Raw genomic sequence first — 50,567 nt, 5'->3', positions numbered from 1 at the left:
GGTTAAGACTCCATTCACACGCATCTCCGGTTCAAAAGCAGACTGACAGTATGAATTAAACAAACCACAAATCTCTTCGCCCTTAGATGATGAAGTCTCACCAAAAAACATACGATTAGGTAGATCATTAGACCCCTCCCTCTTAGATTTTATAAATTTCCAAAAATATTTACTATTTCGATTAATTTCTCTCTCAGCATTATTAATGTAAGCATTTTAACAGTCGACTTCAACCTTTCTCTGTCTTTCCCGTAAAAGCACAAATGTATCATAGTCTGATATCCTACGATAAGTCTTCCATTTCCTGTGAAATTTTAATTTTTCCTTAATTATCTTTATCAATGCTCATCATACCAAACAGGGCACATGATTATTGCTTTAGAGTCAGCTCTGTGATAAAGGCGAATAATACGGGAAGGTAATTGCAAAATATTAGGTCTAACCAGTAGTGAGCTAATTTCTAAATCAGGATGATACTTGTCTTCATCGAGTAAAGGATAAGAGCTCTTAGAAACGACACAATCAGTACTACATAGAACCAGGTCTAATAAACGGTGATTACAGTTTTTTATAGTATTATACTACTTTAAATCAGAAAAACAAAGAAAGTGGTGCAGGGTGCCCACCAGAGAACCCCGAAAAGAGTCACATAGTTCTAAATAATTATGCACTTGATGCCAAATTCCATTACTTATGTTAAAATCACCCACAATCAAGTAAACATCATTAGGTCTATCGACAATCATATTAGAAACTGTGTCAAATAAATAAGCCTCAGATTCTTCTTGTTCTGGGCAATGTGAGAAATAGCAACAGTAAATCTTCAAAAGGCGAGAGTGTTTGAGGTGAATAGTAACAGTGACAGTTTCAGCTGAAAAATTATGGAAGGTAATATTCTCCGAAGAAACAACCTGAAACTCGCGACGCAAAGCAATAAGTACACCACCACCAAGCTTCATTCAAGACTCATAACTACGATCACACCTATATACAGTAGTTATACTGTATATAGGATAATCAAAAAGTTCAGAGCTAGAAACGGAGTCCAACAACCATGTCTCGCTTAAACAGATGATATCAAAGTCATTGAGAAGTTGACTGTTGTAAATTAAGTTAGTTTTGGTACGTAAACCACGAACATTCTGGTAGTAAATACTTAAACTATTGTGATCAAACATAGTAATTGCATACAATAAACAAATTAAATATACATTTATTTTTTATAATCGTTACATCGAGAACCGAAGCGTTATCACACCCAAACCCGGTAAAAGATAAATTCCTAATTATAATTGTCAAGTAGAGCCTGAATGCATGAGCACTCCGAAAAAATAGCTGAACCCTAAACACATAACAGCATATTAAATACATAAATAAGATACAACAATTTACATAAATCATACAATACAAAATTATAAATAGAGAGTAAATGATGCCTATTTGATCTTTTTTGTCGTCCTGTCTGACCATAATTCTACAGTTTCTAATCCAAACATATTTATAAGTGCGCTCCTTAGCAAAAACTTTAGCACGTTGTAAAAGCATTTTATTAAATTTTGTCAAATGATCATTAAAATAAATCCGAGACTCATTTTTAGCAAAGCCGAGGTCCTGGCAAATAACTTTCAAGCTTCTCAGACAGGCTAAAAAGTCATCTTTTCTATAGCGAGACTGCAAACGGACAACTATAGGCTTAGGTTTATTGACTTTATTAGTGAAGGAAACTCGCGTAACAAAATCAATTTCTGTCATTTTCAGATCAAATCCAGCTTTTTTAGCAATTTCCTCAGTAATGCGGAGAAGGTTCTCGCCTTTCTTTTCAGGAATTCCGCAGATTTCAATGTTGGACCGCCTTGCCCATCGGTCTTTTGCGTTAGAGTCTGCCTTCAGTTTCTCATTAACCGTCCTCAAGTGCTCCACAGTTGTCACCAAGGCATCAAAAGCTTTTTAACTTTGATTCCATTTTCGCAATTTTTTCATTAATCTTATTGTGTTCATCGTTAATAAAACCCATAGCAATTCTTATGTCCTGTAGTTCTTGCCTTAAGGATGTAATTTCTTTCGAGATACTGGTGAGATCCTGTTTCATATCATGGAACTCAGATTTTATGAAATCCTGGATGTTTACAGGCGGAGATTGATCGACCACATCCTGCTTTGAGTTGGGGTGCAAAGTTAACATATCTTCGGTTACAACTTCCTTTAGGTCACGATAATTTGAGCGGACAGGTGTATTATCTTTATTGCGATTGTTTGGAGCTCGACTTTTTTTGTGAGAAATCGGGGCAAATCCAAGACGACTTTAGATCCGAAAATAGCTTTTTATTCTCCTTATGTGGAAAAATACATTTGTAGTGAAATGAGACTCGGCAAAGCTTACAATCTAAAGTGTAGGCACGATCAGCTTCAGATGATGTGCAAAAACCGAATTTATTCATACTTTATATATTTATAATGATAGTGTAAGAAAATTAAAAATAAACAAAAAAGCAACAAAATTATATGTACAATAAAATTTAAAATTTTACGTATATTAAATTAAATTAAAATAAAAAAAATCTAACAAACAAAAAGGAAATTTAAAATTAAAAATGAAAATAAAAATAAAATAATTTTCATTGAACACATTATTTTGTAAGGTGCGCGTGATGCGCTTTCATTTGAGACTCCCCTAGATTATATTTGCAGACATTCGGTTATTCTTCCCCCCTTTAACCCTTCCACAACTTTTAAACGACTAAACCGATTTTCATCAAACATATCTAAAAACACTCGCCCGTAACTCACCTTACACACAAAAAAAAACTAAATTGAAATCGCTTCATCCGTTCGCGAGCTACGGAGCCACAAACAGACAGAGATACAGACAGACAGACAGACAACACTTCACTTTAAACTTATAAAACCCCTCTTTTGGCGTCGGGGGTTAAAAACGGAAAGATGAAGTCAGAAAAGCTAGTCCAATGGCCTAAAGGAAAATTAGCAGAGGTTAATATTCACTAGATTAAATAAAAAATGATACACGTGATAAGTTTCATTGAAAATATTTCTTAAATAGTTTGATAGATTGTGATTATTATGGATATATTATGTTATTAAGATATCACGAGTTTATATAAGTATCTAGTTGACTGATACGGACTTCATTTTTTAGATAAAGATGACAAAGTAATAAGTGATAACAATAAGATCAAAGTCACAGGTTCAAATTCAGACTAGTTGATTTTTCAAGTGTTAGTATAAGTATGTAAATAGAAGTATACCTTCATAGCAATGGTTTTTATAAAACAGTATTCAACAAAATTATCAGTTAAAAAGATTTTCACGATATACTTACATATATTTTTGCATCAAGTGGTTATTTTGCTTGATATCCATTATGTATGTAGTAAATAACTTTTAGGTCTGCCACGTACTCGTACGCTTAGCTAATTTTCTCAAATTTTGTTTTTTGTCTTTTATTGTTTGATCACATGTATTTTGTAATTTGTTAAAATAAAAGTCATCCCCTTAAACAAATTAGATATACCTATTTCTGTAGTAGTTAATGATATATTATATCCCTTATATTATATATTATATCCCTTATACTATATGTACAACTATGTAAATAATTATTACTGTAACTCCTCTGACAGAATAATAGGCGTGATTATTTAAAACCAATTCTCTTATGAATTCTTCTAAGCTTTAGTATATCTGTTTCGATCTGTTTTGGATATCAACATTCATCATAAAACACATTCCTGAGTGAATGCATTTGTTAAAGTGGTAGGTTTCCTGATGCCTGAACCCTGGATGCTGAAGATACGCGTTCTTGCCAAGTTCTTTTGTATATTGACACGTATTGTTTTATAAAGTAGAGGTAGATTTTCAAAATAAAAATGATGAATTTTAAAAAAAATTATATGCTGTAAGTAGTAATATTTAATCGGGCCTATTATACATATTTATTCAGCTCAATTTTACGACTATAAAAGAAAATCTTATCTTCTATATATAAAAATGAATCACTGAAATGTGTGAACCAGAATGCATAAATTCCGAAAGACTGCACGAAATTAGATAAATGAGTGGTCGAGCAACTCCAGTGTGAAAACTCAAATGTATAGTGTAAAAGATAATTATAATCTACATTCAATGCCCAAGATTACTGTAATGTTTATTTATGAAAATATTTATACTTCATTCTTATTAAAGAAACGAATATTGTAAGTGAACTGTAACTGATAGAGACCGTAATGATACCGTGGTGTTTTACGTAGGATTTTGATGAATTACAATTTTTTAGTACCTATTTAATTTTTATGAACAATATTTGTTAATGTTAGCTACGTACTTAAAAATTGAATTTGGATTTGTTCTATATAATTTTTAAAACTTCCATGGAAGTTATCTAGCTGAGATTGAACAACAGACAGACGCAAATCAAAGCGATTTTATTTTACACTCTGAATAGATTGGAGCTCTTTAGATAAATTAGACATATCTATCTATGAGGTAATATGCAATAAATATATGTATTATGATGGATTGTAAATATTATAAAATGTTTAAAAGTTACAACAAGCAGAACAATTTAAAATATCATTATAAATAAATTAGAACCAAAGTCAAATTAAAACCAAGTCATACAGAGACCGGTATCGGTTGATGGTACCCTTCTCGAAGTTGTTCAGGATTATATTTACCTAGGCCATACTATCCAACTAGGCCGCAACAACTTCGAGAAGGAGGTCGACAGGAGCATTCGGTTGGGCTGGGCGGCGTTTGGCAGGCTTCGTCGAGTCTTCACTTCGAAGATTCCGCAATGGTTGAAGACAAAAGTCTTCGAGCAATGCGTCCTGCCTGTGTTAACATACGCAGCCGAGACGTGGACACTGACAAAGGGACTGGTCCACAAGTTTAAAGTCGCTCAACGTCCAATGGAACGGGCTATGCTTGGAGTTTCTCTCAAAGATAGGATTAAAAATGAGACTATCCGCGAGGGAACGAAAGTAACAGACGTAGCCCTCAGAATTAGCAAGTTGAAGTGGCAGTGGGCTGGTCATCTGTGTCGCAAGACCGATGGCCGTTGGAGTAGACGGGTCCTGGAGTGGAGACTGCGTCTTGGCAAACGCAGTGTGGGACTTTCTCCGGCCCGTTGGACCGACGATCTACGTAAGATTGCCGGTGTAGGCTGGATGAGGATTGCGGAAGACCGGGATGTCTGGCGCGAACTTAGGGAGGCCTATGTCCAGCAGTGGACTGCGATAGGCTGAAATGAATAAAAGAGAATTGTAAAACCAAATTAGAAACAATATCACAGCAAAAAATGCGTGCGTACAAAGTACACATGGCAGAAGTGAAACTTCTTTGGCAAACTAATTTTTAAGTCTCGTTTATATTTATACAAATCTAAAGCTTTAGATTTCCGTTCCAGCACCATCGACAAAAACGTTGCCGTTTCATCCGTAATAATTTCCCTCATGCGCTAAAGAATTTTCACTTCAATAACAATACATATGACCAATCGACGACGCGTTGGCGCAACGGTTATAGCACTGGTTTGTGGCTGTTGCGCTAGCGGTTGCGGATTCGACCCACGCACGTGACACGTGTTTGCTGTGGTCTGGGTGTTTGGTCAGTACTCGTGGATCTCCCCAGCGTGCCTCGGAGAGCACGTTAAGCCGTTGGTCCTGGTTGTTATCATGTACACCTGATAGCGATCGTTACTCATAGTAGGGAATATATTCAAAATCTTTTTATTTATTTTTATATTTTATATCAACACAATACACACACGGTCGTCTATTCCTAAAGTAAGCAACTTAATGCTTGTGTTATAGGTAACAGCCGACTGGTACATTTTTTTTTTTTGATAAACATACTCATAAATAATACAAATATAAATACATAAATAAATATATATATTACACCCAGACTCGGGGTGGGAATCGAACCCACAACCCCTGGACCAGAAAGCAGAGTTACTACAAACTGCACCAACGGGCTTGTCATCTCTGCATAAGGTTCATATTTGGTCTTTTCAAATATGACCACGTCTCCAATTTTTGCAGTAAACTCAAGTGGAAGTGGAAGTGGAACTCGCTTCCGCTTTCAATAAAACAAACTCCAACGCAAGCTTGCTTTAAGCAACGTCTTAAAAAGCATTATACGTCGCTCATTAAGTTATAACTGTCGTGGTTTTTCAGCTTACTTTATATGTATATATATGTAGCTATTTATATATGTGTATGTATATATGCATATATATGTATGTGTGTATATGTGTATTATATATTTAATACCAAAATATTTATTTATTTATATAAAAGTATTTTATGTTTATGTAAGTCTATCATATCGTAGTTTATATCTATGTCATGTATGTTTGATAATGCCTCGTATTTTTCTTATTAAATATGTAAACAATTTGTTTAACGTTATTTATTATTGATTTTTCCTTCTTAATATGTGCACACTTCTAACTGCTGTTACTGTATCGTGTCCTGTACCCAAAGGTTATCTGGAAGAAATCGCTCTTTAGCGATAAGATAGCCTTTTGTACATCTTGTATTGTATCTTTCTTTATGTATTTCGGTGTACACTAATAATAAATAAATAAAAATAAATAATCGCCAACCAACATTGTAGCGTGGTGGATTAAGCTCTGATCCTTTTCCTACACGGGGAAAGAGGCCTATGCCCAGCAGTGGGATATTATAGGCCGAAGCGTAGGACCATTTAATAATGATGTCGTTAACCTAACTACTTAGTGCAACTAATATTTATTTTATTTATTGAATAGTTTGTTTATTTTCATGCTAGCCTACATAGTCCAGTGAATAAAAGAAGTCAATTGATTACAAACAACCTCAATTTCAAACCCAGACTAGCACACGTCACAAGTCTTGTTTCAAATTAATAATTTATCGACAGTAATGAATGTATCTACACATCACTGTGAAACAATATGGTGGATTAATTAATCTCCGAACCACTTCCTTCAGAAGAGGAGAGAATTTTAAACTGCAGTTATATTTACAAGCTGACGTAGTGCAATAGTCACTGCAGTATTCTATCATTTCTCGTGCACTTTTCGTTGAAGTTGGCTGAAATTTTTCCAATTTTTTTTTGTGATTTGAGTTCATTCCTTCAAACGTTTTAACCATAGGTTTATGTAACCTGTATTACGAATCTAATTTCATTTTTCTTTTTTTCATTTTATAATCTTTTTGTTATTGATCTGAAAGGAACAATAACCACTTGGTCAAAATAAAAATTTCCGTTACATACCCATAGCTCGTATGTTTTAATAATGTTTAATAACAAGATTTTGAAACAATATACCTAAAAATTGGTACTAATTTTTTAAATCTTTAATAGTTATAAGTACACGCTAAGAAGAGAACAAGACCTCATAATTTCAATTTTTTACTGAAATATATGTAGTTTACAAAATCAAACAGTACCATATTTGTACAAAGACTTTGAAGTTATCTTACATCTTTATCGTTATCATACATATCAATATCTAAATTTCAGGTACATCGAACGTAAGTACTAATTAAAGTCGGATGGCTTGGGCAAACATTGTTTATCACAAAGTCTGCTTGCCGCCTATTAGCATAGATTATCGAATATCACGCTGAGCGCTCGTGCGTTTCCATACCTACAATGTATGGGAAAGATTGTATGATAAACTACAAATATTCCTATAAAAAGTTAACGTTGTAGTCATAATTGGTTTCGGTACTAAAATGTTACACGCATTGCAGTTGTCCGACGAAAACACACACACGTGTAATGATTAACAATCTTTACTAATACTAATACTAATAATATTATGAAGAGGTAAAGTTTCTAACTTTGTTTGTTTGCGGGTAATCTTCGCAAATACTGATCCGATCATGAAAATTCTTTCACTAACAGAAATTTCAGGCGTGATATAGGCTATATTTTATTGTTATTGAACAAAAGCTTCAGTGAAAATAATAGTATATTTAGATCAAGTCGGAGAAATGCAAGCGAGATGAAAACATTACTATATAATTATTTGCATCACAAACGGGCAAGGGTCGGCTAGTGTGTATATAAACGTAAAGATTTTTTTAATATTAAGGCACTTATATTAAACTATTTAACATTGATGTTTTTCATTACATTTAAAAACCCTGCAATTAGCTTCTCTAGATCATTTTGGATTGAATAGGACACAGCGCGGAAGACAACCGAGAAAGGACATTTACAATGTCGTAGAAACCATATTACCATACATTGTTGACGCAACTTTCATATAAGAAACATTACTTAAGTAGTGTTGTCTTTTTGTGGTACGGTATCTAGAGCTTGGCAGGGTCGGGGGTAAGATTAGCAAACCGCTTACAATGCTCCGGGAGTTGCAGGTATCCATAGGCTACGTAATCCGCTTACCATCGGTCGGACCACACGTTTGTTTGCCACCCTGGTGGTTAAAAAAAAATCTATATATAAACATTATCATTCAATTGTTGACTATTTCAATCAAATTTTGTTGCATATATTAAGCAGATAGAGTTGCACAATGTATAGTCTAGGTGTTTGTGTCTTCGAATAGAAGATTACGGGATCTGCTGACAACAAGCCGCGTCGAATTTCGCTTAAGCGACGTTAAGACTATAATTATAATATCCTGACAATGTAAAATAGTTACTAAGTTACTTTTGTAATTAAACAGTTGTTAAAAATGTTTATTGAAATGAAACTCATTATTGTTATGATTTTATTCAATATCGAATCGAATTGAGAAACTCCTTCCTTTTTGAAGTTAGTTATAAAAAAGTTATATAAAACTATGCCTACACTTTTAATTCTTACTACTGGTACAATGTATTTCGAATACACTGTCAAAAATACATTGATGCACAGTCGTCAGATTTTTGAAATTTAATTGTAGTTACATAAAATCAATAGTTTCAATAATCCGATTATGTAAAGTTCTGCGTCGCACATAGGTACATTCTGAATATTATTATACATACCTAGTATAAAACAAAGTCGCTTCCCGATGTCAGTCTGTCCCTATGTATGCCTAGATCTTTAAATTTACGCAACGGATTTTGATGCGGGTTTTTTTAAATAGAGGGATTCAAGAGGAAGGTATGTGTATAATACATGCATAGCATAGTAGAGAAACACTGATAATAATTTTAGGTATAAACTCATTTTTTACGCTTACATTGCAAAACGCTAGCTGAACCCTACGAGATAGGTGAAAATAATGTAATACAGTATTGTACACCGAAAAAAAAGTCTACAAAAAAGTCCGCGATGGTATATGCCTATCTCTTAGGGATAACCCACAATAGCCATTTTTTATCCTTTACTTTTTACGAGAAATAATGACTTTTTTACGAAGCGATTTCCTTACCCAATTAAGTACCATTGATACATTGTGAATTTACTATAGATCAATATGGCCCTTCATATCGTGTAATTTAAATAAATATTTTCGAAGATGTTACCTATTTAAAATGCAGAGACATAAGCGTTGCGGCGGTACCGAACGGGGGGCCGGACAATTTTTTCTAAATTGTATAATCGTACTTTAGTCGATATTAAGGTTAATTTTTAAACCGCATTTATAGTAAGTAGGTACATTAGGTTGGTTAGGATTAGACTAAAACCATAATTTATCAATTCAAGAGTAACCTCTAAAGATAACATGTTTATATTTTCTAATGAGTCAACAGACCAATACAGTTAATAATAATTCTTACCCCTAAGTACATAGGTACGCGCTACAAAATGTACACAACACTCATGTCAAATGCCATACCCAAACTCTAATAATAATTGATGTTTATCATAACTATCTTACTGTAGGTCAATGTCAAAACATGGATCATTTATAGCTATTTCGATATCGACGTGGTACTTACAAACAAACAGCGTCCAAAAATCTTAAAAAATTTAGGCAATAAAATAATTAAAATTAAACCATAAATGAGTCAAATAATTTAAAAAAAAGTTACATATTATATATAATAATGCTATGAATTTTTAAAGTACTGCCTTAATGATTTATATGCCGACATTTTACCTTATTTGATTTTGATATATTAGCACGTGGAGTTATCATATTTGAATGTTCAAATTGACAAGTTCATTTTCATATATATGTAAATTGCTACTTGTTTAAGAGAAATAACAGTGTTGCTAAATAAATATTTGTCTGTTTGTAATTCTCCGTGGAAATACAAGTAACTAGACAAGCTGACTAAGCTATGATCGATCTGTAGATTGTTATGAGGGTACATACTTAAGATTACAATTTCCAAATAATTGTGTTTGCTCGCAAACGAAAAAAAATCGACTTCAATTACATCGACAAGTAATACGACGTAGGCAGACGAAGAAATAGTCAAGTAACTACGCGTTATCAAAGATTACTCAAAAAGTTGTAGTCAGATCTCGATGAAATTTAAATATGACTACATGATAAACATCAGCTTTCGATTAAATTAAAAATCATCTAAATCGGTACACCCAATAAAAGGTTATGCGGTATAATACAACGTAGCGACCTACGTTGTAAAAAAACGAAAAAATCGTCGAGTAAAAACGCATTATTAGATATAACTTGAAAAGTAGTTGTTAGATCTCAAATAAATTTAAATGGGACCAAATGACACGCACCACCTTTCGATATTTTGTTTTTGTCAAAATCGGTCCACCCAGTCAAAAGTTCTAAAGTAACATACATAAAAAAATACAGTCGAATTGAAAACCTCCTCCTTTTTTGAAAGTCGGTTAAAAAAGATCCACTCCCATCAAATTATAAAAAGTATATGTCCATTAATTTTTTATCAAGATAAAGTTTGAGCTTATATTTATATATTTTACTTTTATTCACCTAAGTACACAAAATATCCATTGTTTAAAGCATCATTATATCGACACTCGTTTGTGGTTAATATAAATATTTTTATACAGTCTGCACACACCACAGTCGCTATTTACAACAAAGTTATTGTATATCATTATAATTTATTATTGAATAGAATTTTAATAATAATAAATTCATCATTTCAATGTATTCTTTCATTCGACAATATTAGAATGCATGTGTATTGATTAACAAATGCATGTTCAAGTTAAGTAAAAGTCATTATCAGATAAGAAAAACAAGTAACGTGAGTAAATAAACACAAGAAGATATTAAACCGTACAATGAAGTCAGAATGTATGGCAAAATAATTAAAACTAAATGAGTTAATCAATTTTAAGTATTCATTAGTACGTACAATAGAACCGATACTCGTCACTTATTATATAGATAATAAGTGTTACTGTAACTCATTTCAAATGTTAGTTATATTGAAATAATTATTTATGTATGTCACTTATAATTGAAGGAACTGACGGCCTAATTTAGCCATTTTCATAACTTTTTGTTGAATTCATTGGCTATTTTAAGCTTATATTAATTAGGGTCAAAAGGTACCTATAGATTTTACATTTTTTTTAATTAAATAATACTATTTTTATTAAATTGTAAGCTTAGTATCACTTAGTATAAGAAGTAATACACTTTACAGTAATTGATGTCTCACATCACGATGACGACAGCTCACATCATTGACGACGCGTTGGCGACTGCGCCAAACGGACAGTCAGTACTGTGACCACTGGGTCACAGCTGGGTACTGACTGTTATGCTGGAGGTCACGGATTCGATCCCCGCATACGACAGATATTTGTATTGGGGGCGCCAGAGGGTTATGTCAGACTCCTACTGACTAAAAAACCACCACGTGTGAGCAGTCGTCCGCCTGGGCGGGGCGAAATGGGGTCGCGCTAGCATTCGCCACCTCGCCTCGGCGGTAGGCCCGGACGAAACCTCCAGGCCCCGGCACAATGGTGCGGGTGGCCTCTCTCACAACAAGGCCACCCCACAGACATGTGGGATCGTGACGTCAGGCCGGCCGAAGTCCTCCGACTATCGGCCAGCGACCCCACTATTACGATAGGGAGAGGAGGTGGGCAAACCGTCTCCTCCTTGTCCCCTTACGTCTGCGCCGGAGTGGGTCGACGGAGACGTAATTCTCTCTGGTCCGCTCCGCAGCCTCTTTCTGCGTCATTACCTCTTCACAAAAGGAGACCGCCGCCTGCCACAATCTCTCACTGTCGAGCATGTTTTTACGACGCTCGACGACGAAAATACCTGCACCAAACGGAAGATCAGCGGCCCGAACTGCCGCCTCACCCACTCCTGAAGAACCGGCCTGACCACGTCCATCAACCACTGCCTGGGGACTGGCCGGGCCAGGTCCTCCGTCTACCACTGCAACAGGGTGTCCTGCGCCTGCCTTCACATGCATGCGACCTCCTTCAACGTCGGAGGCTCCCCCCGGGATCTCCTCGCCGCCACGAAGGGGTAAATTTTGTCGAGGATCTCCACCTGCAATTCCTAGGGGAGATCGCCGGCCAGCACGCACGCTGCCGTCCAGGACACCGTCCGGTAACTGCGTATCGCCCTCGTCGCGATGACCCGCTTCGGACGTCGCAGCAGGGTCTTCTTGGCGCGACCGAGGACGTCCACCTAGGCGGGTGTCCCGTACATGGCCATACTCCGGATGACCCCAGAGTACAGGCGACGGCAAGCCCGTCGTCGATCTGTATATTTTAAAGCCAACCGTTGCGCGTTGGATGGTTATCCTGCCATCGGTCGACTTTTTAAGTTCCAAAGTGGTTATGGAACTGTGTTATCTCTTAGTCGCTTCTTACGACAGCCACGGGAAGAGAGGGGGCGGCTATATTCTTTACTGCCATAGCCACATAGCGACGTTTTAGAGACTACCCGGAACAAACAGACAGACAAACAGACAGGCAGACTATCCATATGCATTTAGTAAAAAGCAGTTATTTTAAAATTACACACAGACACTCCAATTTCATTTATTTGTATAGATATATAAAACGAGTGTTCTTTAGACCACACGACTGAAGATAAACTTACGAAACGTAATTCTCTCTCTATTTTTCCTAACTTGTATCTCCTCTCAACTTCCTTTCGCCTCGCCCGATCACGCTTTTCGTTACGCTCTCGTCGCGCATTCACCAGCCTACTCAACTGTCAAGCATGCGCAAAAAAGTTTTGCTTCAAAAATTATATTAAGGACATTATTAAAGCAAAAATTAAAATCTAAAAGGCTTAAAATTGAGAATAATTACCTTACATTAGAGGACATGCTAGGGACCTCTCGCAGCGTGCTTTTGCTGCACTAATTTCCTTAATGAAGCTACACTTATGGCTTCCACTTAAACGTTAATTTTGAAACCACATTTCATTTAATTGTGCATATATTTGTTTAAATTAAACGTTTATAATAAATACAGCGTAAATTATGTGTTGGATATGTATGGCTCAATCGAAATTGTATCTTTGTATGATGGCACTAGACAATAAATTACATGGATTAGATGAAAAAGTATTTTTATAATGCATATCTGTTTTTTTTTAATTATTTAATTTCTATAGTTTGTTATGACACGTAGATTTTCTATTATGGCATATTCATAAAAAATAAATAAATTTCGTATTTTATAAAAACCATACTGCATACTATTTGAAGTTTTGTGGAAGATATATGTACTTGTTTCATTGCTCTCCTTCACACAGAGAGCAGTATCCTTTTTTTTTAACGCGGGGAAAATCCTCCTGGACCCCTTCCGGCGCGGGGGCATGGCTGGGAGTCAGCTCTTACTGAATAAAAACCACTACATGTGTTCCACCGATTTTCCTATGTAACGGGATCGCGGGGATGCTATGGTATGTTTCCGCAACCCCACCGGCGCTTGCCCTTGCGGGCCCACCATGGTGCAGGTACCTCAGATACACGTAGGTAAAGTGCGCCTTCACCCTCGGGACCGTGTAATGCGAACGACGAATCCCCCCACCCGCCGGCCCCACGAGCTGAGAGTAAACACCCCCCGCCCGCAACACCACGCCTTTCTGCACCGCGTACTAAAGGCGCAACCTCTCACGTTACCGCGACGCCCCAGGTGTAGCCTGGGACGGACCGTGCCAACCTGAGTCGGCAAGGCCAGGGTGGCCACAGCCCCCGGCCCAGCCGGATCTCCTACTGGGCGCGTCCCCTAGGTGGTGGATGGGGGAATGCCACTCACCTGGTTCCAGCGAGTGGTAGGGGTCTTAGATCCTGGACTCCCGTGGACTAAAAACCGGCGGACGGATAGGGGCCGGCCGGCCGGGTTGCACTGGCTCCCTGGTGCTTTGCTCGGTTGCTGGTGCAATCCGGCAAATCTGATGTATGAGGGCCGGGCTGTGCTGACTCTCTGGAGCTTTTAGCTCGGTTGTCGGTGCAGTCCGGTGGACCCACGGGGTAGTTTCCGGGTCACGCTAGGCTCCCTGGAGCTTGCTCGGTTGCTCGATGCGATCCGGCGTTGGAGGTGGGGCATTTGCCTAACCGGGAGGGACAGGGCGGGTGAGTCCGGGGATTCTGGCTCAACCGCCTGGTAGCGCTAAGGCACGGTGTGCTGGCCGGGTTGTACTGGCTCCCTGAAGCTTGCTCTGTTGCTGGTGCAATCCGGTAGACCAGTTGCGTGAGGGCTGGGCTGTGCTGGCTCCCTGGAGCTTTTAGCTCAGTTATCGGTGCAGTCCAGCGGACCCGTGGGGCAGTTGCCGGGTCGCGCTAGGCTCCCTGGAGCTTTGCTCGGTTGGTCGGTCCAATCCAGCGTTGGAGGTCGGACGGGCCTGACCCCCAACGCCGTGTAGCCGGGCGTTGGATGCCAGGCCTGCCTGGCTTAAAGGAGGGACGCTCCTGGACACGTGTCTCCATTTTGCAGACGGTAGACTGGTCCGGTTGAGCGTCCCTTACCTGGGGTGGCCGGCTGGAGGGTCGGGGGACCTTCGACTGGCTTGAAACCCCACGCGCCATCGGGAGGGGTGGCCTTGTGGGTGCCGCCCCTCTCTGGGTGCCGGGGCCCGGATGTTTTCATTCGGGCCGGCCGCCGGGACGAGGTGGCGCATGCTAGTGCGACCCCATCTCGCCCTACTTAGGCGGAGGTCTGCTCACACGTGGATGGTTTTTATTCAGTAAGAGTCTGACTCCCCTCCGGTGCCGACTCGCCGGAGGGTGTTCATGAGGATTTTCCCCACGTTAAAAAAAGGGTGGCCACGGCCCCCACACTGGCAGACCGCGATCTCGGCGCGAAAGCGCGCTACTGCGCGCCTTAGAGCGGGCGAGTGAACAAACCCACCCCGTCCTCCGCATGGGAAAAGAAAACCCGACCCCCCACGTCTCCGCGCCGTCACAGAGCCACATCCTCACCGTCGGCACCCCTGCACCGCACACGACCTCCGAGCCGAAGGACAGTTGGAACCCCGCCCCCAGGCCAAAGTCCCCACTATCCTCAAGAGCGCGACCGAACGGCCCCGATAGTCTTCTGTTTTTTGGTCTACTCGCAAGCAGGGCAACCAAGTGGCATGCCCCCATCCGCCACCCGGGGGCAGATCCGGGGGCAATAGCAGATCCAGCAACTTCCCCTGGGACAGAGCAGTATTCGCCATTAGCATGACGTTTCAATGTTCACTAAGATAATAGTTTGAGAATTCGTACTAATTTATTTTTGTATTACCCATTTTTGGGATTTCTTTAAAAAAATAATAGTAACGATAAAAAAATATATTCGAAACTGAATTTAACATTTTTAAGTGTTATATTGAAACAATTTTAATAAAACAATGACTAAAATTTTATTCTGTAATGTATTTCCAGAAAACGTTTCAGTATTTTTTTTTAATATATTTTTTCACATTTTATTTAATTTTCTTTTCTTTGTGTGGGTATATGAACTAAAAAAAAGTATGAAAAATACATACCATATATATATAACGTAAAATCTTTAGAACTGCGATGGAATTCTTCTTACATAATAACGTGAAATGATAATATGAATATGAATGATATAGTTCACGAATAAACGATAAAGCCGTCATTTTTATCATTTCTGTTTTATAGTTTAACTAAAAATAATGATCTATTTGCTTATGACCAATATTTGTTCACACGATTCACTGATAAATAATACGCGATACTGGAAACTATTTCACATTATTTACACATGTAATAATGTTGACAGTCTAAATTTTGTGTTAGTTTTTTTCTAATCATTTTGTTTACGCATGCCTAGTACTCTGTAAAAAAGTCCCATAGACTCACTTTGAAAGAACTCATAGCTGTCCCTAGTCCCTTTATAACCGACGTCCAAAAAAGAGGAGGTTCTCAATTCCACTGTATTTTTTTATGTATGTTACTTCAGAACTTTTGACTGGGTGGACCGATTTCGACAACTTATTTTTAATCGAAAGGTAGTGTGTGTCATTTGGTCCTATTTAAATTTATTTGAGATCTACTTTTTGAATTATATCTAATAATGCGTTTTTTTAACTCGACTATTTTTTCGTCGACCTACGTTGTACCACATAACTTTTTACTAGATTGTACCGATTTTGATGAATTTTTATTTAATCGAAAGCTATTGTTTATCATGTGGTCACATTTAAATTTCATTTACATCTGAAAACAACTTTTTAAGTCATCTTTGATAACACGTATTTACTTGACTATTTTTTCGTCTATCTACGTTGTATTACTTGTCGATGTAATTGAAGTCGGTTTTTTTCGTTTGCGGGCAAATACAATTATTAACTTTAACATTAATTGTTTTAATATATTCACATTTAATCATAGTAATACTAATAACATTTAATGTGAACAAAGGCCCTAAAAGCAAAATTAAAATTAAATCATATCTTTTTAACCGACTTCAAAAAAAGGAGGAGGTTACATATATACTTGGCACCGACTTTAAAATTATGAAATATTTATTTAATCATTTCTGATTAACTAAATCAAAATACGAATTACTTTGTACTAAGTTAATTTATTTACACTTTTTAGTTTCCTGTTTGAAGTCGGTTTTTTTTTTGTTAAAAATTATTTTATTTCGTCTACCTACGTTGTATTACTTGTCGATATAATTGAAGTCGGTTTTTCTTCGTTTTCCTGCAAACACAATTATGTTGTCTTTAACGATAATTTAAATTTTGGGTACGTGTAGAACGATCGTAAGTCAGCAAGTTAGCAAGTCTTCACTTTACAGTACAAATCGAATATTCTAAGTTCTCTTAATGTTTGAGAAGCAACCTTTTATTAATAATCACAAATTTTTACGCGAGTATAATTGGATAGGTATCAAACGCATGAAATGCAGAACGTAGCTACACTAGAATTCAGAAAACAAAATACTTAAATAATTCCTAAAGCCGTCACATCAACGGTATTGTAAAACAATCATATTAGGTATGTCATTTAATTATGTCATGGATACACCATTTCGACTAAATATAATAAGTGTAATTGGAATTAAAAGTTGTCCATAAAAAATATTAAAAACAAAATGTTAATATTTAATGTTGTTTCTTACTGCAATTTGAATTCACTCTTGTTAGTATTAAGCTTTTTTATTAGGTACTTACCCTACCACTGCTTCACTTGTGTGTATTCATCTCATTGATTCTGTTTATAGAAACCTCAGACACCGTCTCATGTTATAGGTAGTAATCAAGTAGGTACTCAACGGTTTAAACAACTCAAAAATTTCAAAATTTTTGTGATATATATTCTTCAGGAGAAATGTATGGAGTAGGACACGTAGTACTACCGTAAAGTCCAAGGCACTATTAAGATATTTTATTTGTTTTTTCTTTAGTAGTTATTAATTATTATAATTTACTAATTTACTAACAAGCTTTAGAATGTGTATAAAACTACATCAGTTATGCTCAATGTAACATGCTCTTTAATTCAGTTATTTCTATATTAGCTTTTTAGCTGTTAAGTTCCACTGTTAAATCCTGAACTATCTAAGTCCCAAGGCTTAGAAGGTGCTTAATTTAATTATTTTTATGTTTCTTGAAACAAGTCGAACGATTCTACTGTGGCTCTCTATAAAGCAATAAGCTTTTTTATTAAAATTTTAATATTTATATTATTTTATTAGTTTTAAAACAATTAATGACCATTGACCTTGATAACTATATAGTTTATACTTAAATAGACCATTAAAGATTTTCTAGACATTTGTTATCAAAACGAATTTTACATATAATAAATAATAAAGATACACGCTTTCTTGAAAGCATTCAAGAAAGCGTGTATCATTACAATGATGTACCTACAAAAATGGTAAATGTCAAACATTTGCATATCTAATTTCCTGAGGACATTAATACCTTTTAAAAATCTGTCTCATGTATCAAAGGTCAGAAAGGTCAGAACGAGAAAATGTAATTAATTTTTACTTTCTAAATATATTACATAATTATTATTTTTGAGAGATCAACCTTTTTATCAGAAAAATATAATACAAAATTATTAACATTTATATCCGATTAACATTTATTATTACAAAATAAATTAAAGTAGCCTAATCACACATATTTTTGAACGAAAGCAAAGATACCAACAACACCAAATATTTACAATTGTCACTGCAGATGTTACTCTGGCAATGCAGATGAATATGAAATCTCCCACACAAATATATAACCTCTTCGGAAAATTGTTTGCAGGAAAATCACAATTTATGAATTGAGCACCTGATAACAATTGTAGCCTAAAATCCGTGTGACTATCAGCTTTACAAACAATAACCTTTAATGGCTCCGAAGTGGGTACCATCAACTATTACCTGTTCCAATTTAGCAGAACAGTTTAATGGTATGGGACATCCGATGTCGCCAATGGACGTAGGGTGGGTAACGAGGATGTTGAAATAAACAAGTGATTGTCAATGAGTTGTTGACTAGCAATGAGTGGATCACCGTAAACAGTTCTCCCTCCACGCAAGCGCAAAGTGATGCGCGCGCATATATTCACCAACACGCTGTTCAAGCATCAGTCAATTTCTGAACGGCGCTGATAGCGCACGGCTATACATTACGTCAAATACGCATCGCACTACATACGCAAGATTCGCGCGCTACTTCGCGGGACTTTGTAAAGGTACCGTAAATAAACTATTTATAATAGAACGCATATCAGTGAGAATAGTTCGTGGAATATCCCCGCGGTTCACGCAGGCGGTGCATGGCTGGTACAGTCCGTTGCATTGCGAATTGCATCACACTCCGACAAAATACGCGGGGTTACCATCAAAACGCTCGCGACACCAACTTACATCACATACCATACTGCTTTGCGAATTTTGTCGAGATTCCAATATAATATTATCAGTGACAAAATGTTTTTAAAAGACATTTTAATTTTTTATAATAGTTACAGAACTTAACCAAAATTAAAGTTACTTAACAAAAAGTTACTTAAAAGTTTGAAGTTGAAGAATTTAACGCAGTCACAATTTTCCAATCTCGTAATGTTATTTCTTTTCGATATTTGTAATACTTTGCTTGTTAGTAAACCATAACCGAATAATTTATTAGCCATATTCCGTTTTTGTTCAGTGTTCACGACTACGGTTTTATTATGTACAAGAGCTCATTTTATCCCTTATATAGTACGTTAGTACGCAAAACATTGGTTGAAAAAATGTGTAGAACTAAATGTGACACGCTAAAATATAAACTTTCCCTTAATATATCCCTATAAAAAAACTATTTCTTTTTTAACCGACTTCAAAAAAGGAGGTGGTTACTCAGTTCGACCGTACATACATATATATATATATAGTATGTTCGGGGATAACTTCGTCGTTTATGAACCGATTTTGATAATTGTTTTTTTGTTGGAAATGAGATATCCCAGGTACCATGATAAGGAAACCAGGACCTGATGATGGGATCCCAGAGAAATCGAGGGAAACTCGAAAATCCGCATAACTTTTTCTGGGTGTACCGATTTTGATATATTTTTTAATTTAATCGAAAGCCGATGTTTATCATGTGGTCACATTTAAATTACAGCGAAATCTGATTACAACTTTTGGAGTAATCTTTGATAATGCGTACTTACTTGACTAATTTTTCGTCTACCGTTACGTTGTATTACTTGTCGATATAATTGAAGTCGGTTTTTTGTAGTTTGCCAGCAAACACAATTATTGCCTTTAGGTTCGTTTCAGACTTGTTTCAATATAATAATAGTCGATATTTGCTCGAAGAAACGAATATTTTACTTTTTTCCGTTTATAAAAAGGTTGATCGGGTCATACATAGTATTAAAAATTATCAATTACAAGTCTTAGGTACTCTTGATGTCATGGTGACAGTCGGAAAATATGTTAAAACGTTTTTGTGTACACTAAACAAGTTATTTGTTTCTGAATAGAGCAACGTTTAATATTTCCTTTCTACTCGTGCTAAGCTGTATAAGTGACGGATGACTAAATTAAATTAACAATTTTAGCACTATTTTACACTCGAAAATTACTTTTACAAGAAATAATATTTGTCATACAAGCATATTTAACTATACTATTATTTCTGTGTTATAAAATTTATATCTTATGAATCGTCAATAGTACTAATTTTTTTTAATATAAAAAATAATAATATAAGAATAAATGTAATACGAATAACATAAATAAGCCCACCGACAAAACAATTGTTTAACTGACTTCAAAAAACGGCAATTCTAAATTCGACTGTAATCTTTGGGTGTGTTACCACATAAAAATATTACTGGATGTACCGATTTTGATGATTTTTTTTTCATCGAAAGCTGGTGCTTATCATGTGGTTCTATTTGAGATCTGACAAGTACATTTTGAGATATCTCTAATAATGCGTATATAATTGATAATTTTTACCAACGTACGTTACCCAACCCACGTTTACCAACGTTTTTATTTGATGATGTAAATTGAATTTAGTTTTTTTTTTTTTCGTTTGCGAGCAAACACAATTATACTTTAGCAGACTTCGAATTACTACTGATAATTTTATATTATATAATATTGCTGTTTCCATTAAATATCTTACAGTAAGTAAACGGCAAATAAACGTTTCAAAAATACGTGTTTTATAGATAAAGAAAATATTTATGAATTATACTAGTTTTTCTCTGACAGATAAGAAAAGACAATGTTGTATTCGTGTTGCGATTAGACAAGATGAGTGTTTCAATAGTGCTATCGACATACCTAACCTCTTTCTTATCAAAAAACTGAAGCTATTGTTTGATGTATTATATTACTTATTGTTTTTGATCGTGTGGACGATGCACTTTAAATTTATCGCGTTTTAATTATTTTAAAGTGTGTGTAATTCGCTATGTCAGTTCAGTAGCTCACTTCAAAGGTATTATTTTTATTGTTTTTTTTTTTTTTACTCAAAAGCGCCTACGGTATTCTATTATTAAGACTCTAGTAGTAGTAGCCATTCATCTGTGACCTCCATGTCTGTGACTGACGGCTATCCATAAAAATAAAAACTAAAGCGTATATTTAAAAAATCTGTCATTGACGGTTTACCTCAACCTTAAGAGACATATTATATAAACTACTTTATTCACTTAAAAAAAAAAACTCTTTTTCTTTTTCGTTTATTTCGTTTAATAGCTTGAATCAATTGAATTGGTTGTATAAATAGTACTAGATATAATTATGATTGAACTTTTCCAAATTAAAATGAATACAGCGAATGAATACGATAACTGACTATCAAAACAGATTTTGAAACATAAGTCAAACATAGTACACACACAAGTACACTCTCTATAAATAATAGATTAAGATAACGATCAGTCAACGAAATTCCAACCCGTATTGTATCGTTCGTAAGTAAATTACTGAAGTGCATTAAGATAAAGTCGAAAGGGTCACGCTTTCTCCGACATAAAAATACTTAACTGTACCTCAGCCTATACTGGTATCAAGAATTGTGTAATATCTATCAGAATATTACGACCAATTGTTGTAAATTATTGTAACAAATACAATAATTTAAATGGATAATTTATAGTTATGTTAGTTGTCTATACATAGATCGTAAATTAAAAAGCTTGTTACTTTGTTTGAAAGTGCTGACAATAAAAAACAACATTGTGATGCACAGGAGAGGAGTTAAATATTCTCTTTATTTTTATGTACATGTTATTTTTATGATGTTTCAGTATCGTAAAGTACTAAATATACTTATCTACAATCTATTCATTAAGTCTTGAGACTAAGCGTAAACAAAGAACACAATGTTTATCAAACTTTTATTTCTTATAAACTATGTATTTAGTTTGTGTACTTTGTTTATCTCACATACTTTACATGTACAAATAATGACACAAATTTAGTTAGAAGGTAACTATGAGGATAGTAAAACCAAACATAAAATAAATATATATTTATATATACTTTACTTGTAAACTATTTAATAAATAATTCAATCAATTTGAAAATAAATGTTGAATTTTATATATATTTTCTAGTTCTTGATTTTTTTAAATTTTGTTGATTGGTTTTTAATTAAGTACATAAAAGTATTTAGGAAATTTAGTATTTTAGAAAATAACAAATACCGTAAAATAAAATAAATCAAACAAAATAATAATAATAATAATTACAAACTATTAAGTGAAATAAAAAAAACATGTCTTTATTTATTTTTGTCGACAGTATAAAATTACATGAATAATTTTAAAAAAAGTTTACTATTAATATTTTAGTCGTGTGACTGATATTACGTCACTTCCGTTATATATTTTTCTTACAGTTTTAGTCTCACATTTTTCTCCAGTACGATCGCCCACCCAAATGTCAAACCTGCCGTAAGAGGCTTCGTTCCAAAATATATAATATAAGAATAACATAAATCAATCTAGTTCCACATAAAACAACACAAATATATATATATATATATATTGAAACAACTTTTTTGGATTTTATCGCGGTTAAGGTTTTTTAAGTACCCGACGTTTCGAATACTTTACAGCAACCGTGGTCACGGGAGGACATTACAATGAATGAAATTAGCGTAAATATTAGAAAACTAGCTGTGCCCGCGGCTTCGCCCGCGTTGAAAATAGTGTGTCACAAAGTTTTGCCGGCAAACTTCCAGTGAAACTCTCATCAAAATCGGCTTAACCGTTCCGTAAACCTTCCTCTTGCCAATGGTGGAGCCCTCTACAATGGTGAAACCGCATGAAAATCCGTTCAGTAAATTTTGAGCGAATCGATCACATACACTTTTGGGGACTTTGTTTATAATACACTAAGTGTTGCCCGCGATTACGTCCTCGTGGTTATGAAGATAATTATGTATTACTATTAAGATGTTTAACGCAAATTATTTTTTTATTTCAGTCACTTGAAATGCTTATCAAACTGAGTAACTTTTTAAAAGGCACAATTTAGTATAATTTAATAGTTATTTTTATAAAACCTCTCTATACACCACATTTTTAGTTTTATTTTCAGGCTGCAGGATAAATAACCTATCAGGCGAACTTATAGCTGCTGTATATGTTTCATACAAACTATCAACCCCAATTAAACCCCCTTAGCGATGGAATATCGTAAAATCCGTTCTTAGCGGACGTCTGCTAACTATAATCTACATTCCTGCCAAACTTTATCTTTGTCCAACCTGGATGGATAGACCATCCAGCGGTTTTTGAGTTCTCGTGATGAGTGAGTCAGTGACCTTGCTTTTTTATATATATAGATTACGATGCATTATTTGGACCCCTCCTTACCATCTATAGAGCATACATTTTAAATTTCAAGTCTCTTACTTCAAAAACTACTTTCATACAAACTTCCGATCTCCGTTTCCCTTATGAGTCGGTTTTCGTAAAATCAGTTCTTAGTGGATGTTTACGCCCCATAAGGAACCTACCTGCCAAATTTCAAGTTTGTAGCTGTTATAGTTTCGGAGGTTTCGTGATGAGTGTGTCAACCTACCATCCCCCGTTTTAACTCCAAAAGAGAGTTGATTTCTAAAGATACATTATTTAGTCACCTTTCTACCATCTATAGAGCATACATTTTAAATTTCAAGTCTCTTACTTCAAAAACATAGGACTTTCATACAAAATTCCATCCCCCGTTTTATCCCTTTAAGGGTCGAGTTTCATAAAATCAGCTCTTAGCGGATGTTTACGCCCTATAAGGAACCTACCTGCGAAATTTCAAGTTTTTAGCTGTTATAGTTTCGGAGATTTCGTAATGAGGGAGTCAACTTACCATTCCCCGTTTTAGCCCCAAAAAGGAGTTGACTTCTAAAGATACATTATTTGGACACCTTCTCACTATCTAAAGAGCGTACATTTTAAATTTCAAGTCTCTTACTTCAAAAACATAGGACTTTCATACAAACTTCCAACCCCTTTTTACCCCTTTAGGGGTCGAATTTCGTAAAACCCATTCTTAGCGAATGTTTACTCCCTAAAAGGAGCCTACTTGCCAAATTTCAAGTTTGTAGGTGTTATAGTTTCGGAGATTTCGTGATGAGTGAGTAAACGTACCATCCCCCGTTTGAACCCCAAAAGGGAGTTGATTTCTAAAGACACATTATTTGGACACCTTCTCATCATCTATAAGCCATACATTTTAAATTTCAAGTCTCTTACTTCAAAAACATGGGACTTTCACACAAACTGTCAACCCCCGTTTAACCCCTTTAAGGGTCGAATTTTGTAAAATCCCATCTTAGCGGATGTCTACGCCCTATAAGGAGCCTTCCTGCCAAGTTTCAAGTTTGTAGCTATTATATTTTCGGAGATTTCGCGATGAGTGAGTCAGCCTACCATCCCCCGTTTTAACCCCAAAAGGGAGTTAATTTCTAAAAATACATTATTTGAACACCGTTTCACCATCTAAGGAGCTTACATTTTAAATTTCAAGTCTCTTACTTCAAAAACATAGGACTTTCATACTAACTTCCAACCCCCGTTTTACCCCCTTAGGGGTCGAGTTTCATAAAATCCGTTCTTAGCGGATGCCAACGTCTTATAAGGAACCTACCTGCCAAATTTCAAGTTTGTAGGTGTTATAGTTTCGGAGATTTCGTGATGAGTGAGTGACCTTTCGCTTTTATATATATTATAGATTAAAATCGGATGCGCAACTATTATAAAATAACAATAAGTAATAATATGCAATAAATATATAAAATAATAAAATGTTCACTTCATGAAATTTAGTTTGGTTTGTTTATCTTTTTTCTCAGGGCTTCCTGAATACGTTATAAATAAACAATTGTAAAACGTAATTAAATTTACAGTTGGCATTTAGAAACAATTATATTATTTCAATTAAGTATTACACAATTGTGGTTATTATTCGAAGTACGTTTTATTATTTTCATATTCATAAAAAATTATAATTTGAAATATTAGACCAAATTACTATCCCTATACGTACTTAATTGTTAATATTGTAACCTATATTATTATATATTGTATTAGGAATATTGAGAAAACAATTTAATTATTCTTTACTAAACGTAGTAACAATTGCTTAACTTGCTGTATTGGTTTTTGTTATAATAATAAAAAACCATAGGTATAAGGAATATAAATGATGAAGCGAGTTTTATTTGGACAGGAGTGACGTAGGTTAGCAGTCCGAGAGTTTATGATAATTCGACCTGAAAAAGTTCAATGGGGCCACACTTTGTAAGAAAAATCAATAACACTGTCGATGCCAAGTTGATACGAGCCCAATCAGCTGTTAAAATCTTTGCTTAAGAATTTACTGTCAATATATATAAACATAAATTATCGTTTCATTTATGGGAAACATTACATTTAATATATTTATTATAGACTGAACACGTAGGTAACAAGAAAAGATGCACCTTATTTTTAAATATAACATTACAAAATAATTGAGAGATAAAAATAGAACAAATTGAGCTCTGCTCCCATTTTATCAATAGTAATAGATTTAGAATTTCTGTCCCAAAAATATAAGAGCTCAAAAGACAAAGTCAAACAAATATATTTCCTTCCAAAGTCAACACGGTATAAAACGACAGAATGGGTGGTGCAGTGATCTGTATCTAGTAGAATATAGAGAAATAAAGCTACTAAATTATACTTTGAAAATACCAAAGATGCAAGTTGTATGTTTTTGCTTTATATTAAATATGCTACCACAAAATAGTAAACAACTAAAGTAACAAACTAAAGGTTAGTAAATCTTTTTATTCCAGTCACGCGGCTTAGTTTATATCACGTAGCACAGGTGTCAATCAATTAACATAATGCATTATTCATTGTTATATTAATTGTTACGATATTTGAAAGCTCGAACAAAAGTCTCACCAAGTGTAATATATATATATATATATATATATATATATATATATATATATATATATATATATATATATATATATATATATATATATATATTTATTTATTTATTTATATATTTTTTTATTAATATCATGCAGGGCTGCGTAAGAGCACCGTACAAAGTAAACTTTAATTACTCGAGATCGGAAGCCGTAAAAATAAAAACAGACATGATTCATCGTTGCTCGGTCACGCACCCTTGGTTTATAATATCAGCTGCAAACTTTCCGTGCGGCTGCTATTTTTACATGCTAATGGACTTCAAATTAACATGAAATTTCGATTACTTGAAGTGTTTAATTCTATACGAAATAAAAATGGAATTACACAAAAAAAAATACATAAAAATTTACACAGTCATCTTATATTATATAAAATTCTCGTGTCACAATGTTAATTATCATACTCCTCCAAAACAGCTGGACCGATTTTTATCATATTTTAGGTGTATATCGGGCAGGTCAGAGAATCGGTCAACATCTATTTTTCATATCCCTGAGTAACAAAGGTCAGCTAGTAATATAGGTATAATAATTTAACTTTTTAATCGTTAGTAATTGTTTATATTTTTTGTAAATTAATCGTTAAATAAAATTAAATACAATATTTAGTATGGAAGTGTAATATTTTTTTATAGCAAATGGATTTAACTTTCCTCTGTTTATCTCCGTGCAATATTATGCTAAATAGAAATAATATTTTGATGCGATATACGAGTAAATCAGTAGTGTTTATTTTTGTTTACCATCATGGTCAATTTTAGACTTCAGTTGTAACTAATCATGTGAGCACAAATTTTTAAGCTGAAATTTAAAAATAAAATTAAACAAAGCTTAGTTACGTAGTCAATAATATTCGCAACATTCAATTTTACTTTTAACTACCTGTGCCCGCGACTTCATTCGCATGGAATTAAAAAAAAATATTGTTTAGTTCGTACAGTTACAAAATAAATAAATTTCTAAAATAAAAGTAGCCTAAGTTATTCCTTATTAGGTCAGCTATTTACCAGTGAAAGTCCCGTCAAAATCGGCTATTTTATTTATTTGTATAGATTATTAACATCGAATATTACAATGGAACAAGAAATCAGTCAAAATAATTTAAACGTTCTTTTTCTAAGTATTTCAATCAAGTGACGTATTTAACATACGCATATTTTTATCTCTTGACACGTTGTAAACAAATGGTATTCAAATTAATATGTAGGTACTAATTTTATCGGAGATGTTATTGACCATATTATAGAACTAATACGTTCGATTTTACAAAGAGTTTTTATACGTAGGTACTTTAATGTAAATACGTCTTCCTTCAAAATTTGGTGTTTGTCAGTTATTATTTACAACACGGGTTTACAAATAACTTGAGTATTATCTACCAACAATCGCCCAGTCATCAAAACAAAAATTACTCGATGGATATTTTCGAAGTTTTCCACGAATTATGAAAAATCTGCTACTGGGTACGTGCATATTTAAGCCAGACGATAAATAAACTTGTCAAATATGAAACAAATAAGGCAAAGTGACAGCAGCGTACTAAGATTGTAATTAGCATATATTATTATTTCTTGCTTAGTCGCTAATGTTTTTTTTACAATGAATTTACTGCTAAGGCATTATACATATATGGTCATTATTTTTATGAATAACAGATAATATTTACTCTAAACGTAGTAAAATACGACCATTTCGTCGTTGATAAAATAAAACCTTGGCCTATTGGTCCTGTAAAAATACTAGATGATGTGGCCACGATGCAGTTATCATATGTAAACAAAGATTAATCTTTGTAAGGCAAACGTTTTGTAATACAAAACTAGGTTATCGCCGATATGTCCTTCGATGTAATGATGCGCCTTTTATATTACAATGATAACATCGATCATTGGCCCGTATTACTTGCAAACAACGATGTTAACGTCACATTTTGTGTTTGTATAAAACGTGACAAAAACATCTCGTATCAGTTAAATCTGTGTAAAAAATAATAATAAGAAAAGATAAAATTTAATATTTTTTTATTTTAAATATACGGTCTTTGAAACAAAAGAAAAGGAAAAAATTTAATATTAAATTACAATAAAGACAACTCTTAGATTTTATCGCAGTTTATTAAAAAAAAATTTGATGCCCGACGTTTCGGGTACTTTACAGCAACCATGGTCACGGGAGGACTGAGGTGTCAACGTCCTAACGTTACAAAGTTATTCGAAACCACCCTATGTTACATCAATATTTTAATTAGTCTTTAATGAGATTGGTAATCGATTTACGTTTATTTCTGAATTCTATATGTAATTATTTTGCCTTATTTTAAGTGTAAAATAATATAAATACAATATTTTATTTACTTACATCACTACTTTGTCTTGCGTATTCCGTACTTGTATAAAATTGTCATTTTAAATAACTTATCTTTCAGGTCGTCAAAACGTTCCATGACCCATACATGTGTGTGTGTGTGTGATGATGTGAGTGACGCAACGTTACTTCAATCCGTTAAGTTTTTAATTAGCATCACTATCATTAATAGAGTTTCCACGCTGTTTAATTTACTTTACATATCTAATAAGCTTCTATTTCCGCCTACGCACTAATGCAGGTTAAAAATGTTTGACTATGAATTAAGCAGTTTCATGACTTACGTACCAATGCACATTTATCTACTTATTTTAAATTATTTTAAGCTAAATTTTTATCGTTAGGATACAGTGAACACGTTTTCGTATTTGTCATTTCTCAGTATAGCTCTGACCTGAATTTCGATATGTATTAAGTGATCAAAATGTAGTATTAGCTACGGAAGTACTGATAATCGTTGTATTTTTAAATGTGTATGTATAAAATCCTGCTAGGCAACGTCCAGTTTACGTGTACTTGTTTCACATTAGGTCAAGACCGATTCTTTCGAGATCGCATCGTGTTTCGCAAGAACATATTTCACGAACATTACAATACTCTTCTTTTAAAAGTATGCTAATTTTGTATAAAATATAAAAATTTATAGGTCATAACCGAACCGAATGTTTTAGTCACTCGTACCTAAGATCTTATCGAATCCGTTGATTCAAAGTAATGAAATTAATAATAAAATATAGTAACCTATCATCCACTCACAGAGAGTGTTAAACTTATAAATGTTACAGTATACATTTACGTGTATGATAATTTATTGAGTATCTATATCTATCTGTGATATGGATTGCACGATTACATTTCACGAACGAAATATAACCATTGACACACGACTACTCGTAAGTTCACGCATCTTTACGTCACTGGTCAATTATAATTTTAATTTTTTTTTTTTTTGTACATTTTGTTGAGCGACGTCTTGCAATTTTAATTTTATATTTTTCTCAACTAATATTAAATGGGGACTTTATCCTCAGACAATTCCTTCAATTACATTTTTATTGTCAGTATCAAGACGCTAATATTTTAAGTCTTTTTTGCATAAAGACCATAAGGTAAATCTTATTAATTTTGCCTTTTCTCAGTCCTCCCGTGACGGTTGCTGTAATGCGGCATCTAAAAAGCTTAATAAACCGCGATAAAATTCGAAAACGTTGTTTCATTATAATCCTAATTATGTTTCGTTGCTGAGTAATTTTCTTTCACAGTACGTCTTTTATGATCATACTTGAAGTAAGGTCTTATTTCCAACTCGAGTCCTTTGTTCACGTGTAACAAAACGTTTGTCATGCCATACAGAAATATCTTTGTCTCTCATCGTTTTACGTCCACGATTATCGTGCGAGATCGTAATGAGGGCGGAAATTTTCTTAATATAAGGACTCTGTTAAAATATTTTTATTAAAGTATATATCAGTGAATTAAAATTTTATTAAGTTTCCATTGGGTATTATAGAAATTATTTTAATTTTATTCTCCCTGTAAAGCAGTCGCGTATTTTATTGACCTTTGTTATTTACGAATTCTTCGATTTAAAAAATATGGAATACATTTAGGTGCACATATGGAATCATGTGTGTGCGAAACTAACTCGCACGTGATGGATTTTTATTTAAATTCCAATTAAAATAAAACATTCTGGATAAGGCTGGAGAAATACGTCGCTATTATCACCACAGATGTCATTTTGAACGTTGGCGCAGTTTATATAGGCCCTGTTTACTGCTCCGCGGGTTGTAGGTTAGATTCTCGCCTGAGTCTAGGTATAACAGAGAGACAAACTTCTTAGCATTGCATGGATTCACCGTGTAATAATATATTTATATGTGTATTTTCCAAAAAAAAAAAATTAGTTATAACAGTCGGCTATTACCATAATACAAGCATTAAGTTGCTTACCTTAGAAAAAGACGATCGTGTGTGAATGTTACTTATATTTTAATATTTATTTCATCAGCTCTTTATTGACATAAAAGCCTATCATTAATAATCCTATGGAAAAAATCTCATAAAACATGGACAAATGCAGACCAAATTCTCATACAAGGTTATGAGGGTCTATGAGATCTGATAGATTCTTATAACTCGGTATGAGAATTTGGTCTACATTTGTCCGTCTTTTATAAGATTTTTTTCATAGGGAAAGAGCTAACGTAATGTGTGTATGAAATTATGCATTCTTATAGAACGGAGTCATTTTGTCACCCAGAAATCTAAATTAAATATCTAGTGGTAGCCGAGTATAGTGATATATGTATATTCAGTTACTAGACGCTTCGTGCATTAGCAACTTTATTAAGGCTAATAAATAAAAATATAGACATGCATTTGTATGTGATAATAAGTATATTTATTGATTTATTTGAAAACCAACAGCAGTACAATTCGTATATATATAAAATTTAACATAATATTAGTAATATTAAGGCCAATAATAGATTTTCATATCTATACATCTTAGTACTGTTACAAAATATATATACTACTGTCCAGTATTGAAAGCTGAAATTAAAATGACTTGAAAAACAAAACAAAACAAAATTAAAGTTAATAATATAGTAACATAAAAGATACCCATCACATTAAACATTACAGACTAGATAACAACGTAACGTAGAATAAGTACAGTGAGTCCAAATGTATATAAATAGCCATTGTAACATAATTTTTATATTTAATTACAAACAGACACTCCAACTTTATTTATTTGTGTAGATAATAAAACATTGTTGTAGTTACATAACAAACACAACAACATACACATACAAATATAAAATAAAATGGTCTTACATTTTTCAAGAAAGTAGAATATGAAACGAAGTAGATCATTGTCAAAACGACAACGGTGTCAAACAAATAATGTTTATCCGGGAGTTTACTGTAGTTACTTTATAACATAATTTATTTACTAAAAGACTTTAATGTGTAACATGTAGGATTAGGATCAAAGCTTAATCCACCAGGCTGCTCCTGCGAGTTGGCGTGTATATTCCCTTCCATGAGTAACGATCGCTATCAGGTGTACATGGTAACAACAGGGTCCGATAGCCTAACGAGCTCTCCGAGGCACGATGGGGAGACCCACAAGGGCTGCACAAACACCCAAACCGTGGCAAACATCTGTATGGCTAATACAATTGTTTGTCATGTGCGGGGATCAAACCCGCACTATAATTTATGCTAACAATAAATTTATAATAACAATATATTTATATAATTCTAAGCAGAGCCCAATGACAAGGACGCAATACTGAAAAATACACGCACAAAATTACTGGAACGTTAATATTTCGGGTATTTCCCGTTTTGTGGGTGTCCCAACCAGACCGGAAATAAATATTTGTATAATCTCAATCTTAGTTCGCATTGACTATCTGAAACAAAATCTCTGTGCACGGTCGAGATATGAAAAACGCAGGCATCGATATCATCAAAATAGCATATTTCAAAGCGGCCAACAAAAGGTATTGGGAATAGTGCACTACTAATGTGGTCAATGGTGATTTACCGACCCGGGAATCGATAGCTAATTTTTAGCGAAGTATTTGGATGGACCCCATTGACCATATTGAGAGTGGTTGGATGGATGTTGTCAGGAAATGGTGCAGCTAGAACAAATATGGATAAGTTCAGAAAATATAAGTTATGCAATCCGTTCAAGATCGAATTGGAAATATCCTGGACTGGACGGATTGCATAACTTTTGGGTTAAATGGTTCCATTAGTTCACACCCCATCCCTGCACTACAATTTCAAGGAGCAATTTTTAATAATTCACTGCCAAAATTCATGACGACTGGCACCACATTCCTGTTATACAAATCGGGATGTACCGCTGATCCAAAAAACTACCGCCCTATAACTTGCTTACCATAACCTTTGTTCTCGTCGTAAAAATTACAAAAAATATTATGTAAGTTTGCTAGTCGCGGTACCAAGGAACTTCTCATAGACATACGCCAATAGGTACGTCGATACCGGAAAAATTTGGTTAGCGCTTGAATTAACTACAAGAAAGCGTATGATTCAGTGCCTCATACATGGTTTATGAAAGTTATGGAGCTGTATAAAATTGATGCTACTTTGTGCTCTTTTCTGAGTACGTGTATGAGACAGTGGAATACTTTTTCACGTCATCTGGGTGCGGTCGATGTACCAGGATCAACTGAGCCGATAAGAATTATGCGGGGTATTTTTCAAGGTTCAAGTTTGAGTCCACTTTGGTTTTATCTAACCCTGAATCTTTTAAGCACTTTATTATAGGATTCAAGGTCAAATCTCATCTACTTTATATAGATGATTTGAAGCTTTTCGCATCCAAAATACTAGACTTATACAAGTTGTTAAAAATAACAGTAAGTTTTAGCCTTTGTATAAGAATAGAGTTTTGCGTGGATAAAAGCACTGTCACCCATGTAGAAAGAGGTAGAATTGTATCATCAGAAAATTTAAAAATTGCGAACTATTTGTCCTTAAGATCTCTCAACGAAGGTGAAACCTATAAATATCTTGGAATGTCAGAGGCATTGGACATTGATGACGGAGCCATGAAACAACTGGTAAGGGAACGATTCTTAGACCGGCTGAAGAAAGTTCTCAATAGCTTTCTATCGGGCAGTAACAAGATACGTGTCTTTAACAATTGGGTTATGCCCTTAATCGTCTATACCTTTGGCATTTTAAAATGGACTCAAACAGAATTAGATTACCTTGATCGTCAAGTCCGTAAACTCTTAAAAGCGTACCGAAATACATCATCCTTGAGGTCGTAGCTTTTTAAACGCTACAAAATCTCTACAATTGTGAAGTGTATAGTCTCAGAGAGTACTTTTTAAATATCAAGAGTTATATGCACATGAACGTTATTGCAGTGGATAAGGGTCTTACTCCGCTGTCCTTAGGCAAAGATAAATATCGTAATCCTATAATAATGAGTACCGTTGACCCCATGGCTGTATAGAAGAGCAAAAAATTACATGGTCGGTTCTACCAAGTTCTTACAGACTCAGATTGTAGACTAGCCTAGCTCTAAAAAAAAAAACAAAATTAAGTAAATATTTAGACCTTGCGCGCGAGATTAACCGGCATGTGGAGTGTAGACGACGTCGATCAATGGTCTGTTAGCGAAGAATTTCGGAACTCTCGCTTGACTGTTGAATCAAGGGTCGAATTAAAAAGGCAGTATTGCCATTTGAATTCGACCCCTGAAACTGCAACAACACATTGTGAGGAAGTTCCTCAGCCTGGAACTTTAACTACCGGCAGCCTGGGTCTCAACCTACCACCGGAGGACTACTATTTTTATATTTTTAAACATTTTTATTTTTCTTTTTTTATAAATATAAGGAAATATATTGAATAAAAGTCATAATAGTAAATAACAAACGTTACTTTTATCAGTGGAACAGTTAACATATATGTTTTGTATCTTATATGAATTTAGATAAATGTCAAAAGATCATATCAACATATTTGTTAGATTCCACTTCCGATTTTATGACTGCGTCTAACTATGGACGTTGAAGGCCGTTTACTTTATGAATATAAATATTATGAGACTTTTATGTTTCAACTTTTGGCGTTATTCTGTATTCCGTTACGAAATTAAATACAAATATTTATAGGGATAGGAATACAGATATAAATAATAAAAAAAGGTAAGAGTAATAATTTTTATTGATTTGAATAAGACGCAAAAACCATATGACAATAAAATATTTTGTTGGAAATATATTAAAAAGATAAGAATATTATTTCATAAAAGAAACGAGTACAGTTGTACCTATACAATTATTTGTTTAACCGACTTCAAAAAAGGGGGAGGTTACTCAATTCGAACGTTTATGTATATATATACTAGCTGCTGCCCGCGACGTCGTCTGCGTAAACGCTATACAGCACCAAAAATACCTACGATTATACCTTTTAAAATAACATTCATTTTCCCGTTTTTTCTTTACATTTCATATCAGAAAAATCTCATAGATGGCGCTGCTTTAAAATTGTCTTGTCTACTTATATTCATTTAATTATGTTTATCAGCTTAATTACTTATATTGCGTGATTTTTATAGTGTGAAGCTAGTTTATATAGCATGGTTATTAACATAATAACAACAACATTCAAATATGCGTCGTTAGATTACACGTTGTTACAGAATGCGTTGAGGAAATAAAGGTGATAGCATGATAATGTGTAGCCTATATGTTGACCCGACTTCTTAATAATATTCGTGCCAAATTTGAAGTAAATCCATGCGGTACTTTTTGAGTTTATCCCGGACATACATACAGACAAACAGATAAAAATTCTAAAAACTATATTTTTAGCTTCGGTATCGATTGTAGATCACACCCCAAGCATTCTTTTAAAAAAATATTCAATTTACAGTTTTTACTTTCCTACCATTTTATTATATGTATAGATACATATATGTTCGCGGATAACTTCGTCGTTTCTGAACCGATTTTGATAATCCTTTTTTTGTTGGAAAGGAGATATCCCAGGTGTGGTACCGTGATAAGGAAACCAGGATCTGATGATGGGATCCTAAAGAAATCGAGGGAAACCCTAGAAAATCCGCATAACTTTTTACTTGGTGTACCGATTTTGATAATTTTTAATTTAATCGAAAGCCGATGCTTATCATGTGGTCACCTTTAAATTTCGTCGAGATCTGATTACAACTTTGGAGTATGTCTCTATCTTTGATAATGCGTATTTTCTTGACTATTTTTTCGTCTACCTACGTTGTATTTATTACTTGTCGATGTAATTGAAGTCCATCTTTTTTTTCGTTTGCCAGCAAACACAATTATTGACAATAATTTCTAAATTACATATTATGGTCTATATCGGCAAAAGCATTATCGCCGATAATCTCTTATAATTAGAGATGGATATCGTAAATAAAAAATAACTTCGTCAGACAAATAAAGAATAGTACGGCAATTAATGACGATAACGGATTTAAATACTACGTGGGGTTCTTATAACTTTGAAATAGATTTGTTACTTATAATTACTCTTTTGATACATATTTATGTATTATTAAGTTAATTTTTATTAATTAGTTGTGTATCAATATTTGGATGAACTTTTGAACTAAAATAGCTATTTAATTGTTTATTGATTTTAATGGAAACAAACAATACCTATATAATAATTTTTACACATAGCACAAATTTCGAAAATCATTATCAGAACAATTTCCAATGGTCTATGTTAATGCCCATATGTTTTTGAAATTTAAAATATTAAAATGCGCTAGTCGGATTTTATTATTACAAGATTACTGTGAGTGGGTACCCTTTTTGATGCTTACCTAACGCCCTTAAAGATAGACATAAAAACAAATATTAGTTTTTTGTATGAGAAACTTTATTTAATTTTAATTATTCTCTGTCGCAGACTGTAAATATTAATTTATTATATAAAATATCCGCTAACGTGCCATTATACAATTAATCTATACAAATAAAATTTGAGTGTCTTTTTGTTATATTAAAATAACCTCTTTTTACTAAATTCATATGGATGTTATACGGTACATATATCAAAATAACATTTTTTACAATGTTTGTATGTCTGTCTTTCCGTATGTTCCGGCTAATCTCTGAAACGGCTCGACCGATTTTAACGGGACTTTAACTAGCAGATAGCTGATCTTATGAGTAACGAAAGCTACTTTAATTTAAGAAATTTATTTATTTTGTAACTCTGCAAACTAAAGATAAAATTTGAGTGTCTTTTCGTTATATTAAAATAACCTCTTTTTACTAAATACATATGTATGTTATACGGTACATATATCAAAATAACATTTTTTTACAATGTTTGTATGTCTGTCTTGCCGTATGTTCCGGCTAATCTCTGAAACGGCTCGACCGATTTTAACGGGACTTTAACTAGCAGATAGCTGATCTTATAAGGAGTAACGAAAGCTACTTTAATTTAAGAAATTTATTTATTTTGCTGCGAACTAAAGATTTTTTTTTAATTCCACGCGTACGAAGTCGCGGGCATTGCTAGTACAGAATAAACCTATTACAAAAGTACATATATACCTAGTTTAAAGCTTCAATCAAAATAAGCCAAAATCAAAAACAATATCGGATCCAAACACACTCAATAAAACTAATTCATCCTCATACATTATACTAATTACTTTATCTGATTAATATTTCCTAGGTTTAGTAATATACATTCACAATAGTCGACAATAAAGTTACATACGAAATTTTATGGTTACTCATGCTTCTGTTTTGTAGTTTATTTAGTTTTATAACCTTGTTATAACAAACGTCTTCTGACCCAAAAATAATTATTCAAATTAGACTTGTACGATACTTCGATTAACGCGCTATACAATATAAAAATTCGAGTAATGCCTTACATATAATGCGAATAAGTAAATAAGTTAAAAACAATAGAGTGAATTCGATATGTATATTGGAAAATATAAAGATATACGAGTAGGTAAATTCATATTGATCACATGATATCGAAGGAACATGGTTTTCTTACTCATTGTAGCTCATTACACTGAGTGTACTGTAATCTGAGCAACCTGTGGTCAAACAGTCGTATCAATAAAACCAGAATGTAGACCAAAACCACACGTCTTCGTAGTCATACATATAGTCACTATTTGAAAGAAGTTAAGTAACTTGCGATTGTGTGAATACACATATAGTTATGGATCAGTTGGTAAATTAGTTACGAAATTTCAAAATTTTGTCATGTATAATAGAAACGACAACATAACCTGAGGAAAGATTTGTCATTGTGTTTGTTTGTAATGGATAAACTCAAAAACTACTGGATCGATTTAAAAAAACTCCTTTACCAGAAAAAAGCTACATTTATCACTGAGTGACATATGTTATATTTTAACGGTATAAAACGGATCAGCCTAAAATAGTAACCACGGGAGGAATTCTAGTGAAAAATAAACAACGACGCCAAAAATAATTTTGACCGCAAAGCTTAAGCTTATGAATCCAGACTGATTTGAAATGGTTGTTTGTTATTTATTCAAGCTATTCGAAAATGGGTTTTATACGATATTCTTGTTCCAATTTCTATGACCTAGCCATATTATTTTCGAATGGTCACGTCAAAAGATAAAGAGATACAAATCTATTTATGAGCATAACATTCGGTATATTGATCATTTTCTTATTACTTTAAGAATATATCGATATATCGAAATTCGTGTAAAAATAATAAGTATTGTCAATGATTTTTAAACCTATTCGTCACTATTATTAACTCTAATTATAAAGTCACCTTCATCAGGTTCACACATTGAATTATGTTGGCGGTTTTTGTCGATATGTATTACTTCTTGAACTTCAAAGATTAACATGAGAATCGTTATGTTAATTATCTGTCTGTCTAATTACACGGTATAATTTTAGGTAATAGAAATTTCATCGTTAGCCAATCGTTAACATTATCTATCGCTTGGCAGTTGTACACAAGATTACGTAATCCGTAATATTATAGTAGGTAGGTATATTCCAAGTGTTGTTAACTAGTAAACACGTTAATGCGCAGATAATTGATTTTAAACAATAATAGTTTTAATTATTTTGTACGTGTATATAATTTACAAATTAATAAATCAAGTTAATACAAAGGGTCTTAATATAGTGTATTTAATGACTTATTGTAATTTAAAAAAAAATCCAGTATGTACAAACGGCACGGTATTGTGACGTCACTACTCCGTTGGGCATGGTGCCAATTCGTAACATTCAATGTCTAGTGTCAGGGTCCAATTTATTTACGAACTAAAGTAAAATTTTATTTTACTTCATCCCAAATTTTGTAAGTTGTTAATATAATATTAACGAAACTTTATTTTATATCGTTCGTACTTGTTTCAGTCAATTTCAATTTTATGTAAATGTACCGTAAAATATAATCTATTGAAAAATTAATGAAGAATACGTGATGATTTTTAATAAAGAATACCTACTAGCTGGGCCCCGCTGTTTCAAGCGCGTTGATTTTAAGAAAATAACAACCTTCCTTCTTAAAACATACCTAACCTAAACTAACTTTTTAGTTTAAATTTTTTAGTTGTCGATGCGGGTAGAGCAAGCAATTATCTATAAAATGATTTATAATTTATGTGGATTAATTATGAGGTTTTTTTCCAAAAAGGGAGGCAAACATCTTAGCGTATTAATATATATATATTCACAGTGTCGCCTACTTGGTCCAATTATAAATGTACAAATAAGCCATTCAAGAAACTACATAGGTATGCAACTGCAGTAAATCGTCAAAATCGATTCGACCGCTTAGAATGAGTTCAGTGACCTACAGAAAAATTATGTAAATACTATTACTGACGAAATATTTCTTTGTTTATTGATGCACATACACTTAAAGTCTGAAAAGTATGTTTATCAGAACATTATTCAACGTCTAGAAAGCTACTTATATGGAAGTAAATAGGCTATAATCGTATGGCAATAAGCAATAGTTTAGTTCATATATTATAGGCATTGAAATAAATTCTAACAGGCTAGTTGTATGTTAAATATTAAGAACATTAAATCTTGCTAATATAGAGATAGTCGATATTATTCGATTCTAACATCGACAATTATAAAGATAAGTAGGTATACTTTCTCCAGCAAAATTCCCGTTCAGGGTAAAGTTGCAATATACGTATAAGCTGTGTGTTATTCTGGACTTTACATATACTTGATTTTGGAATATTAACAAAAATATATCCACATTAACTATCCTTAGATAGCTTTTTAACATTAACAAGTAATGTATACCTAGAAATTCAAAGGAAAATAAATACCAGAAATTTGTCATCCCTTTAAATCTAACTGTTTCTTTGTCTTAACGTTTTTATTCTAACTAGTGGTCGAAATTCGACCATAATTAATTTAAATTATAAGTATTAACATTATTCTTTCTCAATGACGATATACTCCTAAAAAATAAATTAAAACAGTAGATATATATGTATGCGAGTATGTGTCATATACACAGTAGTGTGTGTAATGTTTTTTTTTTATTGATTTAATGTTGTTTTACGCATACTTAAAAAAAATATTAGCATGCTGCAATCCTCCTTCTCTATATAAATTATAAAATGTGTGCGAAATTAAACTCCTCCGTCCGCGCAATTTGTTTTTGATTCACGTATAGATGAGTAGATAAACTAAGTGACTAAATAGAAAGGTTATTCAAAAATGAACTTAAGTATATATGTGCATACAATTATAATGCTGTGTGGTTACGGCAGTAAAGAATATAGCCATCCTCTCTCTTCCCGTGGGTTTCGTAAGAGGCGACTAAGGGATAACACAGTTCCACTACCACCTTGGAACTTAAAAAGCCGACCGATAGCGGGATAGCCATCCAACTGCTGACTTCCAAATGCATAGGCCAAAGACGGGCAGCAGGGTCTTCGGTGCGACAAAGCCAGCCCTGCGGTCACCAACCCGCCTACCCAGCGTGGTGACTATGGGCAAAACACATGAATTCACGCCATTTTTGGCACGAACTTGTGGAGGCCTATCCCCAATGGTGGACTGCAATAGGCTGAAGTGATGATGATGATGATGAATTATAATAATAATAATAATTTATTTCAAATATTTACATGGTACAAAATGGTACATATATTATAATATTAGTTAAAAGAACCTATATTACTCGCTTTTTCTACGCGCTTAACGCAACGTAGAAAAAGCGAGTGTTCAAATTTATCGCGAGATTTGTTTACGTTTTTTGCAACACTTCTTCGTGTATGAGATGTCTAGAATTCTAGACGAAGTACGTTTATCTGGTTACTACTTTTTGTACACTTGAGTTGCAAAAATAATTGTAGCTTTTCCACATTAATTTAGTCGTTATTTTATTTATTAATAATAAACTTATAACTGTGATATTTTCTTTGTTTAATAATAAAATTATTGAAATAATGTGTTTTACAAAATCATAAGGAACAAGAAATGCGGGTCATTAAGTTGAAAAGTAGTGGAAGCATCTTGCCGCTCCATTATGCATAAGAAAGATTATTAGGTAAAAAGTGTTTGTAACTAACCTGCACATAATATTTTGGATTTTGTTCAATAAGTTGTTATTTATTTAACATTTTTTTTATTTGAGTAAAATATTGATTGATAATTAAGTGTTAGGGTGATTTATTTATTGTATTTTGCTTATTACTGGTATGATTTCGAACTAGAGAAATTGAAAATTTTTAGAATCTACCAAAGGTTATTTTAATTTAACTTTATAAATTATGATTTAAAAAAATACATTTCTATATTTATTTCATGTAGCTGGCATAATAATGTTCCATTAAGGTTATGGTATTATTTCAATAACAATAGGTATTTAAATTACATTATTGTTTTTTACATTAAATGTTGTTATTAAAATCAATCAAAGTTGTATTGAGTTACTCTGATATTCAATACTGGTACTTATGTTTTGAGGAAAACTATCTGAGTATTAAGTACAAACGTAATCTTTTCATCATTATGTTACCTTACTTATATAAAAAAAAACGAACGAATAGGCATATTTCGGGCGTCTTGACGGAATATAAATTAAACGTAGTCGATATTTTCTTCCTTGTTTAATTTATTGATTAGTCTTTGACCTTGATTATGGTTGTATACTTACATTACTAGCGATCCGCCCCGGCTTCGCACAGGTTCAAAAACGATCAGTGTTCTTCTACTATATTATGCATGTATTACACATATCCTTCCTCGGAATCACTCTATTTACTAAAGAAAACCGCATCAAAATCCGATACGTAGTTTTAAAGATCGAAGCATACAGACAGCGGAAAGCGACTTTGTTTTATACTATGTAGTAATATATTATTCTACGACATTGGAACGTAACTCGGTTTGGTTTTATAGCTAAAGTTATCGATTACGTTGCTAAGAATATAAAATACAAACGAACATACAATGGTTTTAAATATATTAATGTTCGTTTATATCCGTATTGTTAAGGCGGTCGACTGTTTTAGATTATTTTTTTTATAATTCATTCGTAAATGTCAAGGAAAATATTTATCGAGCGTATTTAAATAAATTAATTTTACAATAAGTAAATAGTATATTAATTTATTTTATCTTTTGTTTCAGGTTTATAACAGATAACAAAAATGGCTGATTCAGGCCACATCAAAATAGAAGGTGAGTTAAACATATAAAAATATAAAAGTATTATTACCTGCAAACGTCAAGTTTGAAGTCATAACCCGATACTTCAGGTCGTGTACTAATTAAAATTCTTTGTTTTATTTCATAAATGTCAACAACATTATGACTCATACTACTTCACAAAGGAAAACAGATAATTTTCTAAATAACAATAATTTTTATATTCAATCGCTATAAGTTATATTAAACGAATAAAATTTAATCGTTAAATTTACAAGAAAACTTCATCTGTCGAAATGACAAATGTTATTAGCGACTACAGAAAAGGTTAGTTGTTGCAGTAGACAATAATTGGCATATGTTGTATATTAATAAAGTAATATTATTTTCTACGCGAAGTAATTTCGAAAGAGTAAAATAATTAATTATAAAACATTTTGTCATCATTCGAGAACCGAACGCCGAATATTGAGACAAAAGACTATAGATAAATTAGTATTATTTTTATAAACATACGGCATAGGTATAGTTCCGTGTCTGCCACATATTAACTTCGAAAAGCGCTAAAGAATTAAATAGAAAAAAAAAAATACTAAAAAACACTGAAAATATATTTATGCAACTTCATTTATAATTCCACAGATAACCCAAAGATTCTTTCGGGTCCAGTCCTAACCAACTCCCCTAACGCAGTATTATCCAAAACACTATTGGGTCGTTATAATGACCTTCAACTACCAGCAGACAGGATCTTGGCCACGTATGTGTGGATTGATGGCACCGGCGAGCACATGAGATGCAAGGATAGGACTTTAAACTTTATTCCTAAAGCACCAAAAGGTAAGTATTGCTTAATATGTATTTTGCATTATTTGAAAACAAAGAGTTTTTAAATCATGTAAACAACTTATCGTTATAGCTGACATAAATATTTCCATTCAAATAATGTTATATTAAGACGTATTAACGTGAAACTGCGTAAATCAGATATTTGCAAAATAATTGATAAACCTGACAAATTCAACATTTAAATCTAATCAGTTAAATAATAAACAATCTGTACTTAACTTATTTCATATATTCACGTCATTTTGTCTTTTATCGGAGCATGTTTTTTTTTCTGAAAGCTAGAATTTTTGTAAATTATATATTTTTTTAAGTATAGTTTAATCAAAATAACAATAATCAATGCCTTGTCTCCACGAACAGAGAATAAATTAAATTTTATACTCAAAGTGAAATTCAACACAGCAAATTAAATTTATGAACGAGTGTTTCCTTGTTTATACTTTTATTTGTCATAAAGTGAACTATAGATAACAATGAATATAAAGGAAAAAATAAACATAGCATGTATTAACTCGGTCATTAGTGTATTGTTATAAACAACTTTGTTATAGTCAACTGCATGAAACATTACACTCTCATTAAACGGCCTACTTTTTAATACGTCCGCATTAACTATTGTAATTAGCACAGTCCGCGTAATTTCGCGGCCTTCAACAGTAATACTTGTTAGGATATTAGTAAACAACACTGTTAAATAAATCAGTTGCGTATAAACGGGCTTTTAATACATGGTAGGTACAACTCGACGAAAAGGGAATGACCGCGTGGCCGAAATTGTCGACCACGCACATTGGTTATTCTTAAACCAACGTTATGATCAATATTTTTACCATTGAATAAGTCACGAGATATCTGTAGGTATGTTATTATTGTAACGATATCTAACTATGTCAAACAGATATAGGTATTTTGTATGTATTCTTCAAATGAAACCTACTTATGTACGAGCTACAATATTATTCATATCCCATTAGCTACAAAATATAAAAATATTATTTTCAAATTTTCTTCAAATATAAATTCTTACAGTGTCTATTACACTTAATTATAGTTAAAATCGTTCGGATAATTGAAGAAATGAATGAAAATTACTGTTTTAATCTATTGGAAAATTGTGAAAGGACATATAGAGAATATTATTTGCCGCCATATTTTTTTCCGAAGGATCTAGAATACTTGTACGATGTTCAATGCAAGCGGAGAGAACAGAGCTCGAACAACTTTGATGAGAATTTAAAAGGTTTCACACTAATATAGTGAACAGCAGACGTAGAAATGTTGTTGTACGGACGATTCATTCACTTAGGTATCTGTAGTTAGTTTTTCTCGTTTTAGTTAATTAGTTTTAGACCAGTGCAGATAGCTTTTGAAACAAAAAAAAATTATAGTAGGATGAAACCCATTGTAAAAGAAAGAGAATACAACGAAAATGAAACGAAAAATAAATTTAGGGTTTAGGGTTTAAGGGTAAAAAACGATTTATCTCGATTTCCGGCTAAACTACAACTGTTAAAAAAGTTCAATGGCAAAGTGTAGGTAGTAAAAAGATCTACAACTTTTTTATTTACACTTTTTTCACATCACCTCAAAATTCACGTGAAAAAATCAAACAACCAAGTTTTTGGTTTTTTATTTTTATCTTTTACAAAATTCTTTTATCTTTTACAAAATTCTTTTTTTTTACAAAATTTGGTGAAAACTTACCTTTTATGTTCCAAGCACATTGTATTTTTTTTTTGATTTATAATATTTATATTTACCCTATTTTGACCTCAATATCGAAAAAGCACCCTCATTTTCAATCGAAAGTTTCAAAATGGGGGTGCTTTTTTTTGATTCTCACGTCGAAATATATATATTTTTTTAAGTTTGTAGGTTTTTTGTTTGTTGAAATCTTTACTTACTGATCATGTTAAAAAATATACATTACTATGGAATATGTTTTCAACCTAAGATCGCCGGTAATTTGTTTTTCCTTTCATTTTCGTTGTATTTTCTTTCTTTTCCAATGAGTTTTATCCTACTATAACTTTTATCACTATTTACCATTTTCAAAGGCTAAAAGCACTGGTCTATTTAGATATAATATAACTTTAAACTATATAAAAAATAACTTTCGTAGTAGTTATATTATTTTAGTTATTTATATAAATAAATAAATAAATAAATAAAATAACTTTTAACTATATAAAAAATAACTTTATTGCTAAGCAAATTTTATTGCTAAGCGCAATTATATTATCGAACGAAATTTTCAATAATAGAATTACGATTGATGTAATTGCATTTAATTTGGTAACTAAACTAGATACTTCAATCTCTAAAACCAAATAATAATTAGTAGGAACATGCTTGATTATTCTAAAAATGCATTATTATAAAAAGCTATGTATATCCTTCATTAATCTTACTTTTCTTAAACTGTTTTCTTTTGTGAGAAATTTCTGAAAAGTCCAATGTTAATACGAACTAGATTATTATTTTTAGGTTTTATTCGTAAGTATTTGCTTATACATACATTGGTCGAGAAAAGCCGCAATTAAAAGCTAACACGGACTAGCTAAATGAACGGCTAGCTAAATACAAGTACCTACCTATTAGATTTATACAGCTATTTACTCTGGCAACTCTAGTAAACATACGGATTTACTAGAATTAGAATTCTGTGAATTATTTATTAGTAAACTAGTGCGGTACTTACAGTATTAGTATAATGTAGGTGTTCATTGCTTTAGAAATACGTTACCTACTAATCGATTGTTTAGTGTAATTATTTTGATACCCGATACTGCAATTGTGTTTCGTATATTGCTTAAAAATAGTCTATTATTCCAGTATTATTGTACTTAAATTACGTTGTTTTGTTGCATAATACATGTTATTTATGATCATTGAACTTTATACTAACGATTTCATTTAATGTGGGTTAATTTAGATAAAAAGTTTTTATCTTTTAGCACTGAATATGTTACGATTGTTTATATAGTACCTACATATCGTGCGTCCGGAGGTTCTCGATTCGGTTGATTTTTCTTTTCTTATATATGTACATCGATTTTGCCGAGATTTCTGAATCAATTTACATGATTCTTTTTTTTTGTTCGATGTGGAATAGTTGCCATTTGGTCCCATAAGATTTGATTCAGTTTGTCTGAGTAGTTTTTATTTTATGAGCATTTTTGTTATCTTGGACGATGAAATTTTTATGATACCTCATAACGTTTTACTGAGTGTAACCCCGAGTGTTTTTCCGTTTAATGTAAAGCCGTTTTTTGACCGAGAAAACAGATTTTTTTTTTGTTATTTCTAATTAACATAACATAGGTACAATCTAAATAAATCCATTTTAATAATGATAAATATATGTAAACAAGTTTAAAATGTATGCTTCTTATAATAAATTACAATGGTCACATGATATATACTAACAATAAAATAATAATTTTTAATTTTAATTATTTAAAACAGATTTGCCGATTTGGAACTTTGACGGTAGTTCAACCGGCCAGGCGGATGGCCACAATTCAGATACTTTTCTTATTGCGCGCGCCATCTACAAGGACCCCTTCCGTCGCGGGAACCACGTTCTTGTTATGTGCGACACTTTCAAGTACAACATGGAGCCTACAGGTGACTACTACAGTAATATATGTATTACATTATATATATTACAATATATAATATATATATATATTACATTTATAAGAACCCTTTATTTAGATTACAAAACACAACAATAGTTATTACTTCGTGTTAATACTATAACAACTAAAACATAAATGTAACTAGGTATATCTGTCATAATTTATATGTAAGCTTTTGACAGTAAATTTTTAGTCTATCGAAACGTCACTGTGTGTATTATTATCACTTCGTTGCTATTTTTACATTAAAATCTGTAATTGCAGAAAGCAACCACCGAGTTAAGTGTCAAGAGGCGTACGACAGATGTAAAGATGAAGAACCATGGTTTGGTATTGAGCAAGAGTATATACTCTTAGACTCTGACCTAAGGCCCTTCGGCTGGCCTCCAGGTGGCTTCCCTCCACCACAGGGCCCTTATTACTGCGGTGTGGGTGCGAACAAAGTCTTCGCAAGGGATCTTGTCGAGGCACATTACAGGTATTATTTTAACACTACACTAAACGACGCTTCAAGTTTGACGACGTGTTGGCGCAACGGTCACAGCACTGCTTTGTGGCTCTTGCGCTGGTAGTTGCGGGTTCGATCCCCGCACATGGCAAACGTTTGTATTGCCCATTATACAGATGTTTGCCGTGGTCTGGGCATTTGTGCTTGTGTATTGTCTATGTTTCCGGACGCTAATTTCGGGGCACACAAGAGAATAATTCTAGTGTGGGTCGTTGAGTGTGAGGCGTTTATTTAATTATTTAAGTGACTACGCAATCCAAACAAAGGTCGATCATTCCGATTTCTTGAAGTACAGCTAAACACTTCATACGGTCAATAAGAATCGTCTGACCCCGTTTAATCGCTATTGAACTTGATTCAAGGAAATTTACCAAGAATAACAAAATTGAACAAAACTGATAATTTGAATAAGGAATTTCGTTTACTGTTCACAGTTAAAATACCATGACATTCTTTTTGTTTTAGGTGCTGTTTATATGCCGGTGTCCCAATTTCTGGCACAAATGCGGAGGTGATGCCGTCACAATGGGAATACCAAGTCGGACCCTCTGTAGGAGTGGCTGCTGGAGATGACCTCTGGATGTCTCGATATATCTTACACAGACTCGCTGAAGAGTACGGCGTCATTGTGACTTTTGACCCCAAGCCTGTACAAGACTGGAATGGCTCTGGTGCCCATACTAACTTCTCGACAAAGAAAATGCGAGAAGAAAATGGAATTATGTAAGTATTAAAGAATTTCATCTTTAAATTGTTTTTGTAATAATGGTGTTCTGAACACTTTTAATGAACATAAATTAGTATACAATTTCAATAAATTTACTTTGTACGTAATTAATGGCTAACAAGCAAAAATAAAATCCACACTAATCATTTCGGATGGTACATACTTTTATGAAAGTGTTAATGAAACTGAAATGCCACTACGTAAACGTAATGTTACAATGTTAATTATCACAGCGAGATCGAGAAGGCCATAGACAAGTTGTCGAAGGTGCACATGAAGCACATCAAGGTGTACGACCCACGTGGCGGCAAGGACAACGAGAGACGGCTCACCGGCATGCACGAGACTGCCAGTATTAACGACTTTAGTGCAGGTAAGTTACGCAATGGTAATAAACTTAATGTTTTAACCAACAACAAAAACATTTAAAAATATCTGAAATAAATAGGGTTTTGAATATTTCTTTTATTGGTAACTAGCGACCCGCCTGGGCTTCGCGCGGGTACAATGCTGATACTAAATATAACTACAGAATGTCTTCATTTATAGTGTAAAGCTAGCTTATAGCATGGTTATTAACATAATAACAACAACATTCAAATATGTGTCGTTAGATTACGCGTTGTTACAGAATGCGTTGAAGAAATAAAGGTTCACTGCTCGTTCCCCGTAGGTGATAGCGTGATAATATGTAGCCTATATGTTGACCCGACTTCTTAATAATATTGGTGCCAAATTTGAAGTAAATCCATGCAGTACTTTTTGAGTTTATCCCGGACATACATACAGACAAACATACAAAAATTCTATAAACCATATTTTTGGCTTCGGTATCGATTGTAGATCACACCCCAAGTATTCTTTTAAAAAAATATTTAATGTACAGTTTTGACTTTCCTACCATTTTATATGTATAGATTAACTTCAAGGATATCTTCATCTAGTCTTATCAATAGAACAAGTTAAGGTTAAATAAAAGGTCACACATTCAAATCAGGATCAAGGCAGTTGAAGTTTCAAGTGATCCGTAATAATATCACAAGATAAATCATAAATCTTCTTTCTTATGAGATGTCAATTAAAAAGTATATGAAATTTCAGGTGTTGCCAGTCGTGCGAGCAGCATTAGGATACCGCGTGCTGTTGCCGAGGAAAAGAAAGGTTATTTGGAAGATCGCAGACCGGCATCCAACTGTGACCCATACGCTGTGATCGACGCTCTCATGCGCACTTGCATACTGAACGAATAACATCGGAGTCATAGAAATCACGCCTCTTCCACACGTGTCAGCTAACATAGGCTGAAACAGCACGACAAATAAAAAAACCTATTGTCTATAGCACATTTTACATTTTTATACACATGGCCTTATATGAAATATTGATGAAATTTTGTAATCTGTAAAATAGTTTTTTTAAACTTTTTACTATATTATTATAATGACAATTAATCGGTGTGAAAGTATATTTTAATTCGAATGGATTCATTTTATTCGAGGGCTTGAATTATAATAACGTGTAATATCAATAAATTTAGAAATTGCTCGTAAATCTTTCTTATAGCGGAATAGAACAAATTTTTAAACGAAATTAGCGTTGAATTTTAAAATTTATCTTAGCTATAAGATTCGATTAAAATTAGCGAGCAAATTAGGAGAGTCAGCACCATGTTCATAGGCGAGGGCCGGGTCGTTAGGACTGTTTTATTACAATAATAAGATAAATATAAAGTAATAAACGACTGCTAAAATATACGCTAAATCCGTTCGAACAATAACTTGTTTCTGAGTAAATTAAATATGCAATATATAATAATAATGTATATCTTGAATACGCCATGTTAAAATTGTCTTTCAAAATATGATCGTAATATAAATAGCTGTTGAAGATCGCTAATTCGCTAGCACTCCCGCTTTAAGCCGACACGTGATAGGAGTAGTGTGTTAAGATGGACCACAAGATATTATAAAATATTAAGAGAATATTTTTACGACTATTATGTGATATTTAAACATTAATTGTTATTTTCATGTTAAATAGTTTATTGTATACAAAATAACCACATATCATTATTTCTAACAAGTTCATTTATTACATAGCTAGATAGGCGAATCGATAATATATTATTAAAAAGTAAAACTGTCATTTTGACAATTGTTACTAACATTATCGAATTTTTTAATTCTAAAATCATAGATAACGTAATGTTTAATCCAAGTAATTACAAATATATACATTGTAGTTCATATTTTAGGGTAAAAACAATTATTTCATGCCTAAACAATATATAAAAATATTAGCGATGATAAGTAATGATGCCTTTTAAAAGCACTTATGAAGGAAACCTGAACACCAGAGTATATATAAGCACAAATAAATTCGTATAAATTAATAAAATTAAGTTAATCGTTTGTAATTGCATGCATCCGATGTCTGGATTTAGTAAATTTTATTTAAAGTTGTGTATGAATATGTTATTACGGAACGTTAAAAAATAAACAATAATTTGTTGTTATGCCATCTTTTATTTCAAACAAAACCTAGAAACAGACATAATTTTGTTTTAAAATACCCAAATACGCAAATGCAATAAAAATAACAAATTGGTCATTATAACCTTAGATTTATTTTATATCAAATAACAATAATAATTATTTGGTATTTTATTATTTTGATTTGATGTTTTTTAAGTTACAAGAGGGTAGACGCGTTGAGCCACGATATATATGAGCTCCGTGACATTATAAAGTACTAGCGGCCCGCTCCGTGTCGCACGGGTATAAAATATAATTATAGCCTATGTCATTCACTGAAAAATGATTAAAATCGATCCAGTAGTTTTGATTTATTCATTACTGCCCGTAGCCCACACGCATTAACTTTAGAGTAAAAGCCGGCTGGAACTGCCGCAAACGGTACGTATCGCAATTTTTAAATCTATAATATCTTCAAAAAT

General features: G+C 33.2%; 1 protein-coding gene across 1 annotated transcript; it reads left to right on the top strand.

The window, feature by feature from the left end:
- The first annotated feature begins 18,926 nt into the window (after positions 1 to 18,926).
- Positions 18,927 to 48,954, top strand: LOC123669002 (glutamine synthetase-like). The gene is made up of 9 exons (XM_045602679.1): positions 18,927 to 19,052; positions 41,866 to 41,916; positions 42,526 to 42,723; positions 43,784 to 43,972; positions 46,201 to 46,362; positions 46,641 to 46,854; positions 47,350 to 47,607; positions 47,845 to 47,984; positions 48,713 to 48,954. The coding sequence occupies exons 2-9, from the start codon at positions 41,886 to 41,888 to the stop codon at positions 48,859 to 48,861; spliced, it is 1,341 nt and encodes a 446-aa protein (XP_045458635.1). The 5' UTR covers positions 18,927 to 19,052; positions 41,866 to 41,885; the 3' UTR covers positions 48,862 to 48,954.
- Positions 48,955 to 50,567: the final 1,613 nt, after the last annotated feature.

This window comes from Melitaea cinxia, chromosome Z (genome assembly GCF_905220565.1).
Source record: "Melitaea cinxia chromosome Z, ilMelCinx1.1, whole genome shotgun sequence".
Lineage (NCBI taxonomy): Eukaryota > Metazoa > Arthropoda > Insecta > Lepidoptera > Nymphalidae > Melitaea > Melitaea cinxia.
This window is presented reverse-complemented; position numbering and strand designations above follow the sequence as displayed.

Bases quoted from the DNA above. Each gene is read 5' to 3' on its own strand.
- LOC123669002 (XM_045602679.1), top strand. From the start codon at position 41,886: ATGGCTGATTCAGGCCACATCAAAATAGAAG. The intron at 42,724-43,783 runs GTAAGTATTGCT...ACTTAATTATAG, and splicing joins TATTCCTAAAGCACCAAAAG to TTAAAATCGTTCGGATAATT. The intron at 46,363-46,640 runs GTGACTACTACA...CTGTAATTGCAG, and splicing joins GTACAACATGGAGCCTACAG to AAAGCAACCACCGAGTTAAG.